This window comes from Pinus tabuliformis, chromosome 8 (genome assembly GCF_031772625.1).
Source record: "Pinus tabuliformis cultivar Carrire ecotype Pingquan chromosome 8, CPIR1, whole genome shotgun sequence".
Taxonomy (NCBI): domain Eukaryota; kingdom Viridiplantae; phylum Streptophyta; class Pinopsida; order Pinales; family Pinaceae; genus Pinus; species Pinus tabuliformis.
The window spans coordinates 497,343,300-497,415,388 of record NC_142294.1 but is presented as its reverse complement, the minus strand read 5'-3'; positions in this window follow the sequence as shown (position 1 = coordinate 497,415,388).

The window sequence follows — 72,089 nt, the reverse complement described above, 5'->3', positions numbered from 1 at the left end:
GTGGGAAACCTACTGCGAGCAGAAGAAAAAGTACGGGCTCAATATTTTCAACCGCACCCACTTGGGATTCATTTCACGATGCCATCAAGGAGCAATATTACCCTGTCAAAAGCTACGAGGACAAATACGTAAAGTGGACCACGCTGCGAAAGGGAAGGGACCAAGATGTGCTAGAGTTCACCAACATTTTTCATACCCTTTGCACACAGTTGGGTATCAAAGATTCTGATCTGCATCTGGTACTCAAGTACCACGGCTGTCTACACATATACATCCAGGAAGAGATGGAGTTCCTGAACATCTCCTCGCTCGGCACGGCGTACCAATACGCTGTCAAAATCGAGCAAAAGTTCAAACAGAAGAAGTGAGACTTTGGATCTGCAAATCTGAAGCCCAAAGGACAAAGCCAAGGTGGACTGACCCAAGACAACCCGTCAAAGCCACAAGAAAAGAACAACACCACGAAGCCAAAGAAGGACACAGGAAAGTGGTGTGACTTCCATAAGAGCCCCACTCACAACACAAGTGAGTGTCGGACCAAGCAGTCGTTGGTGGCCGAGTTGAAGGCTTCCAAATCAGATGCATGTTCCGACCCTGAGCCAGAACCCGGCAAGGGGAATGGCAAAGGGAAGTAGATCATTGATGCGGATCCTAGCGCCACTGTTGCCACCGCCAAGATCTAGAAAAATGAGCCTGAAAATCCAGAGGAGGGGGAGCATCTTTTCCACTCACAGATGTGGGTGAAGGGTTCGCCGCTGCAATTCATTGTCGACAGTGGTAGCCAAAAGAACCTTATTTCAGCAAAGGTCGTGAAGCGGTTAGGCCTATTGACTACACCACACCCACAACCGTACAGTACCGAGTGGCTTCATGAAGGACGAGATCTGAAATTTCACCAACAATGTTGCCTTCCCTATAGCATCAAGCCCTTCACATACGAGGTATTGTGTGATGTTACACCTTTGGATGTTTGTGATGTACTATTAGCCTAGCCATACTTGTGGAGGCGACATGCTGTGTATGAGTCAAGGCCTCACGCTATCATTATTTCTTTGGGTGATTCATTATACAGAATACCGGAGGTAGCCCCACCTACCGCCACCTCTTTGATCACTACCAAGAAAGGCAGCAAGCTCATCTCCCAGACTAGGAAATTCGTTTTTTGTCTAGTTCGCTCCCAAAGTAAGGGGAAGATCATTGCTACATCCATGACCCCCGCAAAGGGTTCCTCCATGCAGCAGTAGCAGCAAAGGGATACAGTCATGACAGAACACAGGAACAACTTCTCCTCACCACAGGGGTACCACACAAGTTTCAGGTGCGTGACAAAGCTTGGTTACATCTGCAGAGAGAACGCCTTACCAGAACCCATCAGAAACTCAGACCACTCCAACATGGTCCTTAAACTAGTACCAAGGCTATGGGAAACAATGCTTTGAAGCACAACATTCCTCCATTCCTTCGCTTGCACTGAGTGTTCAATGTGGACCATCGTTGACCATGCTTCCCACCATTTCTAGACACATTAGAGATTGCAGAACAGCTCACCAGAGACCCAGCTCAGCAGAAGCTTCTTCATCTCCGGGAGGAACTCAACGTAATGGGGACCATTACTTCCTAAGGGGGGAGGAATGATCCAGGTGGATGTTGGTGGCCACCCACCTATCCCATTTGGACCCCCACAACTATCTCTTTTAGTCTTTTCAGTTTCCTAAATTGTACCACAGTTTACTGTTTTTAGCAGTTTTTCGGGTCCTGAACTTCCAGAGCCATTTTGAGGCCCTAGACGATGTTTTTTGGGAAATCTGGGGGCAACATGGGTCCATGGACTAGTGTTTTCCTTCCCAAAGTTGTAGTGCTCGGATAGATCTTTCTAACGAGCTATTGTACGCGCCAAATGGAGATCATATGCCAAAGTTACGACCCCAGGAAATTGATGTACCAATTTACCCAAACAGGGCCCACACTTTGGTGTTTCATCTTCTAGAGTTAGGTTTCGGGATGTGAAGGGTTTTCCATTGTTTCTCAATGATAAATAGGCCTTCGAGCCTCATTATAAGATAGTTCAGAGGCATGTAGCCTCGACGTCTCTTCTCAGAGATAAGCTACCATCGCCCTAGCTGGTTTATTTCCATTTCTGGTTGTAAGCATATTTCAGTATTTTCCATTAATGAAATGAAGCACTATTTCCACTGCATCTTTGTGTATATGGTTATCTCTGTAATTTGTTGCGTTCCTGTTTAAATCCGGATCATGCTCCCCCATCCGTAATCTCCTTGAAAATGTATGGTCCCATCCAATGCATTTGAAACTTTCCTAGGAATTTAGTAAACTTTCTATCATACATCAACATGAAATATTCATTTTTAAAGGTGCATTGCTTAATGTGGTGATCATGCCATGCCTTTTCTCAAGCCTTTTGTGCCTGTTGATGAAAATTTGCCAACAAGTGATCTTCTTCTAACTCAAGTATCTACGCGAGGCATTCTTCCATTATATCCTGACTTGCCATCTTTGTGACTGCAACAATCCTCAAACTGGGCACTAGGTACTCCATTCGCATCACTGCTCCCTATCCATAAACCAATCGAAATGGAATCTGTCCGGTCAACTTCTTATAGGTAGTTCTATAGGCCCAAATAATAGTTGGTATGTGCATATCCCAATCATTCCTATTCGCATTATAGATCTTCGTCAAAGCATTCTCCAGGATCTTATTAAAGGCTTCAACTATTCCATTTGCTTGAGGATGGTATGGCATGATTTTATAATGATACATCTGGAATTCTTCAAGAAAAACAAAAAGCATTTCATTCAGGAAATGTGAACCCCTGTCACTCATCAAAATATTAGGATAGCCAAACCTAGATAGAATGTACTCAAATATAACTTTGTAGTTGTAGTTGCGCTACAATCCTTCATGGGCTGCCCCTTAGCCCACCTGCTAAAATATTTTGTTGCCATGATGATGTAGCGTGCTCTTGTCTTCTTTCTTGGTGGTTGAATAGGTCCCACAAAATATATTGCCCATTTGTCGAATGCCTGTAACGAGAATTGCAGGTTCAAAGGTAATTCATCCCTTCTTGATAGCTTCCTAGTCTTCTGACAGACATCACATGCCCTATAATATTCCTTAGAATATTTGTGCACAGTTGGACACCACAACCCCCACAACCCAGCGCGTAGGATCTTCTATGCAGTCTCTCTTCCAACATTATGTCCTCTAGAAACTCCCCCATATGCTTCTGTGAGGATACTTTGTCTTTCATAATCCACGCAAAACTTCATCTAAGCCCATTTTATATAAGTGCCCTACAATTACGAAGAAATATGTGGCCCTGACCACCAATTCCTTCTTATACTACATCGTATATCCTTCAGAGGCTACACTTGTAGATAGGAATTTGATGATATCCGCAAAATGTTCATCTGCAACGCGTACGACATCAGGTAATCCTTCATCAAGACTTGTAGGTTCTTCACCATTCTCAATCCGTGAAAGGTGATCGGGTCCAACATTTAATCTTCTTGGCTTCACACTTACTTCAAAGTCATACTCCTGAAATAGTAGTAACCACCTACAAATCCCCCTCCCCCCCAGCCCGTCAACACAAGCTTCTTGACCAGGTACTTATCTGCCAACAAGTGATCTTCTTCTAACTCAAGTATCTACATGAGGCATTCTTCCATTATATCCTGAGTTGCCATCTTTGTGACTGCAACAATCCTCAAATTGGGCACTAGGTACTCCATTCGCATCACTGCTCCCTGTCCATAAACCAATCGAAAAGGTATCTGTCCAGTCAACTTCTTATAGGTAGTTCTATAGGCCCAAATAATAGCTGGTATGCGCATATCCCAATCATTCCTATTCGCATTACAAATCTTTGTCAAAGAATTCTCCAGGATCTTATTAAAGGCTTCAACTGTTCCATTTGCTTGAGGATGGTATGGTATGATTTTCTAACGATACATTTGGAATTCTTCAAGCAAAACAAAAATCATTTCATTCAAGAAATGCGAACCCCTGTCGCTCATCAAAATCCTAGGATAGCCAAACCTAGATAGAATGTACTCAAATATAACTTTGTAGTTGTAGTTGCGCTACAATCCTTCATGGGCTACCCCTTAGCCCACCTGCTAAAATATTTTGTTGCTGTGATGATGTAGCGTGCTCTTGTCTTCTTTCTTGGTGGCTAAATAGGTCCCACAAAATATATGCCCATTTGTCAAATGGCTGTAACGAGAATTGTAGGTTCATAGGTAATTCAACCCTTCGTGACAACTTCCTAGTCTTTTGACAAACATCACATGCCCTATAATATTCCTTAGAATATTGCACAGTTGGACACCACAACCCCCACAACCCAGTGCGTAGGGTCTTCTGCGTAGTCTCTCTTCCAACATTATGTCCTCTAGAAACTCCCCCATGTGCTTCCGTGTGGATACTTTGTCTTTCATAATCCGCGCAAAACTTCATCTAAGCCCATTTTATATAAGTGCCCTACAATTACGAAGAAATTTGTTGCCCTGACCACCAATTCCTTCTTATACTACATTGTATATCTTTCAGAGGCTACACTTGTAAATAGGAATTGGATGATATCCGCAAAATGTTCATCTGCAACGCGTACGACATCAGGTAATCCTTCATCAAGACTTGTAGGTTCTTCGCCATTCTCAATCATGAAAGGTGATCGGGTCCAGCATTTAATCTTCTTGGCTTCACACTTACTTCAAATTCATACTCCTGAAATAGTAGTAACCACCTACAAATTCCCCCCCTAGCCTGCCAACACAAGCTTCTTGACCAGGTACTTATCTACCAACAAGTGATCTTCTTCTAACTCAAGTATCTACGTGAGGCATTCTTCCATTATATCTTGAGGTGCCATCTTTGTGACTGCAACAATCCTCAAGTTGGGCACTAGGTACTCCATTCGCATCACTGCTCCCTATCCATAAACCAATCAAAATGGTATCTGTCCAGTCAACTTCTTATAGGTAGTTCTATAGGCCCAAATAATAGCTAGTATGCGCATATCCCAATCATTCCTATTCGCATTACAGATCTTCTTCAAAGAATTCTCCAGGATCTTATTAAAGGCTTCAACTGTTCCATTTTCCTTGAGGATGGTATGGCATGATTTTCTAACGATACATCTGGAATTCTTCAAGCAAAACAAAAATCATTTCATTCAGGAAATGTGGACCCCTGTCACTCATCAAAATCATAGGATAGCCAAACCTAGATAGAATGTACTCAAATATAACTTTGAAGTTGTAGTTGCGCTACAATCCTTCATGGGCTACCCCTTAGCCCACCTGCTAAAATATTTTGTTGTCGTGATGATGTAGCGTGCTCTTGTCTTCTTTCTTGGTGGCTGAATAGGTCCCACAAAATATATTGCCCATTTGTCGAATGCTTGTAACGAGAATTGTGGGTTCAGAGGTAATTCATCCCTTCATGACAACTTCCTAGTCTTCTGAGAGACATCACATGCCCTATAATACTCCTTAGAATATTTGTGCACAGTTGGACACCACAACCCCCACAACCCAGTGCATAGGATCTTCTGCACAGTCTCTCTTCGAACATTATGTCCTCTAGAAACTCCCCCATGTGCTTCTATGAGGATACTTTGTCTTTCATAATCCGATACATACCTGCACAAAACTTCATCCAAGCCCATTTTATATAAGTGCCCTACAATTACAAAGAAATCTATGGCCCTGACCACCAATTCCTTCTTATACTACATCGTATATCCTTTAGAGGCTACACTTGTAGATAGGAATTGGATGATATCCACAAAATGTTCATCTGCAACACGTATGACAAAGAGTTGTGCATCAGGTAATCCTTCATCAAGACTTGTAGGTTCTTCGCTATTCTCAATCCGCGAAAGTTGATCGGGTCCAACATTTAATCTTCTTGGCTTCACACTTACTTCAAAGTCATACTCCTGAAATAGTAGTAACCACCTACAAATTCCCCCCCCTAGCCCCGCCAACATAGGCTTCTTGACCAGGCATTATCTGTATACATTTTGAAGTGCACACCCAACAGATAATGCCTAAATTTCTGGAGTGTATATACCATCGCCAACCCTTCACACTCCGTGGTTGAATAATTCTTTTCTACCTTAGACAACTTTCTACTCGCAAATGCAATCAGATGGTCGATATCCCCTACGCCTGGTTGGGTTAAAACTTCTCCTAGTGCTATGCAGGATGCATACACATGTACATGAAATTCTCTCTCTCAATCCTGGAATACCAGAATGGGTGTTGTAACCATCTTCTCCTTTAAAACATCTAAGCTTTTTTGGCAATCATCATCCTAGCAAAATGTCGCATCTTTCTTCAATAATTTCTCCATGGACGCAGTGATCTGCGCATATGCCTTAATGAACTTTCTATAGTATCATGTATGGCCCAATGTTGCGCACAGCTATTTTACATTCCTCGGAGGCTCCAAATTGATAATCACTGCAATTTTAGTAGGGTCCACCATCAACCCTTGCTTACAAACAACGTGGCCCAAAAGTATCCCATATGGTACGCAAAATATGCACTTCTTCAGATTTAGGGAGATTTGATACTTCCTACAAGTATCCAACATTAGGCGAAGACTTGCAACATGCTTTTTAACTAACCCAAACACTGTCCAATCATCAAAGTAGACCTCCAAAAACTTGTGAATAAATTCCTTAAAGGTTGTGACTACCACCCTAGAAAATATCGCAGGGGCATTCTTAAGTCCAAAGGGCATAACTATATACTGAAAAGAGCCCCATTCTATGGCGAAGGTAGTCTTACTTCGATCTTTTGGCGTGATCTTGATTTGGTGATATCCTGAGAATCCATCTATAAAAGAGTATGCTTCTTGACTACCAACGTTATCAAAGACTTCATCTGTGAACGACGTAGGGAATGGATCATGTACACAAGCATCATTCAACTTCCTTAGATCTACACAGATCCTGATTTTTCCCTTTGTCTTCTTCTCCTGAACCACCATAGGACTAACCCAGTCTGATTCTTCTACAGGCTCAATAATTCTTATTGTGAGCATCTTATCTAGCTCTTCGCACACCTTTTCTTTGTATTTAGGATTCAGTCGGTATGGGCACTACTTTACCGGTTTCACATCTGGCTTCAGATTGATCTTCATAACACCCAAATCACCAACTATCCCCTTTATATTAGAAAAATTTGTTGGGAACAAGTCCTAATATTCCCACAATAAGTCTGTGACCTTGTCAACAGTGTCCTCATCCCAATAATCGCATATATTCGCAAACTTAAACTATGCTTCCGACCCAATGTTCACTTGATTTGTCCCTAAAGGTTTTGAAATGTCAGGAATCTCTACCTTAGGCCCAACGACTTCGTGTTGTCCTTCTAACGCTGGGATAGTGATATTCATGGGGTCTTCCTCACCTTCCTCTGTGGTAACATTGTAGCATTCCATAGCATGGCATAGCTGCTTACTCCAGTCGGGTTGTACCCATGTGATAGGCTCTATAGGTGTTCTAAATATCACAACCTTGATCTCTTGTAATGCTTCATCAATACACTTGAATCCGTCCTCAAAACTGAATGTTAGCAAAAAGATTTCCTTCAAAATGTCCCACTCCACGGTTCCATGTCGCAGCTTTGTTTCTAAATACTAATTCATCAAAATAATATCCAAGGTATGGCAGAATATATGTACCCATTCAGGTTACGATTACTCTCCCCATGATTTTTTCCAACAAGCCAGATGCTCACATGGATCATCCTTCCCTATATATTTTTCAGTAATGTGGGTATTTTCATATCTAAACCGCAACTTCATCATCCTTCGATACTCCTTCCAATATTCAAAATTGTTCTTATGTGTACCCCATCATATGGTAGGCATAGTTCTTAGCATGATGTCCAATGTCTGGAACCCATGCTCCTCCGATACATACCCTTCAAATTTATCAAGAAACAAATTTTCATCTTCTAAGCCATCATAGTATTGTAAATTGTGTACCTCAATGGATATACACCAAAGTGATTTAATAAGTCTGTTGCATCGTAGCATTGATACTTCATGTAATCTATTCTACCAATGTTCAAGCTCCTCATGTGAGTCTAAATTGCAGGAGTTGTCCTTTTCCCAAGTAATTCTTCCATCTACCGTAGGATTGATCCAATCTTCGTTCCGAGTAGTAAGCTTGTAAATCTGTTCAATATAATCCTCCTCATAGTAATCTTATACTGGTTCAATATACCTTGCACCCTCAGTTGGATCCAGAGGAATAATGACTCTCAGTTCCTTCTTCTCAAACATCATGTTGTGCTTCTTCAGGTTGTTGACCACATTCATATCAAATGCCCAATCAATTCCAAGCAATGTCAGGTAAGGATTACTATCATCTACTATCTTGATTACCTCAAAATCGGCTATAGCATGCACCCCTTCAATGTCTACAGTTAGTCCATGTATGTATCCCATAGGAATAATATTTTGTTGGTTCGTCATTTACAACTGAATTGGGGACCACTGTAGCGTCGGCTTTCCCATTCTTTCCAAATTTTGTTTAGGAAAAACATTCACATCAAATCCCAAATCTAGGATCACCTGGTCCATTTCAAATTCTCTAATTTGTGCAGTAAATCTCATCTCCTGGCCCGTCCTTTTCTTAATTTTGTTTACTTTATGCACTGCGCGTTGTTCAGGCAACAACTTACCCTTGCCAATGCAGTTGTTTATTAACTCTTGCAGTCCCTCCACCACTTTTTGGTCCCTTAAGAGCTTCATATAGGTTTGTAAGAAGGATGTCAATACTGAAGGATTTGTTTCCTACGCAACTATGACTTCTTCAGGATTTTTTGTTCATGCATTCTAATTCTTTGATGTGAAGCTTCTGAATCCACAAATCTCTTCTTTGCCTCCATAAATGTTTCTTTTGCTTTATGTAAATCAAATTCAGTGTCCTTCTTAGCAACCCTGTGCACCACAGATTCTCTTCTAGTTGTTTTCCTGCGACTTTATCTTCCCTGGTAGCTATACCGCTTCACGTAACTATATTAATGTTGGGGCCATCCTCAAGTGGTTCTGAACTCATCATCTGAATGTTCTGGGTGGGCTGCTGGTTCTTCTTCTCTTACATCTTTGTGATGAGTACAGGACAATCCTCTATTACGTGGTCAAGCTATTAGCAATATTGACAAGAGGGGCGTGTCGGGTTCTGACAATCTCACGCATAGTGGCCTGGCTCCCCACAATTGTAACAAATAACATGTCCGTGACCTCTTCCAACTCCTCCCCTCGTCCTCTTCTTCGTCCCTAGAATCCTCTACACATTGTAGGTGCGCCTTGATCCTGCTATGGATGTGTCTCTACCCGTATTCTATATGTCGTAGTTCTATCCATCATTAACTCATAGCTTTGGCAGTTGTGATCATCATGGCCTACAGACTTACATAAATTGCAAAATAGTTGTTGGGGAGTCTGAAAAAACATCTGTAATAAATGAAAATTGTTTGTTGAATGTTTTCTTGTTATTTGGCAGACAGCGCACCATGGCACTACCTAGTTACTTCATCCAGGGGAATTTTCTGGCTTCAGCGGGATAGGACCTCCCCCAGTTAGGTAGTTTTGATATACTAGGCAATGATCCTTTTCATGACCATTTCCTTTTCAATTTAAGAACCATACTTCAAAATGGGTCTCATTTTGGACCTCTTTCCCCTTTTGAGATTTGATTCAACTCCATATGTAGGCTGGCCAACTATGACTCAATTTGCTACACTCCCAGATTAGTATCCTGGATAGGAGAAGCCTCTAATTCCATAGAAATTTCCAACACTTCAACCTATGATCCAAGATTCTATTGTGACAATGGTAACCTTAAATGAGGCAATAGCATAGAAATAAACTAGTCCTTATGTTTCTCATCCGAAATCTGTAGATTAGCCTATTGTAGCAAACATTTAAGCCTTTTATCAATATCCCATGCAGATTCATTTGCCTTCTGTTTAATTTCTTTGACCTCAGTTACATATTGGCCTTGAGACTTTGGATTTTTGAATTCATTATTCAACGATTCTTTTGTGTCTTTCAATGACACAGCTGGATGAGTCATATTGTACTTAATATACCAACTCAACACCTTGTCTTGCAATCCCGTGACCGACTATGCTTTCCTCAGATTGTCATCTCTTATTTGTTGTGACTTCCACACAACATCTACTACAAACCAAAATTGATTAGCGTCTTCCATCCCTTGACCCCTGAATATGGGCATCTTCATGGTGGTCACCATACTGAATAGTGTAGGTGGACGTGGACGTGGAGGCATAGGTATGTGAGGTGGAGGTGATGGCGGAGGTGGAAGTGATGGTGGAGGTGGAGTGGATGGATGTGGTATTCGTAAACGCTCTGAGCTGCTGACTGCAATGAACCTCTGGGTGTCTTCAGACTATTACTTTCTTCTTCGCTATTGGATGCTCCCAATAGAGGATTGTACTCAACAATTGTATCTAGATCTTTTCTGAATTGTTTCCCACTTCGAGTAGCACTCGTCGAGTCTCTTCTAAACATCAATTTAGCGACATAACCCGTTTCTCACACAATATCAATTTAATCCAAGTTTTTAGAGGCTTCAGATACTTACCTCTTGTTCCTTTAAAAAATCATAGTTCAGCTTCACTATAACTTGTAGACATATCAATCACGAACTTAGTAATAAATCTACCCAAAATACTATCGATCCTATAATCGATAGCCTTTGCAACCTTGTTTTTTGATCCTTCCATATGCTTCACTAACTCTGGAGTCCACGCAATAAGGTTATCTAGCTTCGAGGTAGGTTGACCATTTGGAAATTTAGCCAACCATTCATATAATTCACATGAAAAAGAGAAAAATAAAACTTATTGTTCCTCTGTATATAGATATCTCTGCAACCACTCTTCTTTCGGCAGGCGCAGATTCCTGTTTTCTTGAGCTGAAAACTCGTGCAGATTCCAATCTATCCACTTTTCAATCTCCTTCTTAGGCAGTACCCACTTATGCCACATCACACATTCCTCAGATAGATATCGATCCCAGCAATGGACCATTTGTTGGCTTGAGGGGGCTTGGACCTAATTCGGAGATAATTGCGCTGACCAACAAAACCCTACACTATCAGTCCTTTCGGAAACAACCTGCATATCGCAAGCTACAGTCTCACTCGAGGCAGTATTAGGGGATGCTAGAACTAGTTTTCTGCATCCAGAGGACTATGTGATGTGTTTCTACCAAACTTAGGGCTTTATCTTGACCTTCACGAACCCTAACCCTTAAAACCTAGAAATTACAATAATTAATAGTTAGTGGGATTATGTCCTTCGCCGATTGCACTAAACATGCATAACATTGTATAAATAAACAGATCTACATCTTCATGAATCTATTAAGTACTTTTCCTGATTAAATGCATTCAAAAAATCATAAATAAAGTAAATTCAGAGATAAAACAATAATACGCATATGCACAGATAATTCTTCAAAATAAGCCTCTATTATGCTTCAGATCTTCAATTAAAACTCTTCCCAACCCTGCGCACATAGTTGCAGGGGCCTGCACACTCAGCTGTGAACTTACCAAGGTCTTCGCACACACAGCTGCAGGAGCCTTCCCCTTCGCCCAAGCACAGAATAGATAAAATCAGCCCCAAATCATGCACTATTCTTACTTAGCTATCTTATGACTCTTCTATGACTTCTTTTTATATTCTTCTTCATTACAATACCATGGTCCGTGAATCATGGGTGGGTCTCAAAACAACTTGACCTCTAACAAACTAAGGGTCTTTGACCTTCCTAAAGCCACTTTGACTCCTATCGACCCGCGCTACTCGCGCTTCACTCCTCGAAATGTGGAGACTTTATAATATTTAACAAAACTTAACAAAATTTGACTCGAGGGACCCTATCCCAACAGCTATCATAATACCTCATTTCGAAGATCTCAAAGAGTAGGCTGAAAAAAATCAACAAACTTAATTAGGAATTTTTTGATTTCTTTGTTTTCTCTAAAAACGTCATTTAGGGCCTCAAAACGACTCCGGAAGTTCAAGACCCAAAAAATTGCCAAAAAATAGTAAATTGTGCTACAATTAAGGAAACTGAAAAACTGAAAGAGACAGTGTTGGGGGTCCAAGTGAAATAAGAGGGTGGCCACCAATATCCACCTAGATCATGCAATCAGAATGAGTGAGATAATTATTAAAGGATTTGGAGACGTCACTAGTGTAGTAGACTCATCAAATAAATTTGGGTACAACATATGAAAAGACTTAGGTGAAGAGACATCAATTTGAACCAAATATGGTTCAAGACTTTAACCCTGCACATTAGTGTTAGATTAGGGAACCAATGGATCAACATGCATGTTATGCTTGGTGGAGTTGTTAAGACATCCATTATTATTCGAGAAAATTCCTAGGCCATTGCAAGCAAGTGAAAGAGGGATCATTTCATGAGGAGATTTTGGAATAGATTCTAGCAGATGTTTCACGAGCTCAAGTTGGATCTCATTAACAGGGGGAGGTGTTTATTAATTTGATTTCCAGGTTTTCCAGTTTCAACAAGATGTATGCGAGCTTTGGAAGCAAGACAAATTGGATCATTTACCTGCAAACACTCTTCATCAGCTAAATTGTTAATGGTATAAATTTCATTAAGTAATGAAGTTGAAGGAGGTTGTCGAATTTCACAGGTGTTAATTTTCTCCTCAGAGGCTTGAGACTTTTCCTAACTCATAGAAGTTGGCAATAAAAAATCATGGATAAGTTTTGGCTAGTTCATAACTTGCAGATTATCATCAGATTCAGGATTCATTTCAAATTCAAATTGTTGCAGAGAAAGATGAACCAATCACCAACATTTCTCACCTAAATACATCCAATCCACATCTCTTTCAAGAAATTTATCAAAAAGGTGAAAAAAACCTATCAACAAAATATTCTAAAGAATCATGTGGTTTCGACCTAAGCTCATTGATCCATTTAAACAAAGTTTCAAAATCATACTTGTTGAAAGCATGATGAATTGCTCAAAAGAATGGATGGACACAACTGGAATTTTTTCACACCATTCCTTAACGCAACCTCTACGCATAAGGGTGAATTTTTTTCATGCAACATCTTCACAATGTACTTCATTAGAAACACAAAACTGAAGAAATTGATGTGTATGTTCAAACACAGATATTCCATCCTCACCATCAAAATTATTTAGCGACAACTGATGAAATAATTTCACGAGGACTAAAAGATTAAGACTTTTAGAAAAACAACCCAAAATTATGATTTGGGACATATTAATTAAAAAATATGATGTTATGATAAAGGATCCACAAGCTCAGCTTGTCATATGGCCCTCCTTCTAGCGCCAAAAAATTGTTGACGAAGGAACATGTCCCAACAATAGAAAGGGGGTCTCCCTAGTGTGAAGTCCCAATTAGACCTCACATTATTTTTTGTAGGAGCCCCATCTAGTATGTAGGCTTGGCTTCCATCATGTAAGTTTCACCCCTAGCTATCAAATGTAGGGATGTAAGAGCAAGAGAACTAAACAAATGCCCAAACAATGGGAATGAGGTCAACCCGTGATTGATAACCTGCAGAACAAGATATACATATATAATAGTAAAGAAACAAGACGAAGCATGCCACAAGAAGGATTAGTAAGCTAAAACCATATTAGACATACATGAATAGGAACATTCCAGAGGTTAATTGCAAATCAGTTCTCAATAAGTTATCAGCATGGCATGGCATGAGACAACAAATATTCAAATTGGACATGAAAGAAATAAGCTAAGAATGATTCATTAAAATATTCTCACATAAAAGCACACATACAAACATGATGAAAATATAGGAAATCCAATACAACCATCATAAAGATGCACTGGAATCCATGTCGAAAGCTAAGAACTTCTCATTATCCATGCTACATATTCAAGTACATATTCAATAAGTCAATCAAGGCCCATTAGTGGAACATGGGTTATTCATACAATCATCCAAGGAAAAACCCTAGCCTCACCTCAACTCATCCTACTAGTTGCCAAGAGTTGAGTGCCTCTAGCCTCTTACGCACAAATCAACTATTTAATGATAGTCCTAGTCGCAAGTGCTAAAGTCCCTTTTTCAAATGAGGCATGAGGGTATATTTATAGAAATGAGGAGGGCGACCTTTCACCTTCTCCCATGACTCTTGGACTTCCCTCATAACCTTTCAAATTCTACTCAACTCTTCATATTACCTAGGACCTTTCAACTTCCTCATGACCTTCTAATGTTTAATAACCTTTGGTAATTTTTCACTTTATAAGATGAAAAAATAGCATTTACAACCAAAGGAAGGTCATGAGGAATTTACACGTGCTTTGAGTCTAACTTTTATTAATAAATTTTTTGAAAACCTTGAGATAATTTCCCTTAGTCAAAATAGGTAACCTTGGTTGCACAACAATTCCCAATGCAAATTCAAATTCTAGTGCAATTGCAAATTGGGATTATATTGATACTAAGGGCCGAAAATGCAACGAGTGACCTTAGGACAAGGGTAAGCCAAGTATAGTCACAAATTTCAGTTATAGTGCAAGTCACATTTCCTCTTCACAATGTTAGTAGTAAATCCTCTTCATAGTGTTAGTTACATCTTCAAGTCACATTGTTGGTTGCATCTTCAAGTCACAGTGTTGGTCACATTTTCTCTTGACAACGTTGATCGCATTTCCAAGTCATAGTGTTGGTCGTATATTCTTCAAGTCATAATTTGGTAATTTAAAGTGTGACTTGTGACCAAGTTTAGTCACAGTTCGCAATGATAGAAGACAAACAATGCATATTGGTGATGGAAAGAGTGGTTAGGGGCTCGAGAGTCATTTTTCGTACTCAAGGCACAAGTTTCTATCTTAGCTGGTAGTGCTCAATGGTGAAGGTTTAAGTCTAAGAAGCGATTGCAAGTTGCACTAGAGGTATAGTGATTAAGAGGAAGGGGCACCTTGGAGAGTTATCGCATAAGAGGGATATGCAAAGGATGAAGAAGGTTAGAGTCTAGGTGTAAAATACAAAGGGACAAGATGCATATAAAGTTGAGGTTTAGGGAAGATAAAGAGTCATGGAAGTTGAAGTGGCAGAAATATGAAGAGAAAAAAACAAGCCACAATCGCAAAAGTAAGGCTAAGGAGGTCACAAATTACAAATCCAATGGCTAGTCACAAGTCGCAGATCTAGTGACTAGTGTCAAGCCCCTATGAACTGAAAATGTGATTTGCGACTATAGGGTGTAAGAAGCTCAAGGAAAGTCATACATTGGACTTTTAGTTGCTAGTAAAAAATCGCAATTGAATAGTTGTAGTTTCAAAGTGTGCCTTGGCTTTGTCACATGTGATGAGAACAACCTTAGTCGAAAATCACATTTGCAGAGGTCAATGAGTAAGTCACAAATTAGAATAGCAGAGGCTAGTCGCAAATCAATAAGTAGAGGAAATATAGGCTAGTTGTGAATCGTATCAGTAGAATTTATTTGTAGGTTACAGATCTAGGGACTAGTCACAGGTCACGGATCTAATGACTAGTCACAAACCTAATTACTAGTCGCAGGTCATAGGTCTAGTGACTAGTAACACGTCGCAGATATTGTGACTAGTCGTATGTCACAGTTGGATGTGCATGCTATTTTTATCGCATGCACCAAATACAATGAAGTTGTTGGTCACATATAGAGAGAAGTTCCAAATCATTGTGAATTCAAAATTTTATTTGTGACTAAGGGGTGTGTGGAGCTTAAGGAAGGTCAGAAATCACACTTACAATGGTTAGGGAGACTAGCATTGTTAGTTGAGATTGTAACTTGCAACTCAGGAAGAAAAAAAAAGTCTTGAACTTTAAGGCTAGGATTACGAAAATGAAATGAAAATACTGGCTTGGTTGCATGAGGACTCGAAGCCTAAGAAATCATAGGAAAAGGAGCCTAGGGATACTCTAAGTGGAGTGGAATCCAAAATCATTAACCCCTGTGAAATCAAGTATGAATGAAGCTAGGTTGACGACTAGGATAATATGTCGACATTGAATCATAGATGGCTTATGATGTGTCTTATAAACCTTGACATAATGATATATGTTTCCCACTAAGTGTTTCTCCTGAGTGAAATGAACCGTATGAGCTATTTTTAGCCTTGTCCAAACCCTAGGACATACAAAAGAAAACATAAGTACATCTTTGACACCTTCTTAAATATAATTCATTTAACCTACATATACACAAATAGAGAGGTAATGTTGAAACATCCTTTGTGTGATGAATGAAATATTCCATAAACCCTAATGTCAAGGATGAAGCTAGATAGGCAAGCATATGCGGTTTTTCTCATGGACATACTATCGCTTGCAGCCTCGATGACAAGAGTTGGACCATTACATTTAATAGGTATTTCTGATAATACCCTGAAAATCATAGGGGGCCCAAAAGTTAGGTTTATAAGATAAACATTTTGGGTGTTATTGTAGAAAATACAACAAAAGGGGATGCTTGAATGAATTGGTTTTAAAATATTCATGTACATACTCATTATAATCATGAATGCATTGAGAGTGTCCAAGAAAATAATGAACTAGGCTACTTCCCTATGGAAGCCTTATGAAGCAATGGATAACCATGTAGGAATGTGTTGGAATGTTAAGAGGTCTAGAGGTAACTAGACCATGAAAAATGAATGACATTGCTTGACATGGAAACTAACGACATGGAAAATGTTGATGATATGAAAATGATATATCCCTTCTTCTGCATAGAATGCTTCTACAAATAGTATAACACTGAGGACAATGTTTCTTAAAGGGAAGGGGATTGTGACATCTCTTTCATTACCCCAATTCTTTTAATGTAATTAAGAACATATAATGTTTGGGACCGACACTGATGTTATGATGTCAAACTCTATTATATGATGTAATATTTTTTTTTTGTTAATAAAAATTATAGATTTGAAGAAAGGGGATAACCAATAGATTATGATGCCTTAGGGAGGGGGGAAACTTTACTTGGGAGGAAAATACATACCTTGAATTAACAATTCTCTTAATGTGATGGTTGGGAAGATAAAGGGTCAAGGTCTCTTTATAAAAATGAAAGAGAAATTCATTGAGGGATATTTTTCTTTTTGGAATTTTTATTTTCAGCATTACTTTATTATTCTTCTCATACACTCATTTTTTTTCCTTTTCTAACTCAAAAATTTGAAATGGTGTGAGAATTGGTGACAACTTATGTAACATAAATTGAATATGCTGTATTGCTTTTTCCTTAGACTTAATGGCTAGAAGGACTAGGAGTTGTCTTGTTTGTGTGGCATGGAGAGAATTAAAGAAGGGTGGGTTGAGGGAGTGTAGAGATCAGATAAGGACTCCCTTGTGGTGTGCAGATCTACATTGTCATTTATGAATGTCTATGGACCTAGTCAAGGAATGTAAAGGTTAAACACTGAAATTAATTTCTATTTATGGAGAAGATTGGCCTTCACTTTTTGTATTAAATATGGTCTAAAAATTATATGCTAAATCCCTGAGTGTAGTTTTTCCCTCAAGGCATCAAGATTTGGCTCAAGGGTGGCCATCTATGAGAAATACTACAGCATAGTTGAACCTATGGTTGGGTGGAGAGTGGCTCACCCTTCTTCAGTTCCAGATTGTAAAATGTTTGACTCGAGATAAATATCTCTTACACTTGATTATTTAATATCTCTTTTTAGCAATTTTATTACATGCATTTACCCTTTCACAAATTTATCATGGTTGTAGATATTATACTATTTGGTTGTAGCTTTTTATATGTATTAAATTTTGTAACAAATATTGGTTGAGGAAGATAGACTTCCTAAGTTATTCTATAAATATGTCATGTTGGAATTTCTATTATAAATTTTCTTCTAGGAGGTTCCATAATCTAAAACTTTTAAAATAGTGAGGACAGATCCCACTGATACTTTGGTCCAATTTTCAAATCTTAAATCATGAAATTTAAAGAAATATGATGAGGGGAAGTTGGGATTCCTAAATGCATATTTAAACAGGTCATGTTGGAATTTCTTCTATAATTTTTCTTCTAAGAGGTTCTAGAAGCTTAAACTTGGACCATAGTAAGGGGAAATCCCACTAATAATCTAGTATAAATTTTAGATCCCGAGTCGTGATTTTTTAGGAGATATGATCAAAGATGTTGAGCTTCCTAGATGCTCCTAAAATTAGGCATCAATCAGGCCATGTAGGCATTTCTACCATAATTTTGCATCTGGGAGTTTCCAATGGTTAGTGAGGGGAATTCCCACTAACCATCTAGTTCAATTTTCAGAACTTGGATTGCTATAATTTAGGAGACATTCCCTAAGGAAGTTACTATATTAGTTTTGCATGCAAAGCGTTTGAAGAAATGCGTAAACGGATTGATAATCCATTGCATACAAATTGTTCAATGAAACATCCCAATGAAAATGTCGTTTTGTGGACGGGGATAATATTGTTGTAAGTTAACATTTTTATATGATAGTACTTTGTATTTGTCTATGCCTATTGCATGTAGAGCATTTGAAGAAATGTGTTAAAGGTATTTTATTACAATTCACATACAAACTATTAGATAAAATGCCTCAAATATAGAAATCAAAAGCTACATGATTGAGTGGTATATTTTGGTGAGTATGTTACAAGTGGAATTAGTGAGAGGTTTCTTATATTATTTCATACAAAATTTCTACAAGAAAAAAACTTCTTAATTGGTTGTATACAAAGTATTTGAAAAAATGCTTACATGTTAAGTGTTTGAAAAAATGTATGAGTGATGAAAATCAAGTTTTCGCAAGTGTGGTTAGGATAAATTTAGTAGGTGTATGTGACAAAGTGGTATCAAAGCTTATTGTCAATAAAAAGAAGTTTTTGGGTACCCTATAACCTTTGTAATTCATTTAGGCAATTGGGTATGTTACAACCCACATAGCTTGAGGATCTTAGGGGAAGAAGTTTCCCCTAAGAAAGGCTAGGTGGAAACAAATCATACTCATTAACTTGAAAAAGGTAAGGAAACTAAGGCTTGTAGTACTCATTCAGTAGTTAGAAACAGTTAAGGAAACTAAGGCTTGTAGTACTCATTCAATAGTTAGAAGCAATTTTTGAGTAGGTATAATCATATAATCAGTTATCTTGTAGCTACAAATTGGATTTCTTAATTGCATTGAGGTGTAGATATCGATTATATTATGACTAGGTATATAATTAGTGCTATAAATTATTTTTTATTTTTACTTAAAAATATTGATCAAACAATATTTAAGCTAACATGATGGTGGTAACTAAATCAAAAGTGCCTTCCTAGATCTTGTGAATGTTATTGTAGATGTCATAGCACTAGGTAAATTCCAATGAAAATACCAATATCAACGGAAAAGGATAAAGAACGATCTTTAAAGTCAACTAGCACCGAGAAATCTTGATTGGTAAATTAATTGGAAAGTATATATTAGGTTCCAATGAGTAATGACATTATCTCTTTATTATTTTTTATTATTATTCGTGTATTTTAGTTTATGAATTAATCCTAATTTGGTATTGGCTCAATAAGTAATAGAGTAAGTTGTTAGTAAGCCACAAGGGATGTTTGGTTTGGTATAGTATAAAGGAGATTTCATGATTTTATTTTATGTTTTAGTTTTTTAATTCTAAGTAAATATATGTGCATGGCTTGTAGCAGTGAAAATTAAGCTTGATTGAGCTATGCATGTGACAGACACTTGTATGGCCAAGCATATGTCCTAGTGCGGTTTTGTGATTTAAATCAGAAAAGGTGATTGGAATTGAAATTAAATTGTGTGGTATGCTATACTATAAATAATTATTTGGCTAATCCACATTTAATGTTTATAAACTTGGGTGCATTTATGCAAAATATTGTATATGATTTCTTCCTAAATACCTCACATATTTATAATTCTTAGAATATTTCACTTAGGTGTTTAAGCAAAAAAGTAATTCACTAGTTTTGTATTCCTTGAACGGTTGTATAAATTTTGTATGATAAGTGTTTGTAAAAAATGTTTACACGCCAATTGATTGTATGATTGTATTAATCAAATTATAGAGAAAAATCTTTCGTTGTGTTTAAATCAAAGGGAAAAGTGGCCTTATGATTGTGTATGAATTTTTAATGAGAAGTCACTCTAAGAGATGTTTGATATGCTACTTACAAAATCAAGTTCGTAATTACTTTGATAATGTATTAGTAAAGAGATAAATTGCTTGTAACTTCAAAATGATATAGAGCATAGTAATACTATTATTTATAATGATAGTTTAATTCTTAAAAAATAAATCTTGTGTTTTTTTGATAACATGTTATCAAACTAATCAAGAAAATTAACTAATTATATGTGGAATGTAATTAGAAATTGTCTTGATTAGTTTTTGTTTTAAAAAAAAGAGAAAAAACATTGCCTTTTCCCTTGGTTTTAAAAATTATGTGTTGCATTGTTCTATGTGGTAGAAGTAGTGCCATGCATTACAACTATTAATGGTGACATTTACACTTCACAATAATCTTACATGTCACCAAGTTATTAGGTTTTCAAATATTTTCCACCTTTACTTTCAAATGATATAAATAATGAAATTTATTGCATACATCTCACTATAAAAGAATAAAGAATCTCATCTACAAATTCTCACCATTTCTCACTCTGACACATTGTATCTCTACTCATCAACTTTAATCACTTTTAGAGTCTCACTAGTTATTCTTAATTATATCATAGAAGTAAAGTGTTTCCTTTATAGATCATTGGAATGTTGTAGAATACATATATAAATAACTATGTAGAAATTTTGAATAATATGACACTTATTCACAGAGATTATCCTGATTATACACTATTGCGGAATGCATGCATAATACATAACCTCCTCTACGTTGATCATCAATTTTGCAGAACTCAGAAACAATCACATGTGCACATTGAAGCATCAATCACACATATCAACATAGTATATCACGGGGAAAGCATACAGCTGAAAACCCCACACTATCTGTATATTATAATGATTGAGAACATGTAACAATACATAGTACAATACTCCTCACAAGTAATCAGTACTATCTCCACCTGTTACACACAAACTAGCTCAGATCTGAATCAATCACAGGTTCAAATCTCCTCCGCTGCTTGCCTGCCTCCACTGCGCAATCCTGCAAGAGAATAATGATGAATGGCTGAAGAAAACTCGTATTCCTTGGCTGAACCACGCAATCCTCATTGGCATTACTCAATCCCATTGATTGTGCAAGATCTCATGCACAACTATAGTCACAACTGATAGCAATCTCAACCTCTAACACCTGTCTCCACTGAATTGTCCATGCATTGGGTTAACTGATGTATTCTTTAGTTGCTTTATGAGTTAATAATTAGTGAATTAATTTAACAATTAATTCACATCACTCATCACTAGTGTATTTGCAGTTAAACTAAATACAACTAGTTCAACCAAGTCAAACTGAACACAACTCCATCAACTCCTCAATCAACTCCACCAAACTCAACCACATGAGTTCTAACTGAATTCCATCATGCAATAGCTCAACTGACCCATAAGAAAAGCACATTTCCTTCTGACAGCTGCATGTGCCACATCTGTAGCTCAAACTGAAGAGCTCCAAGAGGATAAGATAATGTTTATAGTCCAAATACTATTATAAGCTAATAATATTCGATTGTTCTATTTTTAGCCTGGCAGTCTAAAAATAGAAACCGCCCATATGTCTAAAAATAGAAGTCCATCTATTTTTACCAACATGACCAATCATCCACAAATAGCATCCTACAACTCATAGACCATGATCCATATGCCTAAAAATAGACTTTGCCCCAAAAATAGCCTGCGGGCCCACTTAGGGAAGGCGACTCCTTTCCACTAAGCTCCATCATCTTGTTGCATTTTCAACACTCCCTCTCAACAAGATATGGATTATCTGCAACCCCTATGCTGCAACTCTGGAATGTTTTGCGTGCAACACAGTTTCCCAGTCCACTTGCTCCACCAACACTTGGAACAAAAACACTCCCAACTGACCACTCTATTGGGCTAGGAACATACTCTGATGCTGAAGCTCTACCTACTGCTGACAAGTGCTCCCTCTCTGACATCTGTGCTACTGCAACATCTCCATGCATATCGCACCATTACACACTTATCTGTGCCACCTAGCACTATGCAAAACACTTGTGCCTCTCGCATTGTTGCAGCCTGCTAGCTATGCGCTGTCCTGGGATTCCCTACACTGTCGCTCTCTCTGCTGCTCCATCCGCATATGTCTCTACCCAATCAGTCAGTTCCTACTACTCCACATCGGGGCTCCCGTAGCAAGGTCTCATCCAAGAGGTTGGGTACCTCAAGGATCCTGCCCCTCCTCCTTGGGACGATCAATCCACATCACCCCACCTCCTACCTGGAGGTATGGCTGCATGTGATCCCTCAGCCCACCTAGCTCGAAGTTTCCCCCTACTGGAGGTCTCTGCATGAGTAGATGTCTCTACTCGATCTCCTCTCAGCTTCCCTTGTTGTGGCTGCTCCACAACCTCCTGAAGCTGCTGCACCAATCGTGGCTCCTCCATAATCGTCTGAGACTTCTTCTAGCTCTGCATGTTGAGAGGTAATATACGCTCCCTCTCAACCACCAAGTCTCCATCAGTTGCCTCGCTGCTCAAGGCTTTACATGCATCTTGAACCTCAAGAGCATACAGGTTCTTGACCCGTGAACCAATCTGCTTCACTTGTCTAATGATGATGTGTCTAAGGAAAACCTTTCCCTTACTGAAGACTACATCATAGCCTCTGTCTTCCAGCATCGCGATCGACACCAAGTTTCTCTTCAGTCCTAGTACATACTTGACATCGGTCAAGGTAAGGCAAGCTCCATGCTCCCTCTGAAAAATAACCATGCCTACACCTGAGACACTATACTTCTCATCATTACCCATCGCTATGAGTATCTGGAGATCTTTCTCCTCCAAAGTACTGAACAAACTTTTGTCACCGGTCATGTGGAAAGAAGCTCCACTGTCAAGAAACCAACCACTTCCCACCATGGATGAAACCATGCATGTGAAGAGTGTGAAATCCAACTCAAACTGTGAAGCAAGTGCCTCACCTTCAGATCCTTCCCCGGATCCCTTCTTGGATTTTCTCCGTGGACAATTTGCAGCATAATGGCCCACCTCATGACAACGAAAGCATCGTACTTTCGATTTTTCAACCTTCTTCCCATCATTGGAAGAATTGGATTTGGAAAGAGAACCCTTCTCCTTCCCCTTCTTTGCTTTGGCAACCAAAGCGCAATTTTCTTCATCAGATGCCTTTGATGAAGATCTGTCCCTGGTGTTCCGCCTGATCTCCTCCTGCACAAGATCCGACCAAAGTCTCTCCCATCTTGGCAATTTCTCCCGACTATTAACAGAGTCTTGATAGGAATGCCAACTCTTCGGAAGACCAAGGAGAGCCAAGCTCACCAAGTCCTCATCATCGACAGTCACCCCCACACTTCCTAGCTCATCCCCGCATTGGGTGAACTTCGTGAGATACCTGGGCATACTGTCTCCATTCTCACACTTAATGTTTTTGAGTTTATCCTTGAGCGCCAACTTCCTCTGGTCGCTCTTGCTTTGGAATAGATCTGTCAACGCTTTCCACATCAAGTATGGAGAAGCCTTTCCATACAGGCTGGACACAATGTGATCCTTCATGCCCTCCAACAGAATCCTTCGACACTTTGCTGTCTTCTTTTGCCAAGCATCAACTTGCGCACTATCAGTAGGCTTTGGGACCTCAACCTGTTGTTGGGAAAAGTATCCAATATGGAATGACCCTATCCCACTCTAAGGGTGATAGTACCTCAGCAACAACCGAATGCAAAGCTATTCAAGATTACTTCTTTATGAGATGTAAGAGAGAGGAGGAAGAGATCCACTAACCGTTATCTTCCGCTAATGATTGATCCAATCTTCTCTCTTTGCTGCTTGCTCCCAGCTCCTTGCTCTTTCACTGGCCCAGCTACACGAAGATCCTGCAAAAGTACAAGAAAGGGAAACTACAAGAAGCATACATCCATAATTGATTCAAGGATTAGAATAAATCAAATATACAAGCATCAATACGCCATTGAGACACATGGATATAGAAGAACCTCAAATGCTTTATTAATGGAAGAAGTAAAGTTCTGAGAGTGTTACAACCATAAGAGGCCCAATCCAGCAACACCTCCCAGCAGAAAGAAATCTCCTCTTCACCTCCTTCAAGCAAATCACCCAATAGTTCTATACTCAAACCAACAGCACTTCCTTACAGTCACAAAATTCCAGCCTCCCTAGACCTCATGAGAGAGCTCTATATATAGGAGTTTTGGAGAAAGGATGAGTCAGCTTGAGGCTGGCATGAAGCTGACTAGTGTCCTCTCCCGCTTCAGCTATTCTTCAGTTCTTGAGTCCACTTGGAGTTTCTTGCTTCCACTTGGAGATCTAGATCCTCTTACTCATGACAAGGCGAATTCCCTGATCCAAGTGTCATTTTGGAATCTTCCTGGGCATTTGACACCTTGAGGAATGACTGTGCCACTTGGCCAATCTCGCCCAGCGCAGGTAGCCTTCATTACTGTTGACATTCAGCGCAGGTACAGAGTGGAGCAGTTGACATTCAGCGCAGATGCTCAGTGGAGCAGTTGACATGATCCAAAATTAGCTTGTTTTTGAGTGTTTTCAGGTGGAGAACTGATATTTAGTGCTTTGGTTTGCTGACCTTGTTCCTCTAGGGGTAGGAACAACATGTTTAGGGACTTTGGATCCCTCAGATTATTGACATTTCATGCTTCATGCTGTAAGGCACAAAAATGTCTATAACAGTTGCCCCCTAAAGTATGAGGTCGTTTATCGGGTGAAATGCTTTATCAGGAGGATCCGAAGTTCATTCAATCGTTGAGAGGTGACCTGTAATAAATACAATACAATACATTATTTTTCATTCTGCTTTCATGATCTAGCTGAGGCGGGCATTCCCATGCTCAGCTTTATAAATTCATTTTGGTACATAGAACAGATGATCGTCTGATGGTAGACTGATAATTCTCTGCTGAAATTATCATCCTTTGAGTAGGATGATCATCTGTTGTAATAATGTACATATCAAATGTCTTTATATTTCCTGAATATATATCGCAGCCCGGATGGATGAAACTAGATCCGGGGTCTTCAAACTCGTTCGATCTTCACTCTAAGTACAAGTCGATCCATGTGAGAATTGCGCTGAAGTCGAACATGGAAAGACATCGCTTGATTACCGGTCAATAATGTAAACCGTTAACAAGCGCGAGAGGAATCACTGATAATGATAATGACCCTCAAGGTACTGCAGTGCAATTCACATGGTGTGAATAAAGGACTTGGCGTCGAACACCACGCAAAATCTTCTGGTCGAAGGTCATTGATGTATACCTGTCACCGGAAGTGAGAAACTTGCCATTGAGGCATGCAAGCTTCAAAGTACTGAGGGGGGTGTTCCTAGATCAACTTCTTGGATAATGAGCTGAAGTCGACAAGAAGCGATCCGTCAAAGGAGGGCCTTAATGAATCCCACATCAGTGACACGGAACGGAGCTAATGATTTTAGTGGAGGTGAAAACAATCTGTGAAATATGATTCAGGGTGGCGATCATGGGTGGATGAAGGATAATGTATGGCAGTGGATGGGACATGGTTGACTCTTTCTGAATGACATCTCTTGAACATATAACGACACTGATGTGATGGATCGGTAGCATTACCCCAAATGTGGATGGTTTGACGAGGACCATGGTGATGAGACCGGTGAATGAAACAACCCAACCCGATGTGATACGGAGGACAAAGTGTCATGTTCAAGAGCGACTTGCTACCATTAAAGCTTTGAGGTTCTCCCAATTTTTCCCCAGTGGAGTCGCCAATTTGTTGTTGGGAAAAGTATCCAATACGGAATGACCCTATCCCACTCTAAGGGTGATAGTACCTCAGCAACAACCGAATGCAAAGCTATTCAAGATTACTTCTTTATGAGATGTAAGAGAGAGGAGGAAGAGATCCACTAACCGTTATCTTCCGCTAATGATTGATCCAATCTTCTCTCTTTGCTGCTTGCTCCCAGCTCCTTGCTCTTTCACTGGCCCAGCTACACGAAGATCCTGCAAAAGTACAAGAAAGGGAAACTACAAGAAGCATACATCCATAATTGATTCAAGGATTAGAATAAATCAGATATACAAGCATCAATACGCCATTGAGACACATGCATATAGAAGAACCTCAAATGCTTTATTAATGGAAGAAGTAAAGTTCTGAGAGTGTAACAACCATAAGAGGCCCAATCCAGCAACACCTCCCAGCAGAAAGAAATCTCCTCTTCACCTCCTTCAAGCAAATCACCCAATAGTTCTATACTCAAACCAACAGCACTTCCTTACAGTCACAAAATTCCAGCCTCCCTAGACCTCATGAGAGAGCTCTATATATAGGAGTTTTGGAGAAAGGATGAGTCAGCTTGAGGCTGGCATGAAGCTGACTAGTGTCCTCTCCCACTTCAGTTATTCTTCAGTTCTTGAGTCCACTTGGAGTTTCTTGCTTCCACTTGGAGATCTAGATCCTCTTACTCATGACAAGGCGAATTCCCTGATCCAAGTGTCATTTTGGAAGCTTCCTGGGCATTTGAAACGTTGAGGAATGACTGTGCCACTTGGCCAATCTCGCCCAGCACAGGTAGCCTTCATTACTGTTGACATTCAGCGCAGGTACAGAGTGGAGCAGTTGACATTCAGCGCAGATGCTCAGTGGAGCAGTTGACATGATCCAGAATTAGCTTGTTTTTGAGTGTTTTCAGGTGGAGAACTGATATTTAGTGCCGTGGTTTGCTGACCTTGTTCCTCTAGGGGTAGGAACAACATGTTTAGGGACTTTGGATCCCTCAGATTATTGACATTTCATGCTTCATGCTGTAAGGCACAAAAATGTCTATAACACAACCTCTATGAAATCCTTCAACCCATTATCATCTAACATCGCCTCCATCTTGTCCTTCCATGCAATATAGTTCGAGCTGCCCTCAAGGGCATACTTCAATCGCAATCCATTGAAAGACATTGCAACGTTGACACCAAGAAAAACACTGCTACAAATTCGAATTCCACCAGCTCAAAACTCAACCGCCTCTGATCTAGAATTCGTGAGAACAAAGTATTTCTCGTACAGAGATTGACTATATGGGCTTTTACCGGATATCTCACCTTCCAAAGGAAGGATGAATCCAGAGGCTACCTGGCCCAATTACAGATTCTGCCTGAAGAAATAAAATGTAAACACTTTCTGAATAATAAATCTGATGATCAACTGCTCCGATACCATGTAGAAATTTTGAATAATATGAAACTTATTCATAGAGATTATCCTGATTATACACTATTGCGGAATGCATGCATAATACATAACCTCCTCTACATTGATCATCAATTTTGCAGAATTCAGAAACAATCACATGCGCACATTGAAGCATCAATCACACATATCAACACAGTATATCACGGGGAAAGCATACAGCTGAAAACCCCACACTATTTTGTATATTATAATGATTGAGAACATGTAAAAATACATAGTACAATACTCCTCACAAGTACTCAGTACTATCTCCACCTGTTACACACAAACTAGCTCAGATCTAAATCAATCACAGGTTCAAATCTCCTCCGCTGCTTGCCTGCCTCCATTGCGCAATCCTGCAAGAGAATAATGATGAATGGCTGAAGCAAACTCGTATTCCTTGGCTGAACCACGCAATCCTCATTGGCATTACTCAATCCCACTGATTGTGCAAGATCTCATGCACAACTATAGTCACAACTGATAGCAATCTCAACCTCTAACACCTGTCTCCACTGAACTGTCCATGCACTGAGTTAACTAATGTATTCTTTAGTTGCTTTATGAGTTAATAATTAGTGAATTAATTTAACAATTAATTCACATCACTCATCACTAGTGTATTTGCAGTTAAACTAAATACAACTAGTTCAACCAAGTCAAACTGAACACAACTCCATCAACTCCTCAATCAACTCTACCAAACTCAACCACATGAGTTCTAACTAAAGTCCATCATGCAATAGCTCAACTGACCCATAAGAAAAGTGTATTTCCTTCTAACAGCTGCATGTGCCACATCTGTAGCTCAAAATGAAGTGCTCCAAAATGATAAGATAATGTTTATAGTCCAAATATTATTATGAGCTAATAATATTCGACTGTTCTATTTTTAGCCCGACAGTCTAAAAATAGAAACCGCCCATATGTCTAAAAATAGAAGTCCATCTATTTTTACCAACATGACCAATCATCCACAAATAGCATCCTGCAACTATAGACCATGATCCATATGTCTAAAAATAGACATAGTCTAAAAATAGACTTTGCCCCAAAAATAGCCTGCGGGCCCACTTAGTGAAGGCGACTCCTTTCCACTAAGCTCCATCATCTTGTTGCATTTTCAACAAACTATGTGAAATATATGTAAGTAAGAATCTGAAAAGATCAAATTAGTAGATGCATTGATTTTAATAACAACATACTATAAAATGATTTGAGTTTCATGGTTCAACAATGATACATTACAAACTGATTAGATACATTGATTTAAACAATTGCATATTGAAAAAAAATGATATATTGATTTCACTAATGATATAATGCAAAATGACATTGTCAAGGATAATTTTAGGGGCGAATGTTCGCCCTTTGGCGAAATTAAGGGGTTTTAAATTTTTAGTGGGCGAATATTTTGTATCATAGTACATTTTTATAAATCACCTCAAATAGCCCACCTTATTTTAAGGGAGAGGGTAAAAAAGGTAAATTTAGCCCTTGAAATTAGGACTTACAACCTTCCATTCGCCCATTTTCAAGAATAGGTTTTATTTAAGTGAATCCTATGGGCCAAATACCATATTTATAAAAGAGGTATGGTAAATTAATAAAAATATAAATAAATGAGAGGTATGGTAAATAAATAAAACATTTTTTATATTTACTCCATAAGTCACCTTATATACATGTAAGGGTGTAAACAAATAAAAATATAAGTAAAGTGGAGGTATGGTAAATAGATAAAACGTCTTTTTATACTTACTCAAAAGGTGTGGTAAATAAATAAAAATATAAATAAACTAGACGTATCGTAAATAAATAAAACCTCTTTTTATATTTAGTCCATAACCCTCCTCCTATTTATGAAGGCTCAAGAAAGAGGTTTTATTTAAGTGAATCCTATGGGCCAAATACCATATTTGTAAAATAGGTATGGTAAATTAATAAAAATATAAATAAACGAGAGGTATGGTAAACAAATAAAACATTTTTTAATATTTACTCCATAAGTCACCTTATATTTACGAACACTCAAAAAATGGGTTATATTTAGGTGAAACCTATGGCCAAAATACTATGGGACAAATACCATGGACTAGATTGTTATTAATACCATGCAAAAAACCATTATTAACCCTAATATTAGAATTAATAAAAATAAAAATGGCACATGGTATTGACCCATGGTATTCACCAAAATGGCACATGGTATTGACCCATGGTATTCACCTGGAATGTAGCCTATTTAAATGGGGGAATTAAACCAGCATGTAGCCTATGCTAAGATTCACTAGGACTTTACAAAGTTTTATTATTTAGTGAAGCTCGCCAAGATCTTACAAGATTTTATAATTGAGTAAAATATTTGCCATGCCTGGTGAGAGATTCGCCAAAAAATTATATATACATATTATATTATTGATAAAATCGCCTTCCATTTTTCCTATATACCATGGAGATTCGCCCATTTATTATATTTATAAATTTAGGGGGGTTCTTAAAATTTTCCCTGGACATTGTGTGTTTACAAATGCTACAATGCGACATTATTAATGCAATGATTCTAGAAAAGATATGTAAATTGTCATAGATATTTCACTTGATAATTTTTCACAAAAAAACTACTAGAATATATTAGAAAATACAAAATATACATAATGAGGGTTTATTTATCCTTAGATTTTTGGATCTTTTCATTCTTGTTTATTTCATGTGATGCAAATTAAAATTATGTAGAAAATAGAGAACAGATGGAACAACCACTCACAAATCACAATAACACAATATTTGACTTGGGAAGCCCTTTTAGCTAGAAAACCCGATTGGAAGGTGAGGTTGCTATGCTCTCACTTTTTCTAAATGGAAATGGATGCAAGTACAAAGAAGTGATACCTATGGCCCATGGGCTACAACACTGCACAAAGCCTCTTTGTTTCCTCTCTTTCTATGCACTCTTGGCTACTATGATCATCTATGGAACAAAATGCACTTAAATAGAATGAACCCCCTTTTCCTTTTAGTGTTCAGGTTATAACACAGCACAATAGCCTACTTGTGGTTAAGATTGACTCCTTTAACTCTTAAATATAATTACAATACTGACTCTTCTAGTGTCATATTCATCATGATCATATTTTTGGCCCCTTTTTCCATGAATAATGGGGGCTAATGTGGCATCCTCTCAAACCATGGTGATCAAAATAAGAAGGTCAACTTCTAGGCGGCATATCTTTTGCATACAGACTTTGATTGAGACCATTCTTGCACCATTGGGAAGGTATATGTGTTTTTAATAGAACTAGGGTTTCACACTTTGGTAATAAAGTTTTACCCACTAAAAACGTCATTTTAGTCCTAAAATTGCTTCCAAAGGTTTCAAACCCTATTTTGTAAAAATGGTTATGTGAGCTAATTCCTCTACTTTTTCCACTTTGAAAGCATTAATATGGATGGAAAAAATGTATTCATCCAATATGGATCATACCACCCCAATGTTAGACCAAACATCACATTGAGAGGGGTTGTTGGATCAGTGTGGTAACAATTTTATCATTTCACAACTTGTCATCAATGAACAATTATGTAGCAATGAATCATAACCATTTGCATCATATCAGTAAATATGGAAATTCATATTGAAGTTATCATCACATCACATCAATGTAAGAGGACACATTATTTATGTGGAAACCCATACAAGAGAAAACATGAAACTTATTATTATTATTATTATTCAATTCATTACATAGATTTGTAGGAACCAATTTATTGGAGGCCCCTACCCCCAAGATATGTAAGAAAATACTTGTGGTAGTATATAACTTGATTGAGGCACCAACATCAAAAATATGCAAGTAACTACTCACTATAGGCTACAAGTTGTTTGAGGCACCAACCCAAGAAATGAGAAAGCTTTGACTTGCTTTAAGCTCTACCCTGATTGAGGCATGTCCAACCTCAATAATGAGAAAGCTTCAACTTGCTATAAGATTCTACCTAATTGAGGAACCAATGTTAATGGAGATGCCCACCTCCTTCTTCAACTTCATGTGGACCACTTTTCAAAATATTTCAAAATGGATCCACCTACTCTTCAATCAATACAATTCTTCAACCTAACCAAATCATTGTTGTCATACTGTTGTCAACAACCTAGCATACCCTGTCCATACTCTGTTCCAACCTACTCATCAATCTGGTCATATAAAACCCTTCTCAAAACCTATTCTTTCTATATATCTAATGTTAATTGCAACATGCTTATAAACTTCCAAAATATATACTAGATGTTTTGAATACATAATCAAGGTTTTTCATGCCTTTACAACTATTCATCATTGAACCCTTATCATCACACTTCTTCCATAATCCAAATTGGCATAGAAATGAGCCCAAAAAAACCATATAAATCAAAAACTTAATTAATTTTTATTATAAAGGCCCTTTCAGGGTGCATTCTTCAAAATGAGCACTTTCCAACAACAACTATAAAATTTGCATTTTTGACAACTTAAATGTTCGACTAAATGTAAACTTACGAGGGAAATAAACACTATTTTCTGACCTATTGAATGACGAGTTTCGGACCCAGGACCTTAGCAACACCATTCATGTCTACTATCAACTGGGCTACGCAATATTTCTTATGATAGCGTCCTTATGATTTGATTTTATTATGTACAAAATTACTTCAAAGGGAGTGGGGAATTTATCCTGTCACCGGTCCTCATCAAATTACTTCAATACAGCTCATCTTTACAAGCATTGCATGCCTTTACAGCAGCCATTCCTTGGCACTGCAACTTTGCCTGAATATTGATTATGTAATCCAACTTGTCATGCGAACTCTACTTTGTACACGGTCAACTAGACTCCAAGTCTCGGTTGTGCCCTAATCGATAGTGAATGTGGTAATCTCTGTCGTGATTAGTGATCTTAGCAATGTATGCCAATGTAGACAGTCTCCTGCTAGCATTTAGAATGATACTAATGACACTCTAATGATGGTTACACTTTGTCCATGCCCTCAATACAATCCAATTCCGATTGAATCCAGAACAACCATAATCATAGATAAACCAGGGTCATACTTTCAACCTCCGCTCATCACAAAAGAAATGAGAACCAATGCTAATGAACTCAAATGAATGTTACAAATAAGTTTCAGCCACTGGCTTCTAATTAATTAACAGAGTAACTCAACCACAGGCCTGGCCCACTATTGGCCATTAAACAATAATGGAGCTTAGCCTTTTCCTTACAAGTCTCTACCATTAATCAAATAACGATGGCACTCGACCTTTGTCTAATAGAAATGGAGTTGAGCCTCTATGTGATCGCAATGGAGCTTGGACTTTTTCTACGATAACAAGTCTCTACCATTAATCAAATAATGATGGCACTCGACCTTTGTCTAATAGAAACGGAGTTGAGCCTCTATGTGATCACAATGGAGCTTGGCCTTTTTCTATGATAACAATGGTGTTCGAACTTTGTTTATCATACCAATGGATCTTGGCCTCTATCTACGATAGAAATGGAGGCTAGGCCTCACATGCCTCAATCATATGTCAAACAAGAGTAGAAATTGCCCACAACCCTTTATCTAAGATAAATTGAACGGTGGATCTAGGCCACCGATCTATATTGATTGTTCAAACAACTATTAGAACTCAATCACCCAGTTGCCCATAGTGAAACTTCAACTACCACTCATCATTGAAAAATACAATGAACATATTAAAACCAATACACATCATTTCTGAACTAAGAACCAAAACATATAACTTGTGTTTTTTATTGCATGTGTTTAATGAAGTTATCCTCCATGGCATGGATATTTATCTATGCAATTGGTGGATCGAAACTTATGGAGGTGACCATGGGTCATGCCACTAATCTAGGAGTTTCCACCTTAATATCTTCACCAAGTTGACCATGTGACCATTCCCCTAACTTTCGCCCTAGATTTTTGGCCTAATTTTGGAAGCCATATGACCATGCCCCATGACCAGCTACTGAGGGATTAATGGTCCTTGGCATGGTGACGAAATAATTCCGTGTGGAATCTTATGAGAGGATCCATGTGTCACTATGGGATAGGCTAGTATTCTTGGATAACATTCAAACAAGTTGAGCATATATTTGTCATCCAATTCCTCATCTGGCTATTAGAGACATCTGATTGGAGTAGGTACATTGTTAAAGTTCATGCACCTTTTTCCACTATTCACCATCGATTATATCAATGACCCATTTATTAGCCCTTAATATGCACACTCATTAATGAATTTGGTGATTTGGATTTTCCCCATGGTTTAGGTATTCTACTATTGTTATTTTTCAAATGGCCATAACTTCTTGTCTGGGTGTTTTTTAGAGTGTGATATATTGTTGGAAAGGTATTGACAAGGGCTATCTAACCACACTATCCATAGGATCATTGTAACATCATAAATTCATCAAAAAATAAATAACTTCAAACCTATTTGAATTCATGTGATGAGAACATACAATATATTAGGTTATCATACTACTTCATAGGTGACATTGTTGCTTCCTTAGACATTCCCTTTGACATCAATGAAACTTGTTGTCACCAATGACAACACTATATGCAACAATATACCCCTTTATCATTGATGGAAACACCACTAGATATTGATGGTCATTGATGGCACTGAGATTAAACTCTAGTTCTCCTTGACATGTTGTGGAGGACTTCTAATTGCTTTTGTTGCTTCTCTTCTTTGTCACTTCTACATTCTTTCTTTCAATCTTTCTGCTCAACGTATATCTTGCTCATCCTGCTCAAAGTATATTATCAATATATGCATATTCTCCTGATCCGATTAGAAAATGGCATCAACCCATGGTATTCATCCACCCATGGAATTTATCCATGGTATTGTAAGTGGCATCCACCCATTGTATTTATCCACCCATGGTATTGTAAGTGACATCCACCCATGGTATTTGCCCATGGTATTGTGACATTCACCCATGGAATTGACCCGTGGTATTATAACTTAAAAATACTATAAGTAACAAGTCGCATTTTGTAAAAGGATACAAAATGCGACTTTTTTACTTATGGTATTTTTGAGGTACAATACCACGGGTCAATTCCATGGGTGAATGAATACCATGGGTGGATGTCACAATACCATGGGAAAATACCATGGGTGAATGAATACCATGGGTGCATGTCACTTACAATACCATGGGTGTATAAATACAATGGGTGGATGTCACTTACAATACCATGGGTAAATTCCAAGGGTGGATGAATAACATGGGTGGATGAATACCAGGGTTGATGCCATTTTCTATTTGGATCATCTCCCACTTTGACATCAATGAAAAAGGGTCATGGATATCCTCCATAATTATGTGTGGACTTTACCTTGTTATAAGTGTAAAATCCCCCTGAGACCATGTTGTTAGTGCCTACCAATGCTCGTCCAATTTTTCATGTACTTTCATGTGGAACTAATAGATTATATCCCTAATATTAATATTTCATGTTGTTGTTTTTACCTTATCTTATGGATATAATAGAGTCTACCCTTGATATTATGCTCTTAATACTTCTCCAATGGCTCCTATACATTTTCCTCCTTTCATGGATTGGAGGATAGTCCTTTGCAACCTTGAATAATTGTACTAACATCTTTCAGTAAAAATCACATAAGAAAAATTCTCGTCAATGCGTTGAGAAAACTCTTCCATGGAGGAAGAGGCTACTTCCATCATTTGTATGAGATATTTGAAACTTTCCCTTGGTAGAGGCTTAGTAAATATATCAACAATATATACTTTGGAAGGTATATATTCCAATTTGACTGATTGATCCACAAATTGTTCTCACAAAAAGTGATACTTGACGGGAATATGCTTAGTTTTTTAGTGCATGAAATTTGAAACATTAATTTCACCAGTATTGTCACACATGATAGAAACAAGATGATCATTATGTTCCCATAGATCCTTCAAAATTTTCTTCATCCATAGTACTTGATTACAAGATGTAGTTGCCTTAACAAACTATGCTTTAATGGTAGATAGAGAAATGAAGGATTTATTTTGTTGAGCCAAGAGACCAGGAACTTTGCAAGAAAAAATGCTCATCCACTAATGATCTTTTTTCATCCACTCTTTCATCACAGTCTACATTATTATAGACGTTCAGAGTAAGGTTTGTTCCCTTGGGATACCATAATTCATAACCTTTAGTTCACTGCAAATACCTTAGTATTATTTTAACAACATCTATGTGAGAGTCTTTTTGACATGTTTGAGACCTACCTACTAATCCCATAACTTGCATAATGTCTAGCCTTGATGTCTTCAAATAGAGAAGACTTCCTATCATTGATTTGTACATAGTTTTATCTACTTCAAGAGATTCATCATCTTTACTTATTTTACGACTTGTAACCATAATAGTTCTTATAGGGGCACAATTCTCCATTCTAAACTTTTTCAGTATTTCTTTAGGATATTTGGACTGAGATATGAAAATGCCTTTCTTGAATTGATTTAATTTTAGTCCAATAAAAAAGGATAATTCACCTAGCGTATACATTTCAAACTTATTTTGCATGTTTCTCGCAAAGTTATTTCTCATGGAATCATCATCACTACCAAAAAATGATATTATACACATGGACATGTGGTAGACATCAAACGTGGGATGACCCGCTCCTCAGTATTAGCAGAACATGTGGAAAAGACAAAACACCACATATGCATTGAGGACGCTCGAGTCATTGCTAAGATAGATCATTTCCATCACCATAAGTTTAGGGAAGCTATAGAGATTGAAAGGAGGTCAAGCAATCTGAATAGAAATGATGGTTGGAAAATTAGCAGGTGTTAGATCCCTGTCAATTCTCCTTAAGCTTATATATATATATATATAATTTTAAATTTTATCTTGACTACAAATACACGATTAATTATTTTTTTCATTATTGATTTATCTATTATTATTATTATTATTATTATTATTATTTTTATTTTTAAGTTTTTTGTATTAATTGTTTTTATTATTTAAGTTTGATCATTTATTATTTTTGTTTATTTTTAATATTTTAGAATTAATTGTTTTCATTTTTTAAGTTTGACCCTAATATTATTTTTATTTTATTATATTATTATATTGATTTTATTAATTGTTTTATTTTTTTGATTATTTAGGTTTGACATAAATATTATTTTTATTTTTATTTTTAGATATTCATTTCATTAAAATTTCCTTTTGATTAATTAGTTTCCTTAATTCAATATTAACAATTATATTCTAACAATTATTTCTTATATTAAAATATATTTATTTAGTCAAATCTAGTTGTTTTCTTTATATGAAAATATTATTTATTTAGTCAAATCTAATCGTTATATTAAACGGCTAAAAACAATTCTCTTCATCTATTTAACTTGTTCTTCTTCTTGTCCTGACGATGAACCACATTGGATGGTTTGAAACGCGTTGACAAAACTCTGATAATGTGATTTTTACTAAAATTTTTCTTACTATTCAAAAATCAATATGTTACCTCTTTGAATTTTGATATAAAGATTAGGACCGGTAGAGCCTCTTTTAAAACCCTATTGATGAAGATAACCATCAAATTGGGAGTACCATGCTCTAGGAGCCCATTTCAAATCATATAATGCTTTGTTTATACTACACACATAGTCTTTATCTTTGGTTAGATGAAATCCTTTTAGCTGCTCAACATAGAATCCCTCCAAGAGATATCCATTCATGAATGTTGACTTTATGTCCATTTAATATACTTTGAATCCTTTAAAGCATGCAAAATATAGGAACATTTTGATAGCTTATAATCGGGCACTAGAGCAAATGTATAATCAAAATCAATGCCTTCAACCTACACATAAAATTTGCATACAAGTCTTACTTTATTCCTAATAACCATTCCATTTTCATTCTGCTTGTTCTATAAACCCACTTGGTGCCAATTAAATTTTTATCATTTGGTCTTGGAACATATTCCCAAGTCTGGTTCTTCTCAATATTATTCAACTCCTCATTCATGGCTTTAACCCAATGTCCATCCTTGCTAGCTTGTGCAAATTTTTGGGGCTCCATAAGAGACAAAAAGGCCATGTTCTCTTGAGATGATGTACTTGCAAGTTTCCTTCTAGTTTGAACACCTGAATATTTGTTTCCCAAAATTTGATCATCTCGATGATTTTCCTCTACATATGTAAATGGAAATTTTTGTGCAAGGGCTCATCCTCCCTTCTATGATATTCTTCAAACTCTTCATCTTCTTCTTACTTTGATATTGATTCTTGGAAGATGGTAGGATTGGATTAAGGTTGAGGCAGAACTTCGTTATGTGGTAGTACTTCATCTACTTTCACATCAATACTTTCAATAAATTCTCGTGTTCTTTTATTATAGCATATGTATCGATTGCTTTGATAGGAAAATCCTAGGAATATTCCTTCATTGGCTCTAGCTTTGAACATCCCAAGTTTTCATCATTAACCTTGATGTAACATTTGATACAAACACTTTGAAATGCTTAACAATGTCTAGTCTTCCTTTCCATAGCTAATAAGGGGTTTTTTTGCTTTAAGATTTGATTTGAGCCTTATTCAAGATGTACATAGTCATATTTATTACTTCTCTCCAGAGTCAATCCAGTAGTTGAGCTTCAAAGAGAAGAGATATTGCCATATATTGAACCATTCTATCATACCTTTCAGCCACACCATTCTGTTGAGGTGTTCTTGCATTAATGAAGTGCCTCCTAATGCCAAGATGTTCATAGAGTTCATTGAATTCATGGGAGGTGAATTATCCTCCTCTATCTTTCCTTATAAATTTAATCTTAAAATCCATTTCATTTTCAATAAGAGCCTTGAAATTCTTAAATTTCTCAAAAGCTTCCCTTTTTATTTGAGAAAACTAACCCCGGTCATTCTTTTGAAATATAAAAAAACTACATGAAATACCTTTCTCCTTTTAGAGTGTGTGTCTCGGCTAGTCTACAAAGATCTATGTGAATAATTTCTAATAGCCAGAATGTTAAATACTCTTTCTTTTTGAAGATGACTGTGGTTTGTTTCCAAAATTAGCATGCTTTGAAAACATCATTGTGGGGCTTTGAAATTATGGGCATGTCTCTGATGGCTTGTGTTATTGTGACTTTTATCAAGGTTTCAAAACTGATATGTCTCAATCCCTTATGCCACAGGAATATTTCATCCATCACTCCAATGCAAAAAATTTCAAATTTTTTACCCGTAAAAGATATATACATTTCCATTTGTCCTAATACCTTTTTCTACCAATTTACCTATATCTGAATTTTTGATTTCAAACCTTTTGGAGTTGAAGGTAATATCAAAACCTTGATCACACATTTGACTGACACAAAATATTATTTTTAACCCTTCTACATATAGGCTTTTTGTTCTTCAATTGTCAATGTCAATAGTTCCTTTTCTTGTGATTCTTGTTGATGTGTTATTTCCAAAATTTACTTTACCTCCACATATCTCCTTATTCTAAGATACTTGTTTTGATCCTGTTATAGACATTTTTGGGCCCTACAACCCCAAGGATGAAATGTCCATAAACCAAGGGCTCCTAAGTCCCTACAAGTGTTGTTCTAACCCCTAAAGGAATAAGGTCAACAGATTACAGCTTCTCCCAGAAGTTCTCCATGAGAAACTGCTCAGAATTGGTCAAAACAGGATCATTGCAGCTGCTCCACTGGCTAAGTGCGTTGCATCTCACCCAAATACACTGTGAAGGTGCATTGCATTTCAAAAGTCCCTTTTGTGGGGTGCGATGGGCGAGAAATGACAAATGGCAGTGTCATTCCGCGAGGTGGAGAGGCAATGGAAGCTTCCAGAATCTTCTCCTGTGACACTTGCCTCACTGAATTCGACCAAGGATGAGTAAGAGGCCATCAGTCTCCAAGTGGAAGCAACAACTATCAGAGAGAAGACACTAATCAAATCACAAGCTGACTCATCCCCCTTACAGATATCTATATATGGATCCCTCATCCCAGAGATCCAGAGGCTGGAATTTTGCATATTGAAAGGAATTGTTGTTGGTTTCTTGAGACAAACATCAGATTGTTGGGTGATCTAAGCTTTGTTTGAGGTGAAGAGGGGCTTCTTTGCTGGGAGGTTGATGCCGGGTCAGAACAACTGGTTGTAACTCCTCTTGGCTCTTTTCTTGTTTATCAATAAAAGCTATTTGAGTTTTCCTCCATGCTTGTGTGTCATTGATGCTTGCTACATTTGTATGGTCAATTTACATCTGATCCTAGATTGTTTATGATTATAGATCCATGTCTTTGTATAGTGCTATGCTTCTGTGATCTTACAGGTACTTTGTGAAGCTGGGCATGCAAGGGAGTAGTTAGCTGAGGACTATCAAAGAAGAGAGGGATCAAATCAGGAGATTAGCGCAAGATAGAGGTTGGTCTTTCTGTTCCTCTCTATCTATAATTCATAAAGGAAAAATGAAAGTAGCTTTTCTCTGTTTGTTTCTAAGGTAGCTGTCACACCTTAGTGGGATAGAGTAGTTCTATATAGACACTTTTCCCTGTAACAAAATGGCGACTCCGTTGGGGAGATAATTAGTTTGTTTGTTTATCATTCTTTGTTGTTTGTTTCATAAACTTACAAGTAGCATTCGAACTGAATTTGCCATAACAAATGCAAAGTAGATAACTGCTACTTCAATCCATCTACTCGATCTATTTATGATTTAAACAACTGATTCACAAACTATCTGATTGCCCTTGTGATAGCTCTTAGATCCTCCTTAGATCTACCCCTGATTGTTGCATTACTGATTGCTTTTTGCTCGGCCAAAACCCAAGAACTGAACTGCAAACTGTGATCCGGAACCTGAACAGAGTCTCGTTTCTAGCCCAGCACAGGTACTGTTCAGAGATTCTGAATTTCAGCGCACTTCCCGAGTGGACAACCTGCGCTGCATTTCAGATTCTCTGTGTTACAGGTGCGCTGATCAGACTAGCTCTGTGCAGTTGTGGCTTCTGTGGTTCATTCTTTCCAGTTTTATTCCTGAATTTTGCTGCCTGTGATCAGTATATGTCTGTTTGAAACCCATTTTCCTTGTTGTTATTCCGCCTCCTTTGTACAAAAGAACTGTAGATGTTTTTGTGTGTTTGTTGAGTCATTTACAGTTCTCCTTTGCAAAAGTAGCGTAATCGTACTGTCGTCCTTTGATTTGAATCTGTCGCAAGTGTCGATTTCAATCGTAGTAAAGAGTTTGATTGCTGTTGGTGGTCGATTATCCTGTTCCTATTGCTTTTGATTTGAATTTGTAATTTTCTAGTGTCAAGAACAAGTATTCATTTCAAAATCGTAAGGTGTTGTGATCATCTCCATTTTTTGATTTTGAAAAGAAACTTGTTGATATTTGTCGCTTGAAAAGAAATTCAGATTTGTGCATCAACTTTATTTTTAGCATTCATATACTAAGAAAGTCGAAAACAAATACATGCATGTGCATTTGCATATAGACAGTCTGATTGGCTTGATTTAGGAAAGTGCATTTTAGAGTGTGCTCTTTGCTCTTTGTGAAAAGATTTTGTCTTTCTTTTCCCTAGTAGCTAGGATTTTCATTGCATAAAGGAGATAAAAAGTTTGTTTATCATCTTAGATTGCATTTTAGGAATTACATCTACATCTCGTGGTGAACCCGAAAGGCAAACTTCTTAAACAAGATCAACTTAAAATAAATTCAATGAATCTAACAACGCTTTGGAACTTAACGCACAACATTTAGAAGTCTAGGCTAGAGACATATTCCAGTGTTGTAAAGCCTGGTAACTGTTGTTCTCACTGATGGTTGGGTGATTCCTCCACTTTGAGACGATAAGTGCCAGTGCGGACTTGTGCTCCCACGTACCGTCGAGTATATTTTGGGAGACCCCAATAGATTTAATCCTTTATCCATAGGAAGTCGTGTCTGCCGCCCTATCGATCGCAATGCACTGAACACAACATTCGGGAAGATTGACTGTCGTACCGTAAAAAGTATTCTACAGTTTTGCGATTGGTTTGGTACTCCCTCTACCTAGATTTCCAGAGCAGTCCTTTTCGTTCCTTTTCAGACTCCTTAACAGAAAAGGTCCATCTGAGCACTTGTCACTTCAGGCTCATTAAAAATCGAAGGAGACTAGAGTCATCTTTTGTTTTTTCTCGACTCTTAAAAATTGAAAAAAAAAGTTGTGTCAAAGCATCTAAAATTTATTTTAAACGGAATATTCATTAACCTTTCCTACGTTGATCTTGGGTTGAGAAAATGGAATCCACCAACCAAGGAATTCCCCTTGGAGGAAATCCTAGTCCCTTCTCCTCTTGGGGAGATGTTGGTGCACCCCATATGGCCACATTGTCGCTTCCAGGACTGACAATTGGTTTACCTGTATGTCTCTTCTCAACCTCTATCGTTCAGAACACCACAATTCCTGAACAATCGAATAAGCAACTAGACGAGTCTAGAGTTAGCCACCAACCTTCTACTTCCTCTAATTCTTCCTCTCCTCCTTCCTCTTCACTTGATGGGGCTGGTAAAGCCAAAAGTCAAGTACCTAAGGAAAAGAAGGAAAAGAAGAAGAAAGAGAAGAAGAAGAAGGAGCCAAAAGCGAATGGGGGCAAACGAGTGTCGTCTAACGAAAATCCACACACTGCAGCGACCAGGCTTAAATCGCCATGTGTCATTTGCAAAGGAGACCACTATCACAGAGATTGTCCTTGCATCCCTCGAATCTTAAGGGACTGGTCTCCTCGTTTGCACGACCCGATGTCATCAACCTCTGATGATCATGTTGAAAACGCACCGTCAACTAGTGAAAGTGAAGCCCCAGGACAAAAAGGAAAATATAGATTTCCTTGTAAACTGTGCAAAGGCGATCATGCCGTCCACCGTTGTCCCTTCTTAGATGAGGCTAAAAGAGTTTTGGACGATCGTCCGGTTTCACCGTTACGACTTCCTCCTGGATATAAAAAACTCTTGCCGAGTCCGTCACCAGTTGAAAATCCGGCTGGCCCGCTCAGGTGGTCGGCTGAAGCATCTATCATTGAAGATAAACCATCTGAATCCATACTAGACGAAAGTCAAAAGGTCGAGGCGGCAGTTGACCCGGTCTTGCCTTCAGAGGTTCCATCTTCAGATGATACAGTCACTGAAGAGAACAAGGATGACACCGTCCAAATTCTTTTCATAAGCACAGACTCCAACGAACATGGGGGCAATTTACCCGTTCCTTTACCGCAGGAAGGAAGTTCGTCAGAGTCGTACCCGGCCGTCTATTTGGTCCCACCTCCAAGCAACCTAGTTGTCTCCTTCGACTGGAATCAACTAGGTAGACCCCGTTTACCAGCTAGTGTACCATTCCGAATTATTGTTCAAATATATAGAATGGTTATGGCTAGTACCATCATAGGTGAGGGGGCTTCTGTGAGTATCCTTTCCTCAACTGCTTGGAAAGCGCTTGGTTCGCCATCGCTTTTGCCTGAGATGAGAAATCTAACAGGCTTTGATAAAGGAACCAGTCGACCGTTAGGGATCCTTCCCAATGTGCCCATAACATTGAGAGGGAAAACCATTAACATGAACATAATGGTAGTTCAAGGACCCCTGGATTACAATCTACTTCTTGGACGAGACTATATTTATTGCATGAGAGCCATTGTCTCATCACTCTTTAGAGTAATGTGTTTTTCGCACGAAGGAAGAGTGGTCAAGCTCGTAGACCAACTTTCATTTCCCAGATAACGCATAGCAAATAGTCATATACCATCCCTGAATGGTCTTTTCACACAAGAAATGTCTCAATCCCCAGTTCGTCCACCCGATGAGCGCGAGTGATTCGGGGGGACATGACTGAAACCCAGGGGGCATGCATCCTGGTCTGCTTCGGCAGGAAAACTTTGGGTATAAGGTAGGTTTCCGCGAGAGAATATGACCTCCGTACTCCCGTCCGTGATTGGAAGAGGGAGTTGGACTGGAATAAGATCCTCTTTTCAAAGTTATGTGAGTTGGCGAGCATCGCCGCTCACCTTTGTTTATTTCGGTAGACATCGCCGAAGAAGTGTTTTGTTTGTGCTATGAATAGAACAATCTTTGGGTAACCTGTAAGAGGTAGGCCTCTCTCGCTAAAACAAATGTTTTAACGGAAAGAAGTAGGGGTAACCTTGAAACTCTGTTTTATACTTGGGGGCATGCAAACCTTTTGGAGTGCAAGCGAAGAGCGACTATTTTTTTTTTTTTAATTTATAGGACCTCTAACCCTTTAAACTTGTAGGATTGGTCGTTTCCTAACTTGCATAAAGAAAGGATGTGGGGCAAATCTCTAAAAGTTGTTGTTTTATATGAGACATTCTTATCACACGACTGGATTAATCGAGCAGTTTTAGCACATAGTTCAAGCTCGTTAAAAAATAAACATAAGACATGAGCAAATGTTTCCACCCACGTTTAAGCTCGTTAAAAAATGAACTATTCCCCGGTAAATAACCATCGTGAATGTAGTACTTCAGCCATTAAAGCCTTGGTCGTGTTTGCACCGTCACCTCCACTTTTTCATTGGCCGATCATTCACCTCCATTTGATTGTTTACCCATTTTGAGGAACAGCTGCGAAGAGTGATTTCACTAGCCATCCTTGTGACACTGCCGTGATTGGAAAATTCCAAACCTTACCTGGAATCAGCTGCTACCCGTTTTATCACTCGTTCCTCAAAAGACAAGTCTCCTTTAAGCTCTTTTCAACTGACTCGTAAAATATGAAAAGATTTCCGAGCCATTGGCCTCTCCAGCTCGTTAAAGGGACAGGAAGTGCTATCCCTCCTCTAGATTTTAATCTTTTTGGACCTGAGGGATTATTACACAAAAAGATCGAGCGCTTGTTTTGTTCGGCTCGTTAAAAGTATCGAAAATTCATCCCTTCTGTATTGTTTTATACTTTTTCGGACTTAAGGGATTAGATGACGAAAAAGGAATTTTGGAGTTACCTTTACGTTCCTTTTCAGACTCTCTAAAATTGAAAAGGACCGAGTTATCTTTGTCGTTAAACTCGTTAAAAAGATTAATAGCGACAAACTTGTCTGTAGACGAGAACGAGTTTCACTATCGCTAGGCTCGTTAAAACATAGCGATGGGTTTTCCCGAAGGGCAAATTATAGAACAAGCATATGTTATCCTCCTCAAGCTTGACAAAAATAAAGAGGTACTGGTCAGCAATGACTGGGGAAAAATTGGGAAGAAAACTTGAAGAAACTTTGTTGGTAGCAAGTCGCTCTTGAACATGACACTTCCACTCCGTGTCCGAGTCGGGTTGGGTTGTTTCATTCACCGGTCACATCACCATGGTCACGCCATACCATCCACATTTGGGGTTAATGCTACCAAACCATCACATCAGTGTCACCGATATGTTCAAGAGAAGTCATTCAGAGAATTCACCTGTGTCTCACCCACTACCATACATTATACTCCATTCATTCATGACTGCCACCCTGAACCTTATATCACCAGATCATTTTCACCTCCATTAAAATCATTTGCTCCGTTCCGTGTCATTGATGTGGGATTCATTAAGGCCCTCCTGTGATGGATCACTTCTTGTCGACATCAGCTCATTATCCAAGAAGTTGATCTAGGAACACCCCATTCAGTACTTTGAAGCTTGCATGCCTCAATGGCAAGTTTCTCACTTCCAGCGACAGGTTTACATCAATGGCCTTCAACCAAAAGATTTTGCGTGGTGTTTGACGCCAAGTCCTTTATTCACACCACGTGAATTGTACTGCAGTACCTTGAGGGTCATTATCATTATCGGTGATTCCTCTCGCGCTTGTTAACAGTTTACATCATTGACTGGTAATCAAGCGATGTCTTTCCATGTTCGACTTCAGAACATTTCTCACATGGATCGACTTGTACTTCGAGTGAAGATCGGACGAAATTGAAGACCCTGGATCTAGTTTCATCCATCCGGGCTACGATATATATTCACGAAAATAAAGACATTAAATGTACATCATTGTTGCACAGATAATCATCCACTCAAAAGGATGATGGCTCTATCAGAATCATCAGTCTACACTTAGACAATTGTCTGTCCTATGTACATGAAAATGAATTTATAAAGCTGAGCATGGGAATGCCCGCCTCAGCTAGATCATGAAAATAGTATGAAGATAATGTATTGTATTGTATATTATTACAGGTCTCCTCCCAGCATTGAAAGAACTTCGGATCCTCATAATAAAGCATTTCACCCGACACCAAAAGGTTAACGGCCTCATACTTTAGGGGGAAACTGTTATAGACATTTTTGGGCCCTACAACCCCAAGCATGAAATGTCCATAAACCAAGGGCTCCTAAGTCCCTAAAAGTGTTGTTCTAACCCCTAAAGGAACAAGGTCAACAGATTACAGCTTCTCCCAGAAGTTCTCCATGAGAAACTGCTCAGAATTGGTCAAAACAGGATCATTGCAGCTGCTCCACTGGCTAAGTGCGTTGCATCTCACCCAAATACACTGTGAAGGTGCATTGCATTTCAAAATTCCCTTCTGTGCGGTGCGATGGGCGAGAAATGACAAATGGCAGTGTCATTCTGCAAGGTGGAGAGGCAATGGAAGCTTCCAGAATCTTCTCTTGTGACACTTGCCTCACTGAATTCAACCAAGGATGAGTAAGAGGCCATCAGTCTCCAAGTGGAAGCAACAACTATCAGAGAGAAGACACTAATCAAATCACAAGCTGACTCATCCCCCTTACAGATATCTATATATGGATCCCTCATCCCAGAGATCCAGAGGCTGGAATTTTGCATATTGTAAGGAATTGCTGTTGGTTTCTTGAGACAAACATCATATTGTTGGGTGATCTAAACTTTGTTTGAGGTGAAGAGGGGCTTCTTTGCTGGGAGGTTGATGCTGGGTCAGAACAACTGGTTGTAACTCCTCTTGGCTCTTTTCTTGTTTATCAATAAAAGCTATTTGATTTTTCCTCCATGCTTGTGTGTCATTGATGCTTGCTACATTTGTATGGTCAATTTACATCTGATCCTATATTGTTTATGATTATAGATACATGTCTTTGTATAGTACTATGATTCTGTGATCTTACAGGTACTTTGTGAAGCTGGGCGTGCAAGGGAGCAGTTAGCTGAGGACTATCAAAGAAGAGAGGGATCAAATCGGGAGATTAGCGCAAGACAGAGGTTGGTCTTTCTGTTCCTCTCTATCTATAATTCATAAAGGAAAAATGAAAGTAGCTTTTCTCTGTTTGTTTCTAAGGCAACTGTCACACCTTAGTGGGATAGAGCAGTTCTATATAGACACTTTTCCCTGTAACAGATCCTCTTTCATGTTCCTTGCACAACCACTATCTACATGCCACTTATTCTCTTATCTTTGAGCATATAGTATGAGACCACACTTTTCTTCTGTATCCCTCCATATTTTGGGGGAAATTATTTCTTTTCTTTGATATACTTTACAATCCCTAGCCTTGTTTCCAAGGTTATGATATATAAAACATTCAATATAATTTCTTCCATTTTCAATAGACATGTTTCTTTTATAACTACAGTAAGTTTCCTTATGACCAAATGTGTGACATAGATAACAATAACCTTAAAAAAGTGTGTGGTACCCAAATGATAGTTTCTTGTAGATCATTTGGCCTGGACTTCTTCCTGAATTTTGTTAACTGAATTACTTGTTGCGTCTACTTCTCCCTTAAGAAGGATAATTTTTTCATCCCTTTCTCTTAGCTACTTTCCTGTCTCTCCTTGATGCTCGCCATTTTGTTCAAGCTACTTTATCAAACTTTCAAAATTTATTTTAAACTCTTCTAACTCAAATTCCAAAATAATAACATATTTAGCATCTAGATCCATCTTGTCCATATTCCTTAGATCCATCTTATAGTAGTTAATTGTTCCTGAAGGCGACATACTCTAACACCACTTGTTATACCAAATATCGCATTGAGAAGAAGGGGTGAATTAGTGTGACAACCATTTTATCATTTCACAACATTTCATCAACGAAAAATTATATAGCAATGAATCATAACCATTTTAATCATATCAATAAATAGAATATTATGTCATGAAGTTATCATCTCATTATGTCAACCCAAGAGGACACAGGATTTTACGTAGAAACCCATATGGGAGAAAACCAAAATTATTATTTTTCTTCTTCTTCTTCTTTAAATCATTACTTAGATTTGTAGGCACTAACATGTTGGAGGCCCCTACCCCCAATATATGCAAGAAACTACTTGTGGTAGGGTACAACCTGATTGAGGCACTAACCAAAAAAATATGTAAGAAACTTCTCATTATAGGCTACAACTATTATGGTTATGAATGCAAAACCATAAGGAGATGTTTCTCTCTGAATTTTCCCTAAATATCACGAGAATGTATATATTTGCAAGTGTACAAATATTAATGAAAAAAAATCAACTAGATATCTCAACATCCATAACATACATGCATGAGATATCAAGTGAATGGTTCGAAGAGATGCACCCATTCCCTTGCAAGTTGGTGTAGGGTGTTGAGTTCGATGTCGGAGAACCAAATTCAAATTGAGGAACTTAATCCTAGATACCACAATCCAATAAATCTACACACATACACCAAAAAACAAAGCAAAATTTCCTTCCATAGAGAGCATATTAGCATAAACAAAACATACATGAATGCATGATGCACATATCATGTAAGGGAAAGGAATCTTGAACTTTCATTAATAATCAATGAAAAATACATAAATTGATATACCTTCCACACATGATATGACCTCCCCTTTAACTTGCAACTTGGTCTCCTCCCAATGTAGTATGGCTCCCCTATGATAGTATAGACCCTAGACCTAGCCCCTTTCCTCTTGATAGGGTGCTATTATATAGGTTCATTCTATCCTTCGAGAGATTGTATCTAGACACCTAGAGTCTTGATAACTTAGGAAACTTCTACAATAATGGACCCCTAGCCAACTCATACATAAATGGATCAAGTTGATCTCCTTGAAAATGACAAACCCTAGAACCTTTTTCTCAATTATGAGCTTTTCCTAAATTATGAAATAATTATTATCTCATTATTATAAAAAATTGACAAAATATTTATGATAAATTGTTCAATTATGAAATTACACCCTTTTATCATGGAATAAATCCCACATAAGTAAAATCAAAGGTGAAAGGGGATGCATTCTAACCAGCAAATAAGTAAGTTGGACTTGGGTTTCTCTCACTTTAGTGGACTGGAAAATAGGGTTATAACATATTCCCCCTAATGCATGAGGTCAAAAGAGAAACTAATGGACAAAATGCATTATGACAAAACTTAAAGCTCAAAATGAGAGGAAGAAACCATGACTGCAAAGTTGAATCAAAGGAACTCAAGTGTTGAAGTCTCAACCTTGCTGATAATATCCCCGGGGCGGGCATACCCATGCTCATTCATAAAGAGAAACTAAACATGGCCACGAAATGTACACTATGGATTCATGACATGAAATGCTAGAACATGGCCATGAACAATACACAGTGAATCCATGTGATAGACTAAAATCATAATAGCCACTAGCAAATATATTATGGATCTATGTCACTGTAGCATCAATAGGATTATGGAAACATAAAATAAAGGTGCGTCATATTATTCCTTAAAGTACATAAATGATACATAGCTCCAATTTATCCTAGGAAGGGTGCCATATAAGAGTGAGATGTCCCTAACTAAGGGTCTTCTACACAACCCCGATGATAAAAATCTAGAGCGTGTGAATAAATGTGCTAATGTCGATCATGGTAGAAACCCTCTGATTACTGGTCAATGAGGTATACTGATAACAAACATGAGGGGACCCACCAATGATGAAAATGGACCCCAACATACATAGCAAAATCCACTAAGTGTGAATAAATGACCTGACATTGGACATTCATGGACTCGACCGATCAAGGTTCAATGATGTAAACCTATTTTCAATTATGAGGAAGCCTACTAGTAAGGACTACAACCACCAATGTACTAGGTACTATAGTTTCCTAGATCAGGCTCTTGGATAATGAGCTAAATTTGATAGGAGAAGATCTGTCGAAGGAGTGCCTTAATGAATCCCTCATCAATCAAGATGGGATAGATCAAGAGATGACATGAATGGAAGAAGTCATGAAATGATGAAGTATAACTGACACAAGGATGGTCAACACAAAAATGTCAACAATAATTGTAGATGGCCAACTTAGGTTGAGACTTCCCTTTAACACATAATGGCATGACACAAAAGTGACTTGGAAACATGACTAGTAAGCATGATGTGATATCGTGCAACAACAAAAGAGGCATTGAAGCACACTCCATAACAATTGGAAGAGTAACCATCTAGAGAAGTAGACAAACTCATATGTATGGTACATCTCCTAGGAAAGCTAAAACTCGATTGTGAGGAAATGGCTCAAATAAGTGTCATGTTCAAGGGTGACACCACTGACACTACCATTTTGACTAATAAGGCAAATAAATGATTCACCTTCCCTTTTCTATTTTTAGTCTCCTTCATGGTTTAATGAGCACAAAAGAGTAGAAAATTAAGCTCAATAGGTTATTTTTTTGTAAGTTTTATAGCGAGGCTAAAAAAAGAGATAAAGAACACTTGTGTCCTTCTCACAATTTAACAATATTGAAAATGGAAAAGTGATCGCTCACTGAATTTCAATTTAATTAACGATTAGGAAAACATTGAAAGAAATAAACATTTTCATATAGATTTTATGAGCATGATAATATGGGCAAAAGAAGCTCAATATTTTCATAGGTTTAACAAGTCATGTAAAGAATACCAAAATGGACTCAACATTTTCATATAGATTTAATGAGCATGAAAATAACATCAAAAGGAAGCTCGTCCTGGAGGAACAAGTAGTATAAAGGGTAGAAACTAGTTCCAAGTTGATGGAACCACTTTAAGCATAAGGAGGAAAATAGGATGGTAGATAAGACCACTCATCACAAAAGCCCGTCTAGGAAAGGATAAGAAAACCAAGTGAAAGAAAGTAATATGCCAAGCAGAGGATAAGAGAGGTGGTGAAATGAAATGAAGGCTTATGATTGTGCATAAAATAGGCTAAAAGTTGCAGCAATCACAAGGGATAAAAGTGAGGAATCCTCCTGGGGTAAGGCCAAAAGATGACAAAGAAGATAAAAATGAGGCTCATATTCAAAGTCATGGTGGGTCAAAAGGAGTAATTCCAAAAACGAAATGAATTACTAATGCATGGACACCAACACAAATTAAAATTGCTAAACTAGGGCATCCATGTACAGGTAACTTATACCACCAAGTTACAACATGCATAAGAGAGACAAGAAAATGTCACAACCTGGCAAGGTTGGATCTAAGGCACAATGAATATGGAAATAACAGTAAAAAATGCAACTGACATGGAAGTGAGAGACCTACTCCTATATGCCAAGTTCAAGAGAAACAAACCTAAGGTCCAGTGGATGTTGCAATAAAAATGCCACTCTATCCTATAAAACCCATCCAGAAAGACTCAACCCAAGAGAAACACACCTAAGGTCTAGTGGATGTTGCAATAAAAATGCCACTCTATCCTATAAAACCCATCTAGAAAGACTCGACCCATGGTTAAATCACATACAAATATAAATAAAACATGGATTAGGTAAAAATTTCACTATATATTTTTTATTTTTTGAGTTTTGTATTTTTTTGGATTTTTAGCATATATGATGTACTAGAAAATAGCTCACAACACACACCAAACCAAAAATCTAGAAAAACATCACACTCACTCTTATGTATAATATGTACATCATGCAACTCAATCATGGAAGAGTGGAGGTACCATATGGCACACCACAAAGGGGCCATGCCATAAAAAGTTAAACTACCTTATTCTTAAAGGTTGATGATATGAGGGAAGACTTAGAACCATAATGTTATTAGGAATGACCCAAGGATGTAACAGGTGAGTGTTTTGTGAGCTAATGTATCTCCTTGAAAAGGGTTGTCATGACATAAAGAAGCTACAAGACACTCATCAACAGGTGGATATGAGTTGGACAATTCATTAGCAAGTTCAACATTAGAAACCCAACACTTGACTAGGTCCAAGCATGGCACTTCCAAGGATGGCTAAGGAGATGCCTCTTGGATAGATTCAAGATTTTGTTTTCCATCTCTACCTTTTACAAATCGGGGAGACTAGAGGCATCAAGAGGCATAATATCCCTAGGATTATCAATAGCTGAATCCATGACATCTAAGATGACGTGTTGGGAATAATACTAATCATTAAGGAAGTTACGTGGAATAGGTCGAGCGACACCCTATGTGGGCAAAGGATACTGGTTATATTTCATATTGGGATAGATTTTCTGACCAACATCAGGAGGTAATAATAGGGCTACCAAAGAGACAATCTCTTTTGCTAAAGGTGGAATATGCTCACCATATTGATCTACATCTAAAGGAGAATGCATCACCCAAGAGTTAGAAGACTTAAGGGGTCAACAGGTGACAGAAGAGATCATGTGCATGGAAACAGTGGTTGAAGAGGAAGGAATTTTGGGCTGGGGTAAAAGTAAAACATTGATAATAGATGGGATTTTAAATAGTATTGCACCAACACTCTCATAATTCATGGGGCTATCTCCAATGAATGTCACAATATTTCCTATAGTGGTAGACTTGGTTGATGGTATGCAATAATCTAACACATCTATCATAACAATATTTCCTTCATGGGGTTCAACACACAAAACACCAAAGACACACAAGCAGACATGGCATAAAACCAGCTATGACCAAGGAGCATATTATAATCTTAGGGACCATCAACGACATCAAAATCAACATAGGAAGTTTTCCCCTAGCTCAATGGAAAACTTTGAAAGAATTCCCTTGGGCAGAAAATAATGTTACTCAAAGGATTTTAATGTAGTAATTGGCATAGAGAGTGTTGGAGAACAAATAGATTTCTAACATGACACTGACATATCACAGGTAGAAGACCCTTCATCCACCAAAATGTGATATATGTCACGATTATATATGCGCACTATGATATGAAAGGAAACTTAATGAGAGGGTCTAAAAAGGGGGGAATCAATGTCAAATGTGATCAAATTATATTATGAGGGATCCACCACTCTAATAGTAGTCAATAAGGCTTTGTATTGTGTGGGACAGCTATGTGAAACCTCCAAGGAAAACATGGAACATGGTTCTTAGGTTAAGGCCTCAATAATACTATAATGTTGGGCATCTCATGCATTGGGATTGTGTGTTGAATCAAACAACACCCTTGGGTGGGCGATATACCAATTCCATATTCTTGTCTAACATAAGAGGTCCAGTACAAACAATATGGGTGGTTGAGTCCTTACAAGCATAACTCGACTCAGGAGGGTCATAATATTTTTCTCTCATGATCAAATCAACTTGAGAATCTAACATGAGGACAAGTGCATTGTTATTGGGACCATAATACTATTTCCCCTTGTAGAAATTCATTGTAGATTCAAACTACATATTGTAATATGCTAAAACATTTGACTTGAATATACTCTACTCATCAGTGGAAACAATAAATTATCAATGAAATCACGAAGCATAAAAGAGAAATAATCCAATCACACATAACATAATACTTTTTTGGGGAAAGCCACAACTAAAAACCCCTGCTATCTGTATATTACATTAATCACAAAATATGAGAATATTGCAATGCTTTGCTCAAGCTCAAGCAACCTCTACACTGTCTCTATCTATCTCACTACCTCAAAAACAAGCTCAAGCTAATACTTAGCCCATTTTGTTGCCTGTCAAGATCTTATTTCCTTGTACAGGTTCCTAGGGAATTAGCCCATATTTTATTGGGAAATTCCACAAATACGAATTACACAATCCTCATAGGTCTTCCTCCGATTGCATGCACCACCTGTACAATTCAAATGATTATACAACTGATAGTACCCTATCCCTAAAATCCAATATCAACTAGGCATTTCTCTAATCTAACATGCATGAGTTAATTATGAGTGAATCTTCAGTTTACTAGTTAATCAGTGCTAATTACCCCCCACTATTGGATCTCCCACTAATTCCTCCATCAGTTGGAACTATTTTAACTAAATTTAACTTAGTTAAATTGAATTAAATAATTACAACTCAAAATAAACTCAACCAGGGATCCTAAAAAGTAGGAGACACTCTACATGGCTTTAGTTAGACACCCAACTCGAATTAACTGAGCCAGCTAAGTTAAATTAACTTAGTTAACTATTACAAGTTTTCATAAGAGATGGAATTACAATTTAATTTTTAATTTAATTCAAGGACAAAATTAAATTAGGATTTTCTTGTTGCATTTTCAACACTCCATCTCAACAAGAAAGGGATTGTTTGTTGCCCCAATCTTGCCTCTATGAAACTCGAATCTACATCTTGACAATGCCTTTGCCAAAATATATGCATCTTTCTCCTCTGTGGGAATGTACTCCAGCAACATGATTCTCCTTTGCACACAATCTCATAGATGGTGATACCAGATGTTGATATACTTGGATTGATCATGAAAAACTAGATTCTCAGAGATTTTGATACAACTCTGATTGTCACAGTAACTCACTATAGGATCCATCTGATAACCAAATAACCCAAAAAGTATCTTCCTCATCTAGATAGCCTCACAGGCTACTTGACTAGCATCCATGTACTTTGCTTCTGCTGAACTGAGTGAAATCGATCTCTGCTTCCATCTGTACCAAGCAACTGTTGTTTCCCCACTACTGAACATTCCCCCTGATGTGATTTTCCTTTTGGATGGACTCCCTACCCAATCTGCATCTATGAAGCCTTAAACATTAACTCCCTTTGTCCGTATGTACCAAATACCAAACTGAGTGGTGCCTCTGAGGTATCTTAACACATGTTTAGTTTCTTTACAATAACGTTTGGTTGGCTTAACCATGGCTTGACCAAGTTGGTTAACTAGAAAACACATGTTCGGTCATGTGCTCACCAAATACATAAGTGAACCCACAAGATGTTTATAAATAGTAGCCTCCAGTACTTCACTTGAAGTGGCATTTTCCTTCCTCCAGTTGCCTGCTAGAGGAATCTCCATGTGTTTGTTTCTCTCCGTGTGGAACTTCTTTAGTGTCTCATTGGCATACTTGCCCTAAGAGATAAATAGTTCCCCATCTCCTTGCCATACTTCCATAGCAATAAAGTAATGCATGAGCCCTAGGCCCTTCATCTAAAATTCTCTTGCAAGATCCTCTTTTCAGGATTTCATCATCTTCACATAATCAACAATTTACCTTCAACCATAATATGGTAAAGGTTCACATTTGCTTCAATTTTGGTGAATCCCAACCACGTGAAATAGTTGTTAATCCTAGTGTACCAAGCACAGGGTGCTTGTTTTAGTCCATACAGCACTTGCTTGAGTTTACACACATGCAACTCTCTGTTGAAGGTCTCAAATCCTTCCAAATTCTCAATATACACCTCTTCCTTAATCATGTCATTGAGGAATGTTGTCTTCACATCCATTTGATGCATCTTGCATCTCATCTGCGCTGACAATGCTAGAATAGATCTGATTGAAGAGTACCTTGCTACTAGAGAAAAGGTCTCATAATAATCAATTCCCACCACTTATGAGAATCCTCTGGCCACAAATCTATCCTTTTGCTTCTCCACACTCCCATATGCTGCTTGATTTACCTTGTAATGTCATCTGGAACTCACCACTGACTTTCTTGTTGGTCTTGGGGCCACTTCCCAAACAATATTTCTGATAATGGAGTCATACTCAACCATGGCATCAACCCATACTAGTTTTTGCACTACTTCCTCGAATGAGAATGGCTCGATCTCTACACTCTTTCTCATCAGAGCCATGTATCTAGTGTATCAATCTACTGGCCTCCTTTGTCAGCGTTGTGATGTGTGTGCTCCCACATTCTCTCTAACATCATGAATCAATCTTTCAGCCTATTTGGTGCACTTCCTTCCATCTCTGGAAGTCTCTGCAGGAGTGGGTTCTTCCACTCTCTTCTCCTCTGAATGTTTCTTCTCCACATCATCCTCAGGCTCCTCCTTTGGAGCTAAAATCTCCTCCTCTGCATGTAACTAAAGCTCCATCTCAAGGGAAAATCTCATGGTCTTCTCTTCATTGAACTTCATATCTCTACAAACCATTGTCATCTTGTTCGATGGTAGGTTCACCCAATAGTTGTGAGGTGTATCAGTGTACCCCAAAAATATGCCCAACTTAGTTGTTGGATCTAGATTTTTTCATGCATCCTTTGGAAAATGATAGTAGACTAATGAACCAAATATCTTGAAGTGTGCCACATCTGATTTCTTACTTGATAAGGCTTCTTCTAGTGTACTCATTCTGAGAATTCGATGAGGGCTTCTGTTCTGCAAATAAACATTTGTGTTGCATGCTTCAGCCCACAAGTGCAATTGTAGGCCTTGATCATGTAACATCTCTCGTGCCACTCCCACAATACTTCTATTCTTCCTTTCAGCCACCCCATTATGTTATGGGTTATGAGTTTCTATTAAGTCTCATTGAATCCTTCTAATGCATAAAATTTATTAAATTCATTTGACACATATTCTCCACAGTTATTGCTTCTAAGAGATTTAAATTTACTGCCAGTATCTTCTCGACAAATGCTTTAAATTCACAAAATTTAGTGAATGTCTTATGTTTCTTCTACACGAAGAAAATCCAACACTTACTAGAAAAATCATCAACAAATATTACATAATACCTGTGCTTGGCTGTGGATGCTGTCGAGAATGGTCCACACACATCTGAGTGAACTCTATCAAGGATTGCTTGCACTTGACTATCTTTATCATGAAAGGAAGCTTTGGTGTACTTCCCCAATGTACACCCTTTGCATGTGTCTCTCTACTCTAGTGTACCCTTGGAAATTCCTGTAGAAATTTGTTGCATGATCTTCAAAGCTCAGTGGTGCAAGTGACCAAATCTTCTATGCCACAACTCACCGATGTCTCGGCTCTACACCTTTTCTGCTTTAGTGCTCAAAGTAGCACAATCTTCTACATCCAATTTGTAGATGTTCTTCACCCGAACCCCGATCTGCTTCACCTGTCCTGAGGCTATGTGACGAAGGAAATCCTTTCCCTTGCTAAATATCACATCATAGCCACGGTCCTCCAACATGGAAACTGAAACCAAATTCTTATTCAAACCTGAAACATACATGACATCTTTTAATGTGAGAGGAGAACCAGACTCCCTCTGAAAGTTAACAGTATTGATTTCGATTGCACTATACATCCCATCATCTCCCATCTCGATGTGCATATGGAGATCATTCTCCTCCAAGTCATTGAAGAATGCTTTGTTTTCAATCATATGGAATGAGGCTCCACTATCTAGGTACCACACACTACCCATCACCAATGTCACCATGCAAGAAATGAGGGTGAAATCCAGTTCAAATTGTGAAGCAAGAACTTCACCCGTCGCTCCTCCTGAGGACTTCTTACCAGTCTTCTTGTGCTAACACTTTGTGGCATAGTGTCCCATCTTGTGACAATGAAAACATTTAATCTTCGACATGTCCTTCTTCTTTCCACCCAAACTGGAATCTAGTTTGGAATGGGATGATTTCCCCTTCCTTTTCTTCACCTTTCCAACTAAGGTGAAATTCTCCTCATCATCATTATTGGATGAGGATCCATCCTGGTGTCTCACCTAATCTCTTCTTGTACCAAATCAGACTACAATCACTCCTACTCTGTTAGTTTATCCCTCCCATTAACTAAGTCTTGGTAGTTTTTCCATCTCTTGGGAAGGCCTAGAAGTTCTAGACTCACTAGATCATCTTCAACAACTATAACATCGACACTTCCAAGCTCATCCTGACATTGGGTGAACTTTGTCAAGTAATTCGGTATTGAGTCACCCTTCTCCATTTTGATCTTTATGAGCTTGTCCTTTAATGTCATCTTCCTATGGTCACTGCTATTTTGAAACACATATGTCAAGGCCTTTCGCATTGTAAATGGATTTTCCTTACCATGGAGGTTTGAGACAATATGATCCTGAACTCGTTCTAGGATAATCCTTCTTGCCTTTTCCACACACTTTCTCCACTCTTCCAGATCCTAAGAATCATATTTCTTAGGAATATCTTTATCTATGAATTCTTTAAGCCTGTTATCTTCCAACACTGCCTCCATCTCGTCCTTCCAATAAATATAGTTCAAACTACCATCAAGGGCATATTCAAGTCTCAATCTGTAGAATGACATCTTGGCTCTGAAGTATGAAACTACAAATTCGATTTCTCCTGCAAAAGCCAAAATCATATTCACCTCTTCTATAGTGATTTCAGCTTTGATACCATGTAGAAATTCCTTATAGATTCAAACTGTAGATTGTAATATGCTAAAAAAAGTAACTTGAATCTACTCTACTCATCAGTGGAAACAATAAATAATCGATGAAATCACAAAGCATAAAAGATAAATAATTCAATCACACATAACATAATAATTTCCTAGGGAAAACCATAGCTAAAAATCCCTTCTATCTGTATATTGCATTAATCAGAAAATATGAGAAGATTACAATGCTTTTTTCAAGCTTGAGAAACCTTTGCACTATCTATATATATCTCACTGCCTCACAAACAAGCTCAAGCCAATACTTAGCCAATTTTGTTGCATGCCAAGCTCATATTTTCTTGTGAAATTTCTTAGGGAATTAGCCCATATTTAATTGGGAAATTCCACAAATATGATTTGTGCAATCCTCATAGGCCTTCCTCTGATTGCATGCACCACTTGTACAATTCAGATGACTATACAACTGATAGTACACTATCCCTAAACTCCAATCTCAATTGGGTCTTTCTTTGATCTAACATGCATGAGTTAATTATTAGTGAATATTGAGTTTACGGGTTTATTCGTGTTGGTTACACTCCACTACTATATCCCCCAGTAACTCCTCCATCAGTTGGAACTAGTTCAACTAAATTTAACTCATTTAAACTGAATTAAATAATTACAACTCAAAATAAACTCAACTAGGTCTCCTAAAATGTAGGAGACACTCTACATGACTCTAGTTAGACTCCCAACTCGAATTAACTTGGCCAAATAAGTCATATTTACTCAGTTAACTATTACAAGTTTTCATGAGATGTGGGATTAAAATTTAATTCCTAATTTAATTTAAGGAAAAGTTAAATTAGGATTTTCTTGTTGCATTTTTAACACCCCTCATTAGCCCCAAGAGGAGGTGGAGTAGTTGGAATAAATATTTGTTGTTGTGGTTGGCCGAATAATGGATGATTTAAAATGACTAGCTATTGAGTGGCTTCCAATGATGAAGGAGACGATGGACTTCGTCCATAATTGGGCACTCGTGAGTCAAGTGTTCTTCCTGACAAATATTGCAAGGAAACATAATCTTTCCACAACACTCACTAGTGCCCCCACCTTGAATAGTTTGTTCTTGGTTTTTCTCTTGAGAAAGTTTGTTCTTTTACTTTTTCTTTTTATTCGTTTTACTCCCAAGTTGCTAATTATTCTTAGGAAACGTGGACTTCACCGTAAGAAACTTGGTGGATTACTCGAAAGAAGAAGATGCTTGTTGAGATCCAGGGGATTTTTCTTGGGCTTGAGAAGTGACTATAATTTTCCCTAGCTAAGAAGTTAGCCAAATCACAGCATCGAAGGAAAGGGAACAAATCACACCATCAAAATGTGGTCATGGATTGGGTTTTTGTAGGTCAGTAGAAGGGAAAGGAGCATTGGGAATAATATTGTATAATGTGCCCGACTGCAAGTTAATCAGATCAAGATGTTTAACATGAAACATGGCCTACTCCTTAATAACCACCCCAAGCATAGAAATATCCCTAACGATTTATGGGCGAAGCAATTGGGTGAACCAATATATAAGGACATCATCAAGAAGCCTACTTCATACTATCTTCTTGTGTCTAAGCCACTTGTGAATATTCTTAGAGATATGAGTGGAATCATCTTGTTTAGAGTTGGACAAAATGTTAGTCCTAAGATCCTGCCTAGTAGGTAACAAAAAGTGGTTCAAAAAAGTATGAGCCAAGGAAAAAAGTCATTATAGGATTCTTGATTGAGTTCAATATACCATTTGGTAGCATCCCTTATTATCTTTCATTTAAAGAGTCTCAACGTCACAAAATCATCCACTAAGGAGTTAGATGAACACCATAAATGAAAGGTGGTAATAAGTGTAGAAAGATTCTCTCATGGCATCCCTTCAAACTTAGGAATATCAAAAGGCAACTTGGTCGGCATAGGTGGCTACCTGGATCATGAGAGATGGAGTCGTTTTTCAACTTTTCTAAGTTTGGTAAATAGAGAGGTGTCAGAAAAGGAATGTGCAGTTGACCAAATGAATCATAAGGGTTGTAACCCCCTAATGGACCATAGGGTCCCCCCATACCGTAGTTAAATGTAGAAGAATGTGGACTAAGGTTATAATTCATCCTAGTATACTGATATCTTAAACCAATAGATGAGGTGTAAGTATTATGCCCCCGAGGGTAAACTACTCTAGAGAACAAAGGACTCCTATAAGTTTGGCAGCCAATAGGATTGTACCCAGCGCCAGAGAAAAATCATCCATGTGTAGAAGCATCGCCATAAGCATAAGATCTTGTAGGCATAGTGGTACTAATGGGTAAAATGCCCCTAGGTATACTAGTATCCCCAAAGGAAAAGGAACCTCTAGAGTAGGGTGTTCCTCCAAACATAGAACTAGACCAAGGTTGTGAAATATTTCCAAAAATAAATTTGCCCCCGGCCTCGCTAGAAGAAATATACAACCCTCCCATCATGATCCCAAAAGTAAAATTTCCTTGTTAAGTGTAAGAATCGTAGGTTCAGATAATATAGGAATAAAATTCCCAGCTCCCACGGATTCACCAAGGATTTCCCTTGGTCTAAACACGAAGCTAGAGGAAGGCATAAACACAAGAAAAGGTGGAAAATGTGATGGGGTCACAAACCTAACTGGTGGAATTCCCCAAGAAAATGTCATAAGTGTAAAAGGAGGTGTGGATCCCACCATAATAAGTGGTTCTAAGGATGACATAGAAATGGATACTGCTAATGCAGAGGGTAAAGTTGTACCTGTCTCCCCCTTAGAAAAATAAGTATGTTCACTAGGCATATAAGGAATACACATGTAAAAAGGTTCATTATTGTTAGGATTCAGATGCACTAAAACTAGGTTGAGAGAGTTAGTCAAGAGTGGGTTATGGTGTGGCAAAGGAATTTTGTCAATTACCTCAACATTTATATGGTCTTCCTCCCTAGAACCAATATTATCCCCCCCAACCTAAGTATGGTCTATGTTTTCTGATACCGGAATTAACCTATGTTTACGAGGTGGTAGACCTTCCTCTTCATGAGAAGCACCTAAAAATCTATGAGAACATCGATTACATTGTTCAAACATGATGAGTATATGTTTATTATTAAATAAGAGAATTAAGATACCCTATAGCCAAACTATGACTTGAAACTGAAAGGAATATGTAAAAGAGACTTAAAAGATAAGCACACACACAAACCAAATAGATAGAGAAGGGATCTTACTACTATTGGAGCCTTCTTTATCAAGGAAAAAGTCGATAGTGAAGATATGGTTGGGACAATTATAATAATGACCTAGTTAATGGTCCTTTTAGACCTGACACAAGTTCCCTCCCAAAAAGTGGAGAAATCCCCATGAGGATTGAGTGAATTTGGCTAATAACTACCTAGGTACAATGACGACGACCCCATCACCATCACTCGTGTAAGCTTCCTAGGAAAGGCCACTTGGGCTACCACGTATAGCACACACCCTATGGGGACAGTCTTAAGTCCTATTCACATGAAAGGGTAAGGAAACAAAGGAAAAAAATCCCTGAAAGATTCCTCTAATCGAGGTGTACTCCTCCTAAGTGGTCCCCAAGTGCTACAATAACATTTGTTAATAACATCATTTGTAATACGTGCAAACAACACCACCAAGACCAAAAAATCAAGTCATATCACCCTGTTGGCCTTAATGTGACCTTGTGCTTGACCCTTGTGTTAGAAGGGATTCCAATAAACACACAAAAACAAGTGGATTTTGCCTCCCTAACTCAATATATTAAGTTTGCTTTTGTGTTATTGGAGCAGTTAACCTCACAGTCCTACCCCAAGACCCTATCTTAAATTAATCTTCGTATGCTACCAGTGAAAAAGAAAAAGTATTGAATATATTTTATTAAGAACTAATTTTAAGTGTTATTATTTACTCAAGAAGGTAATGGCATGAAACTCGGATGGTGTGAATAGAATCTTTTAAAAAATACCTTGATGTAACTATATGGCAATTACAAAATTTTGATTTTCAATTCGATTAAGTCTAGCTACAAGAGTGAAGAGAGTTTTTCCTTTTTAAAATGAAAATAAAAACTTCATGCACTCTCAATAATCACTCTTATGAAACTTTCTAAGTTTATAACAAATCAAACCCAAGTAAACAATCCAAACAATTCACTCAAAAAGAGAGCAAAATACCACCAAGCAAGAACACAAGGAAACCACAAGCTCTAAACTTGGCTTTTCAAACCATAGATCACTTAAATAAATCAAAAATAGTTGATAGACAGCTAAAAGAAAATGAAAATCAAGAATCATGGGTGTAGTTCAATAAATAACAAAAGCATGCATAAACAATGATCTACTGTTATCACCTAAAAAATGATCACCTAGCCATGTCTCACAAGGTGGATCGAAACACACCATGTAGAAATAATTTTACCATAGTAAAATCACTTTCACCATGGGAAATAATGTAGTAAATCATTTTTATTAAATTATTTCTGATTAAAAAAAACGAGAATAATTGAATAAATCATTATTTATGTAATTTTCTCGAGGAATAATTATTAAATCATTATTCGATAATTATTCCTTGTCACGTTTGGCTAAATCGACTAGGAATAATTAGATAAATCACTATTTATTTATTATTCCTTAATTCTACTTTTGGAATAATTGTTATATGACTACTTAATAATTATTTCAATTCCATATATTTCTCAGTCCTCGCTTAGTAAGAAAAGTCTTAGTAGGTGTACCAAAAATGCTTCAATTAAGTCACTAGTGAAAAGTGTCCCGAACAATAATATGTGGTTGTTTACACTTCATTTTTGCAATAATAAAACGAGAAAACCCTATAGCAAAAAGATTGTATGTGATCCAAAACAGAAAACAACAAGAAATATCCGATGTAATAACTCAATAGAGAAAGACTTTTTAAATGAATAATATTTTATTAATAACACATGGTGACGGAGATCTACAACAAGGGTATGCAAATCCCCCTATGTGGGATGGGTCCTTTGATGTCCTTGTGCTTTAGTTATCGATTCTCTCTCTTAATGTGTGAAAAGCCCAAAACAAACACTGGAACTCAAGTGGGAGCTTGAATTATAGAAGACGACAGTGGTGACAATGATAGTGATCATGGTGAAAAATGAATTGAAAACCCTCTTATTTATAACAAAGTATTGGGTCGATCTCGAAAATGGGAAATAATAAAATATTATTCACCAAATCAATATCTAACCATTAGGAATACTTTATTATATTTTTCGGAGAGGGAAAAAATATTCAAAATGGTCAAATGTATTTATTTAGAAATAAATAACAAATAAAATGATTTATTAATTATTTAGCGAGGATTAAGAAATTTCTAAAATTGAAATAATTATTAAATAATTTTTTCACAATTATTTCAAAAATAAAATTAAGGAATAATAAATAAATAGTGATTTATTTAATTAGTCCTAGGTGATTTAGTCAAATGTGACAAGAAATAATTTTCAAATAATTATTCCTAGAGAAAATTAAATAAATAATTATTTATTCAATTATTTTCATAGGGTTTTTTTTAATTTTAATCAGAAATCATTTAATAAAAATGGTTTACTACATCATTTCCAATAAGTTTACTACGCTAAAATTAATCCTACATGGTGTATTTTGATCCACCTAGTAAGACCGGGCTAGGTGATGATTTTTTAGGTGATAACAGATTTTGCCCCAAAGTATGAGTGTCAGGAGAAAATCGTATGACCAAAACACGTTGTAGGTTACACTTCCACGAGACACCAAAAGGGAGTTAGTGTGAGAGAGAGTGTTATAGACATTTTTGTGCCTAATAGCATGAAGCATGAAATGTCAATAATCTAAGGGATCCAAAGTCCCTAAACATGTTGTTCCTACCCCTAGAGGAACAAGGTAAGCAAACCACAGCACTGAATATCAGTTCTCCACCTGAAAACACTCAAAAACAAGCTTATTCTGGATCATGTCAACTGCTCCACTGAGCATCTGCGCTGAATGTCAACTGCTCCACTGTGTACCTGCGCTGAATGTCAACTGCAAAGAAGGCTACCTGCGCTGGGCGAGTTTGGCCAAGTGGCACAGTCATTCCTCAAGGTGTCAATGCCCAGGAAGCTTCCAAAATGACACTTGGATCAGAGAATTTTCCTAGTGATGAGTAAGAGGGTCTAGATCTCCAAGTGGAAGCAAGAACCTCCAAGTGGACTCAAGAACTGAAGAATAACTAAAGTGGGAGAGGACACTAGTCAGCTCCATGCCAGCCTCAAGCTGACTCATCCTTTCTCCAAAACTCCTATATATAGAGCTCTCTCATGAGGTCTAGGGAGGTTGGAATCTTGTGAATGTAAGGAAGTGCTGTTGGTTTGAGTATAGAACTATTGGGTGATTTGCTTGAAGGAGGTGAAGAGGAGATTTCTTTCTGCTGGGAGGTGATGCTGGATTGGGCCTTTTATGGTTGTATCACTTCCTGAACTTTACTTCTTCCATTAATAAAGCATTTGAGGTTCTTCTATATGCATGTGTCTCAATGGTGTATTGTTATGCTTGTATATTTGATTTATTCTAATCCTTGAATCAATTATGAATGTATGCTTCTTGTAGTTTCCCTCTCTTGCCATTTTGCAGGATCTTGGTGTAGCTGGGCCAGTGAAAGAGCAAGGAGCTGGGAGCAAGCAGCAAAGAGAGAAGATTGGATCAATCATTAGAGGAAGACATCAGTTAGTGGATCTCTTTCTCCCCTCTCATACATCTCATAAAGAAGTAATCTCAAATAGCTTTGCTTTGATTGTTGCTGAGGTACTATCACCCTTAGAGTGGGATAGGGTCATTCCGTATTGGATACTTTTCCCAACAACAAATTGGCGACTCCACTGGGGATCGTATCTTGTTGGTTGTTTGTGTTTTTGCTATTCATTTCATAAACACAGGGAGTACCGAATCGAACTGCATTTGGATCTTTCAAATGCAAAGTAGAGGGAAGCTACTCTAGCTCAGTTTCTGGGCATGTTTATGATTTGAAGAGCTGATTCACAAGGACTCTAAATAGCTCTTAGTGATAGCTTTTCATCCTCCTTTTCATCCCTTAGTGTGTACTTGATTGATAGCTTCTGATTTGGCCAAAAACTGTGAATTTTTGAGCAATCTGTGACCCGAAAACTGAGAAAAACGAAAGTTTATCTCTTCAGTGCAGGCACTGTGAAGGCAGTCTGCATTTCAGCGCAGTTCCTGAAGGGGCTACCTGCGCTGAAGGTCAAACTGCCAGTGTACTACCTGCACTAAACCAGTTTTGCCTAGTGCTACTGGGGTTCCCTCCTGTTTATTGCCCTGTTTTCACCCTTGTTTTTGCAGCCTGTTACCAGTCAATGTGCCTATCTGAAACCAACATTCCTTGCCACTATTCCACCTCGGTTGTATAAAGAAGCTGTGTTTTTTCTTTGTGTATTTCTTGTATCATTTGCAGTTTCCCATAACGAAAGTGAACTAGTCTTGCTGTGGCCTCTTAGATCTAGACCTGTGATAAAGTGTCGTTTTGATCTTAAGAGTTAGCTTGTTTGCTGTTCATAGCTGATTGAGCTGTTGCTTTCATCATATGGTTTGAATTTATATATTTCTAGTGTCGAAACAAGTAAATCTTAAGGTGCCTTTTGATTTTGGACAAGCTTGTTTGCTTTCACTTGAAATTGAATTCAAAATTATACAACAACTTTCTTTTTGTATTACATCAACATTAAGAAAGAGAAAAGAAATACCTGCATTCTGCATTTTGCATTTCATAAGTTTGCATGTTGATTTAGGGAAAAGTGCGTTAGTGTATGATCTGTGTGAAAAGATGATGTCTTTCTTTTCCCTCAGTAGTTAAGATTTTCATAAGTCGAAAAGATTGAAAGAGCTTGCTTCTCATCTTAGACTGCATTTAGGAATTTGTATCAAACATCTCGTGGTGAACCTTGAAAGGCAAACTTTAAAAAAGATAAACTTAAAATATATTGAATGAACCTAACAACGCTTTGAAACATAACGCAAACACATAGAGGTCTAAGCTAGAGACGTGTTCCGGCGTCGTTAAACGTAGTGACTGTCGATCTTAAAGAAGGTGGGTGATTCCTCCTGAGAGTCGGTGGCACTAATACGGACTTGTGCTCCCACGTACCGTCGCGTATATATTGGGAGACCCCTATAGGCATATATCTTTTATCCATAGGAAGCCATGGCGGCCGCCCTACTGATCGCAATGCAGTGAACACAGCATTCACGAAGATCGACCACTCGTACCGTAAAACGTATTCTGTGGTTTTGCGAAAGGTTTGGCACACCCTCTGCCTAGATCTCTAGAGCAGTTTCTTTTGGCCTTTTTCAAACTCAATAACTGAAAAAGTCCATCCGAGCATTTGTCACTTCGGGCTCGTTAAAACATCGAAGGGGACTAGAGTCATCTTTAGCTTTTTCTCGACTCTTAAAAAGTGAAAAAGCAAGTTGTGTCTAAAAGCGCCTAATAAAATTCATTCAATTCGGAAACACAAATTTCCCCTTTTAATATTTTGGTTGATCGAGTAATCCGCAATCGTGGAAGAAAGTCAATTGAAACCCCGTCGTTCGCAGAGGCTTACGAGTCAACCGTCTTTGTCTCCGGAATCGAAAACAGTACGGACAAAGCGAACTCGTTTAACTGGTTCAAAATCTCCTTTAAAAGTTAGAACAAGTGTTCCAACTGCATCTAAGGTTCCGGTTACTCCAAACATTTCTGGAAACCCTGCCTCTATAGAAGAAGTTCAACAGCCACAGAAGGATAGTAATATTGATCCTAGTCTGGGGGCAAATACTTGTATAACTGAACCAGTTCCATCTGTAACCGGTCCAGAGAGTTTTTCTCCTCAAACAACTGTCGCTGTCGAAACAACCACTTGTTCGGCACCAGAAATATTTTACGGACCTGACGGTCTTCCTCTTCCACCGGGTTTGATTGCGATAGAGAAAATTGCAGAGGATCCGCAAGCAAGTACTCCAATCCATTTTGGAGTCGGGGTCACTCTATTTCCTTCATCAGAAGTTAATCCACCACAAGCGGAAGTTCCTGTAGAATCGCTAGGCAATCTATTGGATAGACTTAAAATGTCTGAACAACCGTCATCATCTAGGACTGTCAAATGACACAGCGACAACAGAAGCCCCTGCCGTCACTCCGACGATGTTTTCCGGCATACCTGCTATCCCAACTAGCTCACAACCGCTAGAAGGAGTCCACCAAGGGACTATTTCAACAGTATGGTCTGTTCCAGTTTGTTCATCTGGAGTGCAATCCGGAAACTCTTACGTTGAGACTCGACAGATTGATCCTCATGGAGGTCAGTTTGGGCCATCCAGTCCTCAAGGACTAACAATCCCTCTGAGTTCCGGATTGCTACCGTATGGGGGGCAGTATGCCTTTTCGTTACCTCCTCCGGGAGGATATCCATACGGCAATTCTCAACAGTATTCAGGTTATACTGGAATTGCATCAAGTAGTTGGGTACCTATGCTACCTCAACAACCAAGGATTGTATATTCTATGCAACAGTGTGTACCTATGATGAACATCCCAACCACACCGGCTATTGTAACAGTGTCACAAGTTCAAGCGATACTTGTTGCATGTCAACCTCAGATTTCTCAGGTTGTAATGCAATAGCCACTTGACCATGGGTCACAACCACAATCGCCAACTGGTGGGGCGAAACAGGTCCAAACGGGTACAATTACCCCACACCTTGGTCCAACGGTTAGCGTAGCACAACAGAACATGGCTTCACAACCATGGCTAGTGCAATACCAACAACCACAATTCCAGCAAGTATACCAAGGTTCTGAGCAGTAGATCTTTGCGAACAGTGGACAACCGTATATCCAAAACGGTCAAAACCAACCACTTTATAGTGGTCAAGTCCACCAACCGTATCAGTCATACCAACATCAATTACATTATGCTGGTATGCAAAGGCCCACTACTCAAGCGATTCCATCGTACCCTGGTTACGCTTCGCCTAACCTGAATCAACAGTTACCATTCGTGGCAACTTTAGAGTTACCTGATTTACACCGGTTAACAAACGATCCGATTGCTTATGCCCCTTGGTGGCCAGCAATTCCTCATAAACTTCCATCTGACATTCCTAAATTCAATGGAAATCCGGGTGAAGACCCATCAAATCACGTGATGACTTTTCATCTATGGTGTTCATCGAACACTCTAAACGATGATTCGATAAGGCTTCGCCTCTTTCAGAGGACATTGACAGGTCCAACGGCTAAATGGTATATTGAATTGCCAAGAGCCTCTTTCGACAATTTTAGTTCCCTAGCCATGACTTTCTTAACCCATTTTCAATTACCAATAAGGTATGAAACGGGAACAGAAATATTAACCAACTTCAAACAGACAACTGCCACCCATATATCTGATCATATACATGAGTGGCGTCGTCGTCGTAGGATGGTGAAAACATACGTTCCCGATCAGCTATTAGCTGAATGGTTTATAAAGTCGTTACTTCCTGCTATTACGGAAGATGTGGCCAAGGGGGGAGTCGTAACAGAGGAGCAAGTTATCGCTCGTGCACAGTATTTGGACTTAGTTTATACTCAGTCCGGCATGCTCTACGACAAAATACCTGATGCCCCTAGACCGGAATTTTCAATTCCTCCCCCTCCTAAATCAAATAGTGACTCTCATGCCGGTGACGGTGTGATTGGCACGGCAAACGCGAAATCGATAAAGGCTTCGTCAAAGAAAGCCCGTAAGAATTCGGATCAAAATTCAAAAGAAGAAATTCTTGCTTCGAAAGTAAATGTCGTATCAGAAGATAAAGGCAAAGAAACCAATCAACCAGGAAGCAAGAAGAAACAAAACAAAGGGAAGCAGAAGAAATAGGGTGAGTCATCCCCTGGAAAAAATTCTTCAAACCCTCCTGGGAAAGGGAAACAAAATTATCCATGTCTAATATGCGATGATAAAGATCATAGCACAAAGAATTGCCCATTCAAAGCTGAGATAAAAAAATTCTTTAAGAGTCCGAAAAATCCAGCTGTGTTGACTGATCCGTTTCCCAATCCAGGTCAAAATCTGGTTGATAGTGGAAATGCTTCCCGGTGCCAGGTGCTAATGTTGTCGACCTCCGAGCAGCAGGATGATGCTTTGATTTCGACAAGGAACAAAGATTGCGGGAATCCGCAGTTGTCGAACGGCAAAGGAAGAGATCAACCAAGCAGTTCGACGACAACATCGACAGAAGTTGTGCCACCATTTATTACGGGAAGCATTCCAATGATCCATGGAAGTAGTCATTCTCTCCAAAATATCGAAGTAATTTTCCTAAAAGATCCCACTTTAATGGGTACTTTGGCCCTACCGTCTCCAAGTAATTTGGCGGAAATGGCCACAGTGGAATATGAAACCTTCTATTTTTAATGGATCTAAAGCTTCGAGGATAGTTCCTATCTCATGTCGACCTCGTTAAAAAACGAAATAAGGAGTCAAGAGGATAGTTCTTTACTGTGTCAACCTCATTAAAAAATGAAATGACCCCTGAAGTCTAGGGGGCATGCGCCTCGTTTGCATTATTATGCTGGGGGCATGCAAACTTATCAATCGATCAATTTTACCACAGAATTTATGCTCGTTAAAAAATAGAAAAGCGAGACCGAGCAGTTTTAGCACATAGTTCATGCTCGTTAAAAAATAAACATAAGATTGAGCAGTGTTTTGGCGCATTCAAGATCGTTAAAAAATGAACCTATCCCGGTAAATAACCATTGTGATCGAAAATTTATTAGCCATAAAAAGCCTTGGTCGTGTTTGCACTTGCCACCTCCATTCCATTTGGCCGATCATTCACCCCCATATGATTGTTTACCCATTTTGAGGAACAGCTGCGAAGAGTGATTTCACCTAGCCATCCTTGTGACACTGCCATGATTGGAAAATTCCAACCTGTACCTGGAATCTGTTGCTATCCCTGTTTATCACTCGTTCCTCAAAAGACGAGTCTTCTTTGAGCTCTTTTCAACTGACTCGTAAAATATGAAAAGTTTGCCGAGTTTTGGCCTTCCAGCTCGTTAAAAGGACCGGAAGAGCTATCCCTCCTCTAGATTTTAATCTTTTTGGATCTGAGGGATTATTACACAAAAAGGTCGAGCGCTTGTTTTATTCGGCTCGTTAAAGTTATCGAAAACTCATCCCTTCTGTATTGTTTTATACTTTTTCGGACTTAAGGGATTAGATGACGAAAAAGGAATTCTGGAGTTAACTTTCTGTACCTTTTCAGACTCTCTAAAAATGAAAAGGACCGAGTTTTCTTTGTCATGAGACTCGTTAAAATGATTAAATAGCGACAAACTTGTCTTTAGACGAGAACGAGTTTCCCTATCTCTAGGCTCGTTAAAACATAGCGATGGGCTTGCCCGAAGGGTAGGTTATAGAACAAGCATATGTTATCCTCCTCAAGCTTGACAAAAATAAAGAGGTACTGGTCAGAAATGACTGGGGAAAAATTGGGAGAACCTCAAAGCTTTAGTGGTAGCAAGTCGCTCTTGAACATGACACTTTTCCTCTGTATCACATCGGGTTGGGTTGTTTCATTCACCGGTCTCATCACCATGGTCTTCGCCAAACCATCCACATTTGGGGTAATGCTACCGATCCATCGCATCAGTGTCGTTATATGTTCAAGAGATGTTGTTCAGAAAGAGTCAACCGTGTCCCATCCACTGCCATACATTATCCTTCATCCACCCATGATCGCCACCCTGAATCATATGTCACAGATTGTTTTCACCTCCACTAAAATCATTAGCTCCGTTCCGTGTCACTGATGTGGGATTCATTAAGGCCCTCCTCTGACGGATCGCCTCTTGTCAACTTCATCTCATTATCCAAGAAGTTGATCTAGGAACAACCCCCTCAGTACTTTGAAGCTTGCATGCCTCAATGGAAAGTTTCTCACTTCCGGCGACAGGTATACATCAATGACCTTCGACCAGAAGATTTTGCGTGGTGTTCGATGCCAAGTCCTTTATTCACACGATGTGAATTGTACTGCAGTACCTTGAGGGTCATTATCATTATCAGTGATTCCTCTCGCGCTTGTTAACGGTTTACATCATTGACCGGTAATCAAGCGATGTCTTTCCATGTTCGACTTCAGCGCAATTTTCACATGGATCGACTCGTACTTAGAGTGAAGATCGAACGAGTTTGAAGACCCCGGATCTAGCTTCATCCATCTAGGCTGCGATATATATTCAGGAAACATAAAGACATTTGACATGTACATCATTGCAGCAGATGGTCATCCTACTCAAAGGATGATAATTTCAGCAGAGAATTATCAGTCTACCATCAGACGATCGTCTGTTCTATGTACTAAAATGAATTTATAAAGTTGAGCATGGGAATGCCCGCCTCAGCTAGATCATGAAAGCAGAATGAAAAATAATGTATTGTATTGTATTTTATTACAGGTCACCTCTCAACGATTGAATGAACTTCGGATCCTCCTGATAAAGCATTTCACCCGATAAACGACCTCATACTTTAGGGGGCAACTATTATAGACATTTTTGTGCCTAACAGCATGAAGCATGAAATGTCAATAATCTAAGGGATCCAAAGTCCCTAAACATGTTGTTCCTACCCCTAGAGGAACAAGGTCAGCAAACCACAGCACTGAATATCAGTTCTCCACCTGAAAACACTCAAAAACAAGCTTATTCTGGATCATGTCAACTGCTCCACTGAGCATCTGCGCTGAATGTCAACTGCTCCACTGTTTACCTGCGCTGAATGTCAACTGCAAAGAAGGCTACCTGCGCTGGGCGAGTTTGGCCAAGTGGCACAGTCATTCCTCAAGGTGTCAATACCCAGGAAGCTTCCAAAATGACACTTGGATCAGAGAATTCGCCTAGTGATGAGTAAGAGGGTCTAGATCTCCAAGTGGAAGCAAGAACCTCCAAGTGGACTCAAGAACTGAAGAATAACTGAAGTGGGAGAGGACACTAGTC